Source organism: Ruditapes philippinarum, unplaced genomic scaffold (assembly GCF_026571515.1).
Source record: "Ruditapes philippinarum isolate M1 unplaced genomic scaffold, ASM2657151v2 ctg2100_1_1_1_1, whole genome shotgun sequence".
Taxonomy (NCBI): Eukaryota; Metazoa; Mollusca; class Bivalvia; order Venerida; family Veneridae; genus Ruditapes; species Ruditapes philippinarum.
This window is the reverse complement of record NW_026852201.1, coordinates 31,972-83,353: the sequence shown is the minus strand read 5'-3', so window position 1 is coordinate 83,353 and position 51,382 is coordinate 31,972. Positions and strand designations below refer to the sequence as shown.

Below are 51,382 nucleotides of genomic sequence, written 5' to 3'. Positions count from 1 at the left end.
TGATTTGAGTTTCTCTACAATAGAGAATATAATTTTTAAGACTTTCATGCCGCACACATTTTTATATTGTTTGCTTTGAATTTTCCCTGAATCTTATATGTGCGTTCATTTTCCTAAACAGGAATATGAGCTTTTATTATTAAACAGGCACTGATCTAAAATAGATATCTGGGTGCCTAAAGTTGAAATGAAAAGACCTGACCACTAACTTCTATCTCGGGGGAGGGGGTTCTCCACCAGGAAAAATAAATGATGGCTCCTTGATGCAATAATTTATATCTGTGTACTTTACAATATGAAGTGTCCGATTTTTTCCAGAAAATTTCAAACTTAAGAACATGCAAGTTAGGGTGTTAACTTCTGTTCGATCTTTGAAAATAAAAAATATTAAATGGAGGCTTCTGATGCTTTTTCTTGTATAAAAAGTATGTAAAATGTGAATAAAAATCAACAAGGCAAGGATACAATTCACATGCCTAGTTTCCTTTAAAATTTCGTATCTTCAACGAGTTTTTCTTTAAAAAAAATGTCTGCTTACTAAATGGCGGCTTCGTGAGCCCCTAGAACGTCGTGATGGCTGGAAAGGCAGGGCTTTTGTTTAGCACCAAGAGCTCGGGTTAAAATATTGAATTCTGCTTAATTGAGCGGATAGACCCTCGTTATGCACGCAAACGCACGCATGCACTTTTAAAAGTACCGACATACATGAAGCTGCATGCCTCCAGATGAGCAAAAATATTTTTAAAAATCAAACTTGTGAAAAATGTAATAAAGTTTTCAGAAAAGTAAAAAGATTATAGATTGAAGTAATCCTTACCATGTAATGAGTGAGGAATGATTGATTGTTGCAGCATTTATCACCATATCTGATATCTTTGCTGTGTGACTAAGTCAGTAAGTTTTTTTTTTTGCATAATTTGACTTTTTTTATTTGTCAATAACGTGGTTTTAAGTGCCGTTTGAAATGTGTAAACTACTTTCCAAGCTCACTTAACAATATGTTAGTGAAAAAAATCAAAACTTTCATGAAAGAAATTATCAGTAATCTGGAGACCTGTATGCTGCTTTAAGTATTAACATTAAAAAAAAACATAGACGTAATTATAAAAGTACATTATCTACGAACAAAATGTTTGAATATCACAAAGTAGGACTTGGCCGGGCAGAAATTTTGTAACGCATGTAGATCTACCATGATTTTATGTTTATATTTTTTGAATTTCAAGAGAGTGCTTTTTTTCTTCTTTAATTCTGGCCTCGCACATGCATACATATTAAATAGCAACAAACCAATCGGCCTACCTACCTATATGGCTATCTATGGCTGTACGTCATATCAATTAATTAAGGGGAGTGGTGGCCTAGTGGCCTCTCAACCCAGAGATCATGGGTTCGAGCCCTACTCGGGTCACGACCATGTTTCTCCATAAGACACCAGTACTGGTTGGTTCCAGGAATCGGACTCGAAAGTGATTAATGTAAGTTGCAAGAACTTGTTTCGCAATCGAGCTTAAATAAATATGTTTAACCAAACCAAACCAATTAATTCACGATTTCCCGGGCATTGTTTTATTTTTTAACATCAAGCTTTGAACGTATTTTAGCGCAGCTGATCTTACGATGACAATAGAACGACAAAGTCTACATCTGCATGTTACAGATGCAATCATTTTCTGATAAACACGTGATATTATTAGCATAGTAATTATATGAACTTTTGGCTTTTAATTACTATTATTTTCACCGATGAATTTGTACCAGGGACTTTTATTACAGAAATAATATAAAGCTCCATGTTTGAACCACGGATTTATATTACATTATTTATTATGTAATATAAATCCGTGTTTGAACTAAAGATGTTACATATAACTTATAAGCGCAAATTAACTACACACAAACCATTATGTTTTGTTTTTATTATCGCATGTTTCAGTAATACTGTAAGCCAAACCAGTCAGCATAATGTTCCGACGAAATTATAAAAGTAAATTTGTTAACTAAAAAATGTTACATAATAAATAGAAGCAAGTTTGTATTTAAAATCCTCTTTCATTATAATTTTTTTACTAAAGCGGGGTAGATGAACTGCATTTTCTTTAACTTTGTGGATACTTTTTTTTTTCTTGCGGCAATAAATTTAGTGTCAAGTGGCTTGTGATATATTTAGTGTTTCTTTGCCATTTTATTTCTTACGAGCTATAATTTGTTTCGCCCCGTTTTAAGGGAAGGACTATTTTTTGGTTATATAAAATAGTCCTTAATATAATAATTTTATTCTGACTCAGTGGATTAATTCTTTATGTAAAAGACATATTTCTGTATTGTAAATATTGTGAATTTAAAAATGTTTGCAAAATATATTAAATAAATGTAAAATATAGAATTTGTGTTTACAAACTACAGGACCGATTTACATATGTAAGTCATTTTCAGAAAAAACTGCGCAAAACCATCATGGAGGCGAAGTGTAAACACGAATTTACAGCAACTGCGGACGATGAATTAAGCTTTGTAAAAGGAGATTTAGTAAAGGTTGTAAACTCAGAAAACACTATATTTTCCATTCTATCTCTCTGATTTACTTTAAAGTCTCAGAGTGTTTCATATTTCACACCAGAAGAAGGTTATATTTTCGGATGTGTCGACTTGAGAACTTCCTGTTTTTCTTTACTTGTCTTTTTCCATGTCAACGTTGTTTTTTAACAGTTTATCATGTGTACTTCCGAAAAGTTTGCTGTTGACAAAAAACTCTGATCATTAGTAGTTATTTCGACAAGAAAGTTCAATGAGTGATTGATTAATTCGTTACCCTTGTTTTTATAGCAATTTCTAGAAAGATGACCTAAATTATTTCTTATAAACCCTTAAAATGTCTTAGTCCACTGACTGCCACTCCTGAGGTCCTGTGTAACACCCTTTTTCAGAGACACTTACTTAAAGGTGTACGGGTAGGAGGTAACTTGCATACATGTATCCGTGCTATATACACTTGGGCATGTATAAAAGCAAGGGGTCTATTCAATTAATTATTAAGAGCTAGGGACTAGTTCCCGGATTACTTTGTATGTTTCTGAAGTCTAGAGTCATGTCTACGTCCCGGTGAAAGGTCTGACATTAATGGAAGATAGATAGATAAAATAGATCAGACACTTAGACAATAACTTGAATAAGTAAAACTGCTTCCAATATAAATCAAATGTTAATTATGTTGGAAGTGGCTAGTCGTACGGGCCCGTACGACTAGCCAAAAGTTCTAGCCGTACGTGTGTCACATACGACTAGCAAGGACACACTGTATTGGCTAGCCGTACAGCTTTTTCAAAATTATATGGAAGTCGAAAATGCATATGTTATTTTATGACTTGAAGCAAGGATTTTAACCAAGAAACAGCAATTGTCTTTGTATGTTTACTTTTTAGAGATTAATCGCCTTGTTGGCTACATTAAAAAAAGTACGCATATCGATCTTTGTCATCTCAAGACGTTGAGAAAAAATAGCGTTTGGTCGCAGTTAAATAACATCAATTGAAATAGTTTACAAAATTTTGATGTCATCATGATAACCCTTTTTTGTTTCATTAAGTTTAATTTTCGACACCTTTAAAATGAAACCAAAAAAAACCCCGAAAATTATTGTTGTTGGGCTCTGCATAATTGCGTCATTGGTATAGAAGTTTGTCCATCATTAAGGAAAGTTTGCATGTTCCGTGAAACGCATTTTAAAATTCTATGGTAGGCTTTAATTAAGGCTAGTTAATTGATTGTGCTTTTATGTTTGATATTTATCTACTGTATTTGAAAATAATACAATTATATTTGCTTTTCACTGTTTTTTTTTTTTCAATGTTCTTTTTATTTATTCCACTCCGATCATTATTTATTCGATGCATGTGCTTAATTAACAAAAATTCATCTTTCATACAAATAAAACAACAAATCATAATAGTGAGGCACAAAATAACATTTGCATGTTCAACTTCCATATAACTTTGAAAATGCCGTACGGCTAGACAATACAGTGATTCCTGGCTAGTCGTATGTGACTCACGTACGGCTAGAACTTTTGGCTAGCCGAACGGGCCCGTACGGCTAGCCACTTCCAATTATGTTTTTATCATACAACAATTATTTTATGATGATGCAGTGAATATTCAAGAAAGATGTAACATAGCCAAACAGATTGTGCAGACTTTTTATGATAGGTATATATATGACAGTCACCCTTCTATGTAAATTGAAATATCAGTTTGCAAAATCAATATGTCTTGCAGTCAAGATACAGAGACAATTGTATATTACAAGATACAAGAAACTTTATTTTAAGTCGGTTTACAAATTAAAAGAAACATTTGCTAAAAAAGCTATTTACTGACAACTAAATTTAATTACATTTACGGCACATATTGTAACTATTTCCTCATGGTACAATGCATATATCCCGTATGTTACAGCATTTTTAACCATTCTCAAGGGAAGTTATTATACTGCTCGCATAATTGTTGATTATGAGTTGCATTCAGCAAACTTTGTCATCTGTAATGGATTAACATGTACTATCAGGGTTCTCGGGGACGCTTATTTCGGCGTCCCGGTACGCATGTTTATTACAGCTGGACGCAAATATTTCAGAGCAAGGATTCCACGTACGCTTAATTTTGCCTGGGGACGCATAAACATTGCCGATTGTTTACAACCACTAATACACAAATTCGTCGGCGCGTGTCAGTCTATAGGTAGGCGGTCCTATGCACATCGACCCGTGAAGCGATTAGCCAATCAGCGATAACGCTTTCGATCATTATCACGCAATAGAGATCAGACTAATGTATGTACACGCGCTGTAGGTGTAATTAACAGATATAACACGAGATATATTTGATCAACAGTTAATTGGAAATTAGCAAATTTTACCGACAAAAGGATAAAAATATTGACTATTTACGCCGCAAGTTTAAAGACTGTTTTCTCAAATTACAAATTAGTGTAATTTTGAATTATTGTCGAATATTTTCGGCATTTTCTAGGCAAAATTTTGCTTTCGTTTCATGCCTGCAAAAACGTTCTGTAAGAGTATTAAGAATTTGAGATATTGTGCCGAAATTCCAGGGCAACAAACCAAATTACACATACGCTTTTCTTTGATATTTAGATTTTATCAGAAAATTGATCCCGAACATCGGCAATTTCACTTCGCCAGATACCCTAAAATTTCGCAAAAATTCTCAGTTTCCAAGCCAAACATGTGAATGAATTGTTCCTTTATTAATCAATCAACATTAAATCTTTAAATATCGATCTTCAATTTGCCCCCTTTCGAAGATATTTGCTAAAATAATTATCGATCGGATGAATCTCTTACACACTGTGTGAAGCTGTACGCGATTTTCCTATTCATTCCGCTAAACGCTTCCTATATACATTTACGTTTTTTTTTACAAATATAAACTTTTTGTCTTTAGAGTGGACTTATTTTACCAGAATAAAATTTGATTTGGTATGAAAGTGAAAAATAAAAAACGAGTTCCATGTGTTGATGCATTATGATGAAATAATTTTAAAATAAATATTAACAACAAAACAATAAATTTACTATGTAGCTCAGAGTTTGTTGTGAATAACTATAAACTTTGAAAGTCTCTTGAAGATTCAAAATATCAGCAATGCTATTGTGAGCATTAAATAACTAATCTGTAAACATATTAATTGCGACGCGCTTTTGGACTCCAACTTTTTCAGGGTTGGGAGTCCATGGACTCCATGTTTTAAAGTCCTAGTGAGAACCCTGACTATTATGCCTGAGTAATGTAATACGTATAAAAAACAGTTGTCGCCTTACATATATGCCTTTTAATTTTTCATTCAATATGTCAGGGTGTCTGTTTGACCCTTGAAATGACTTTTGGACCCTTCAAATTTCCTAAAGGCCTGATTTAACCCCCTCAGGATTTTAGCTGGAGGGTCAAATTATTTTTTAAATCGTGGGGATTAGGCCTTGTAGTCAGTAAAACCAAGTCAAAATGAACCTCAGGATTTCATGGCTAGTGAACACCCTGTATGTTAATAATTGCTTTATCATATGACTAAAGTAAAATTCTTCATTTGGTAGAATTTGATGTTATGATGCAGGGGAGTTTTCTTGCAGGGTATCTGAGAAGGAATTAAGGGAGAATTTAATAAATATTTAATAAAGATTTGCCTATATAGAAGAAGTCTATTAGACAGTATTGCATTAAATGTAATCAAACATTGTTTAGAAATTATTGTTTTTAAAGGAAAATGCCATGGTACTGGTAACTTAAAGTATGTACATGTATACTTACTTTAACATGCAGATGAAGTCTATAATTAGCTTGTGTATGTGCTCAGGTAATCAAAACGTCACATTGTAAAACTTTTTAAAGACCAATTGTTGGAACACAGCAATTGCACGGTTCCCATTTGTGCAAACAAAGTGTTACCATTATACCTTCACAATGAACTCACCATGTTGATCTCAAAAGAGCAATGAAAGATAATAAAATTTGTATGAAAACATTCGTTATATACAGTGCAGGAATATACCATTTAATTTGGACTGCTACTTAAAGCCACATTTGTTAATTTTTTGTAGCTCACCTTAGAACAATGTGCTGATGGTTACTTAGCTATTGTTATCCCCAACTGTCTGTTGTCCTGCTTCGTCAACAATTACTTATAACAACATCTGCTCCTAAACCAATGACTGTACAGTACCAAACTTTACAGGAATGATCCTTTAGTGGTCCCCTTTCTAAGTTAATCAAATGGTTCCAGTCTGATGCATAAGTCAGTCACAGGGCCAGAATAGAAGTTTTAAAAAAAATACAAATTAAAAAATCTTCTTGTCAGTACAAGGCCCATAGCTCTGATATTTGGTATCACCTGTACCTCTACCAAAGTTGTTCAAACTTCCCCCCTTGTGTGCAAATTAGCCCTGCCTCGGGGGTCATAGGTTTTCCTTAAATGTATATACATGGTGATAAGGCATTTACCACAACTTTTCCGTGCAACATCAAAATACTTCTACTTTAAATGGATTTCACTGAGTTTTTAATCCCCTTCCGAGTAGCGGTGAGGGTATTATAGAAATGACCTTAGTCGATCTGTCCGTCTGTCTGTATAAAAACTTTTGTGTCCACTCCATAACTTTTAAACTACTGAAATTTTTTTGAAATAACTTGGCATAATGAGATGGTGTGCTGAGAGCAATAATGGGGTTGCTACTCCCAAGGTCAAGGTCACACTTAAAGGCCAAGTGTTAAAAAGACTACATTTCATGTTTGCTCCATAACTTTAAACCACTGTATTTTTTTTTAAATAACTTGGCACAAGTGATCACCATTATGAGACAATGTGCAGAGTGCAATTATTAGGTTGCTACCCCAAGGGTCATGGTTGCTCTTAAAGGTTGAGTGTTAAAAAGTAATTTTGTTTCCCCTCCATAACTCTTAAACTGCTGAAAAATTTAAAGTAGCTTGGCCCAAGTGATCACCATTATGAGACAATATGCGAGTCCAATAATTTGGTTGCTGCCCCCAAGGTCAAGGTCACACTTAAAGGTCAAGTGTTAAAAGTGTACATTTCGTGTCCGCTCCATAACTTAAACTGCGGAAAAATATTTGAAATAACATCAAAAAGGGGATCCCCCTTTAATTTGAGAAGAGGGCAGAGTCCCAAAAATTTTGCGATTTTACCCCCCAAGGTAAAGGGTTCTAAATTTTAAGGTAAAAAGTTTTTAAAAAAAATTTCTACATAATGAGCCCAGCCTCGCTAAACATTTAAAATACCCTCGAAAATCAAACCCTATTATGACAATTAAGCAGGAGCACAACAATCAAGTCACTACGGTCAAAGGTCAACTTAAAGGTCCAATGTTTAAAATATCTATTTTGTTCATGACCCCTCAATTTAACTTGACCAATTTAAGGTTTTTTTAAAATTTAATCCCCCTTTCAGCAAAGCAGGAATAAACATTTTTGGAAATAACTTGGGCACTAGTGATCACCATTATGAGGATTATATGCATTAAACCCACTTAAAGGTTTTCAAGTTGTTAAAAAGTCACTTTTTTGGTGCCGCTAAAAAAAGTTTGAAAAATAACTTGGGGCCACAAAGTAAACACCATATTATGACAGCTCAATTATTGGGGGGTTGCTTACCCCCAAGGTCCAAGGTCACACTTTAAAGGTCAAGTGTTTTAAAAAATTTCATGTTTAAACATTTACAAAAATCATCTGACTTTTACTTTACGAAAGAGATACTGCTTTTTTCCCCAGCAAGCATTCAATGTATACGTTACTAACTGTAATGAATGGACTATACCTTTAATTCCATGTAAAATAATATAATAAGTTTAAGAGAGTACCATCTGGATCATTATTTGTATTTGTTTATTTATAAATTTAAAGTGGTGAGATAATATGGTAAAAAATGTTAGCGAGAGATGAACACTGATGTTAGTATTTATGTAGGTTTTGAAATTAGACAGTGACTGATGGTCATATTTGACAGCTACTGTTATGTATTTATAAGATTATAAATCATCGCCAATCATCAGACAGGGTCCACTTGTCATAGTAAAGACAAGTGTTAAAAATTGAGGACATATAGTTCTTTAGAACACTTTTAACCTTTTTGGTATATTTAATTTTATGTACAAATAACATGGCCCTTTTAAATCAGAGGTGCTAACACAGGGACTTTCATTGTAAAAAAATTCCCCAGTATAGTCAGTAGACATGGTTTTTAAATTTTGCCATCTGCCAGCCCTTTCTTAAAAATTTTTTAACATTATAGTTCTAACGACACTGAAAGTTATTAACAAAAATGTCATTTTACATTATAATAAAATATATTTTTGTCTTTATTACTTAAAAATTTTTATAGCCAATCCAGAAAACATGTGATTCACTAAGATTTCAAAAAGCAAATTGTGACATTTGGAAAAGTTCCCATGCCCAATCCCCAAACCCTTATCCAAACAATCAGTTCAGGAAGTTGCAACATTTCTTGAAAACACAACAGTGTCCATGGTATAATGTAAAACAATAAACTAAACTACTTTCAATTTGACAAGAAAAATTTAGTACAAGCCTGTCTATGTTGAAATATGCATAAAAACCAGAAACAAGATAGCCAGCAAGTTGACCATTATTGTTGTTGTCAGGGGAAGTTAGAAGTTGGCTATGATTAAGAGTATAAAATAATAGTTTATAATTGTTTGTAATTGGAAATTTTTTTTTTCTGTAATGAAAATCAACATACCTACTTTTATTTACACTAAGCTAGGGTGAATCTTTGGATAAGGAAAAATGAGATCTCAAATCAAAGCGCTCTGCTGGTGTTTTGCATAGCACCCTTTGGACAAATGTTTAAGAAAGTAGATATAGTAATAGTATGATTGTTTGAAAATTTTCCTTTTAAAATATGCTTAACAAGTTTTTGCAGAAGCAACTTTCATTCTTAATTCTATAATTTGACTGAAAATGCTTGTTTTGTAATGCCCTTGTTGCAAATAACAGATGTGCTCTGTGTAAGTTGATTAACTGGCAAACAAGTATTATGTTCATAACTGGTTAACATGTTGATCACTCCTTTACTTTACATTTATGTTTATACCAAACCTTAATATCAAGCCATGGACATTAAAAAACATATTCTCTAGCTTATTAGTGTAAAACTTTAAAGTCCTCTTGACTTTACGAGACCAAGAATATTTATGTATTTATTTAGTAACATAATTTGTCCTCTATGGTTTGTTTATGAAAATTTGATTGCATCACCAGAAAATAAACAACAAAACATTAGTACAACTTTTTCTTGTGAAATAAACGGCTTAATCCTCAAGGAACTTTCTACATAACATCCTAGGGGCGTCCATGGCGGAGTGGTTACGGTCGTTGACTTCAAACCACTTGCCCCACACCTCTGTGGGTTCAATCCAGAAAGGGACTTTGGATTCTTTCATGTGAGGAAGCTATCCAGCTAGCTTACGGAATGTCAGTGGTTCTACTCAGGTACCCGTTCGTGCCTGAAATAATGCACGGAAGGGCACCTGAGGTCTTCCTCCAACAGCAAAGCTGGAATGTCGCGATATGACCTATACTGTGTCGATGTGACATAAAACCCAAAACAAGCAAACAAACATAACATCCTTTTGGCTGTTTTCTTAATGTAAGTTAATGGTAACCAAATCTGAAATGTGGAAAATCTTTGAACCTTTTAAAGAACCAGAGACCATTTTGATGATATTGTCAACAACAATCCTGTTAATCCATAACTGGTATTTATCATGTTTGTTCCTAAAAATAGTTTTTTTTTCACCTGTGAATTGACTGGTCCAATATATTTTGGAATGTTTACTGTCACTATACTTAAACCCTTTCCCCTACCAATATATATCTAAATGCAGAACATTGTAGATTTAAAGAGTGATTCCCCACCACATTGATTTATGAAATCATTATATTACAAATTAAAGATAATTATTTAAAGCCAAAAAGACACATTAAGGATAAAGATATTCAATGATTGTCAAGTGGTGCACTTCATCTTTTAATGTGCAAATAAGGAAAGGAAAAATTGACCATTGTATTCTATTCTATAATTGTTGTACATTAATTTCATAAATACTTAAAGTAGGATGTCTGACAATTGCTACACTTCTTATTATTATGTCATACATTATTTTCTTGACCCTTTGAGTGCTATATGTTTAATGATGACAGCCAATAACACCAGTATTATGAGTACACAGCCTCACAAGTGTGCACATAACACTTGGCTCTGCTTATTAAAAGATGTCTGCCTATCAACTAAGTTGTACCCCTGCTTGTGACAACAAACATTTAGCTTCAAATGACATTCATACTAATTGATTTAAAGAAATTGACTAAAGAATTATTGGTTCTAACTACTGTTCCGAGTTCAGCAATTTGTTTTACTATAAATAACTAATACTGTTATTTATAATTTCAGATCTTATCAAAAGATGAAGACCAAAATTGGTACAAAGCTGAGTTAAATGGGAAAGAAGGATATGTACCAAATAATTATATAGAAATGAGACCACATGAGTAAGTATTTTATCATGACTTTACAGCTACAGGAAATATTAACAGTAATTAATACCCAAAAATAGAGTCCAATGAACTTAATTGTTACAACATCTTATTACAGCTAATATAGTTTTTTTCCCCCAAGAGCCTTGTGTTGTTTTCATATAAACATTGTAGATACATATTTAAACAACTGTCATTAATGATAATGAGGCTTAAGTCAATGTATACTTTGTTTTTCACAAGTGTTGAGATATTACTTTTCAATATTGAATGACTGTTTTTAAACTTAAAAGAATATCACATAACAGTTCACATTTATAATTAACTACAACCTATTTTAATGTTTAAAAATTAGTAGTGTATTGTATGATGCGCTGTTATGGGTATTTTCTTTTTAAAGCAGCATGCCTTGAGATAAGTAAAGCGATTTTCAAAATATAAAGTTTATCAAAAACCGGACAACCACCAAACCCGGACGGCCCCGAAAATGGTTAATTTAGTATTTTCTTTGTTCAGTGGTTGTCAGTCACTTTTTGTTTTAACAAAAAATGCATGTTTTTTCTATAATTTAGTAAATAAATTTATTTCAACCTTCGTAAATAGTAAAATTTTAATGTCTGTTTTAAGGATGTTGCCGTTGAAATTTGGGCGTCAAGAAAGAAATACCTGATCTCATATACCAGCTATAATCATTTGCAAAGTAAACAATAGAATTTCCAAAACTTCAGCATTTGTTGCTGATATATTGTATATCATGTTAAAAATCAAAAATTAAAACATCCAAGCTTTTATATGAATTAAATCACGCCATGTACATATCTGTCCGGACACATGGTACTGTAGTGTAGACAATTTAGGTAATTTGGATACCCTCCTTGATGAGCCTCAGATATAAGTGTAATACAATCAGAAATAAACAAACTAGTTTGTCAGTTAGGAGAAGAAGTCAAATTTTTAGGTCTCTGAGTTGGAAAGTATGAAATCTATATGGAAAAATGTTCAAAAAGTGTCCGGTTGATGGTCCCCGACCAGTATAGTTTATTTATAGTTTTAGAAATTTTTAATTACTCAATAAACAGGGTGAAACTTTGAAAGTATTATGATTAATATGAGAGAATTTACTAGTTTTTTGGATCACTAAAAGATTAACAGAAAACTCTGCATATAGGGGAATTTCTGCAGATCAGATATGCACATTTTTACTCATTAGGACAAATATTAAATTTTATTATCTAAAAGCATGCTGCTTTAAACCAATTGCAACATTTGGAGAAAAAAAAAAATATAAAAGTGATATAATCAAGCTCTCTTAGGCTTCATAGTATTGTGGGTTTGGATCCCTCCAGTGCATGGAGATAAAGCTATCCAGCTAGTTTATGGATGGTGGATGGTTCTACTCAGGTGTCTGCTTGTGATGTACAGAGGAGCATTTAGAGATCTTCCTTCACAGAAAAACCTACCATTTGGTTTAAAACCTTATCTGTTTTTGGTGTGCAAGTCTTTCTTTTTACAGAATAAATTTAGTGGTTATGTTTGTAGTCTGGCATCTTAATTCAAATTATTGTTTACTTAACTGAATCTTTGAGTTGCAGAGTAGTTATAGGAAGTGATTAGTCAAATAAAGAAAAAGGTCAAATAGTTTGTGGTATCAGTTATTGATTGTATGTATATCATGATAGGATAGACAATTTCAAATTTATAAAACTAAGTGTTAAATAAGCAACTGGGTTTTATTGTAGATTTTGGGTAAGCCTATATTACATAATAATTTGTATTTTTTTTGGGGACGGGAAAGGGTTCACAATAAAAAAGGTTTTTATTTTGAAAAAAAAATGGCAGGTCTGTTTAATAAATTTTATTAAAAATTGATAATTTCCTGCAGTTAATTAAGTGTGAAGATTCATTATTTTCAAGTTTCAGTTGTGAAAAAGTCATTACAATACTCATTAATAGTCATTTTATATGTTGTTGTTTTATCATTTCACTGTTTTCAGTACCAGATAAATAAATTATAATAACTAAAATAAGGATATTAGTAAATTCAAGTAAATTCAAATAAAGTTTAAGGTGACAACGGAGTCAATTATCACTGAAAATACCTAAAATGAGATTTTTTGCTAAGTAGATTTATCAACCTTTTTCTGAACACATTCGTGATTTAATTTTGGAAGCAGTTAGTCCAAAAAAATGTGTTTTTAAAACGTTTTAAAAACGGTACCTATACTATTTGTATCTGCTATTCGCGTAACCTGTTGTCGATTTATCGATAACGCTCCGCCCCCTGTTGAGGCATACAATTAGGGAAATCGGTAGTTCCATATATGCGTGAATTACATGTCCATACTGGTCCATACTACTCGTAATACATGTATCGTACAACTACCGTACATCTTTTATGAATATCTCAACATTTAGCCTTTTTTTATAAATTAAAAAATTGTCGGCCAATGTACGTAACATAATGTATGAAACATAAATAATTAAGCATAGCGGCAAATCGCACGACCACGGGGTTGATTAAAAATGTAGTTGCTAAAATATCCATAATGTGTGAGAATAATTTTTGTCTGTCCCGTTAATCTGATAGATATTACATTGAGTTGATAGACTTTTGTACGGATTCAAGGGTTTACTTTACATTCAACCTCGTTTTCTAACAATGTCAAGTAAAACAATTAACAACAAAAACAGACAACATTTTTTATGTGAACGCCTATATGACTTGTGGTAAGGTGTCCCTGACAAATTTTCTAAACCATTTTTAGATTGTCTAAGGATGATTATTTCTCTATGAATAAAAAAAAAGATATTAAAATATATTTTCAGTGAAAATAAATTGTTCGCACGCAGTAAATCGGACACAGTACTAATAAAATCTGGGACAAAGTATGAAATTTATTGTCTATCCCGGTAGAAACTGGATCTTTATGCCGTGCATAGATGATATTCATGATAATAGAAGTCAAGAAGGCCAGATCATAATGATCGAGTAATATCTTTTATTTCTATTAAAATATGTGAAGGTCATTATTAATTTTGGTGGAAAAAAATATATAATATCCCGTTCTTATTTGTACATCTCTACCATGGACTTTTAAAAGATGTCAGAAGCTCAGTTTTTTGTTATTTTATTTTATATTTTAACGGAATTTCATACACGAATACACAGGCAGAGTGACACTGGTATAAAATACAATAATAATGCTGATGATTAAATAATTTAATAAACTTCAAAAAGGAAACAATTAAATACCCCGCTAGCGGTGCGCAATGCGTTCCATTTCCCCCACTGAGTGCCTCATATTTTACCGATAGTCACGTGACATGTGCGACAGATACCAGACGGAAAGTAAATCACGTTAAGAATTGAAGAAATTTCGGCTATAAACTGATATTAATCAGCAGCTTTTTAATTGGTCAGATGTCACTGGGTCATAAAATGTGTGTTAGAGTATGTTACCAGCTCTTGCAACTTGTGACCCTCTCTGGTGCGATATTTGTGTATTATGCAATTATTTAGCGTGAAAACGTAGGGGTCCGAGAGAGAACAGCCGATTTATGACACTTCGTTTGATGCGGTCGGACTAACTTTGAATCGGCATAACTTTTTTTTAATAATCAAGCAATTAACATGCGGTTTAAAGCACATGAAAGGAAATTCATTTTACGGAGGGAACCGTGTCAGGGATTTTTTTGTTTGCTCAATCAGCGACTTAATTATCTTTAATTACGTAATATGTAATGGTGAAAAAAGTCGCATAAAATGTTTTGACGTTACGTATATTTTTTTGAGAAAAGTAGAAAAAAAATTTGAGACACGGTTCCCCAGATAATATAAGTATGGTTTATTTTCCAAAAGTTTGATGACAAAAAAATAAAAAAATGACTTTGATATGACGATTTAAAATTTTAGGGTTTTTATTCAAAATCAAATCATTTACAAAGGCATTTTTTTCAAAATATGTTATTTTTTATGATGATCAACGATATTTTAATGCACAAAGTATAAATAAATAACAATTTATTACTAAAATAACTTAGTTTAAAATGACATTTATGTGAGTACCACGGAAAGTGTCTGTTGTCACCTTAATGTAATATCAATTTTATTTGAATTTGTTTCAGTGAAATGCTATCTCAAGTCATATACATTTGTATCATAGTGTGTAATTTGCTGGACACTAGTCATTGTCAGCATGTACAACTCTAAGACTGACAGTGCCAGCACAATCTTGTATTTCCAACTCTTAATTTTAATACAGTGAGTGCAAGTAGCAAGGTCAATGCACCCAAGGATTGTCACAAGAACTTGAACTACCATATGATTTGCGCTGAAATTAATTTTATTTTCTGGCATTTTGATAATTTGAAGCTGACTGAGCTTCATGTAAAGCTTTGATAAACTGCAGAAATGTTCATCTTGAAAAAAAAGTTACAGAATTCTTTCATCATTTAGAGAGAAAACACACAAATCAATTGTGAATATTCAAAAAGATAATCCTTGAAGCTTACCTGTTGACAGCATACATGTAATTTCTCATGAGAGAGTTTAACAAAAGAGTTGTTAATTGATGTATTGTTTATGTCTGTTGCCAAGATAAAATCATGATTTGGTTTTTTTTAGGTCATGCAAGTTTTTTGTGGAATGTTTGACCTCTATACATAGATCTCGGCTGATTAATCACTCTAATCTTAATTTCTAAATAAAAAACCCCAACATACTGTTTTATATAGATTTTAATCTGAACCATTCTTTAACTGTTTTGCAATATTGTGTATTAATAGCCTCTCATTTTCTCCTTTGTTCATATATCATAATTTTTTATGCTTACATGTACACAATAATGGAGATAAAGTCAAATGTAATTAACATGTTTCTGTTATTATAGTCGGAAAAATTTCTTAATCCAATTCTGTGATTTAAAACACAGTCAACAAATTGAAAAAAATGAAATGAGTATTATTAAATTTTTAAGTTTGCGCATGCTAATATATAAACTTTCTGCTTTCTTTAGTGTTGATATTCTACCGTCCATCTTACCAAACTCTTGTACTGGTTGATACTCAATTTTAGTAATTTTTAAGTGAATTCTTGATTTTGATATATTTTTCAACTTCAAGGTGTGTTAATGTTGCTGACTTCAAATCAGTTGCCACTCAAACCCTTAAGATTTTAATCCTTTCTGGGACTTGAATTTGAGGAAACTATCCAGTTTGCTTACAGAAGGTTGGTAGTTCTACTCAGGTGCCAACTCTTGCCTGAAATAATTCACATAGGGGCAGCTGATGTCTTCCTCCACCAGTAAATCTGTAAACTTGCTGTATGACCTTTACAGTGCCACAGTGACGTAAAATCCAACGAAAAAAAATAGCTTCAAAGCAGGATTTGGCAGGATAAATTTTTACAATCAGCAGGATTAAGGATAATTTACAAACATCAGGCAACAAGTTTGGAAGTGTTACAAAGGAGGCATTGAAATATCCGAGTGGTAAATTTCTGTCAGCTTATGTAAACACTATATCGCTTATTTTATTTCATGTTCTTAGCTGGTTTTGTGGAAAAATGAGGCGAAATGAAGCCGAGGAATTGTTGTTACAAAAAGTTAATGGTCAGTATGTTCACCCAGATGGCGCCTTTTTAGTACGCCACAGTGAAAGTGCGCCAGGAGATTTTTCTATGTCAGTCAAGTAAGTTGAGAATGGTGTTGTGGTAGAGTTAATTTTATATATACATGGGTGTAGTCATAGAGGAGGGGAGAAAAATACAATCTTTTGCCAGGAGAGGGTAGCGATGAATATGAAAGGATAATTTCTACAAATAATCTGAAAGAGGTTGATATTATATCCGTTTTCTATCATAAAAACAATGAAGTTTCAAGCAGAGCACACCCAATAGTGGCAAAAGGTTGATTTTTTTCCTGTCAAAGATGAAATATATTTTGATGTAACTGTTAAGGATATTACATACTTTAGGTGGTATAAAGGCAATATGAAGCGTACAGATGCAGAAAACTTACTATTGGCTAAAACAAATACGGGATCATATGTACATCCTGATGGGGCTTTCCTGGTTCGTGGATGTGAAAGTCAGCCAGGAGAGTTTTCACTGTCGGTCAAGTAAGTCTTGAGCTCAATATTGGCTATATTAAATGTGTTTGTATCTCCTTCTGATAACTTGATGTATGGTCAAACTCGTGAAAGTATGTATTCTTCTATCTTTTATTACATGGGAGCGCTGATGATTTTTTAGGTGTTAGTTGCCAGTATAAATTTATCCCTTACAGATTGCATCAAATGTGTATCATTTTCTTGCTTTGAATGTAACATAAGCTACCTACCCTGCTTCTTCTTAAAGCACCTTTTTAATGTCATGTTTCTTATATTGCTGTGATGATGCTTCAACTGTATGAAAGTCTTTAATGCATGACAATTATGGTTACTTGATTGCTGTACACATATTCTTAGTAATTTCTTTTAAAACATACACATATTTCTGTTTTATAGCAACTACTTAATATGTTAATTTTTCTGCATATTTTAACAGTGGAAATGATTTAAAAGTTTACTAAGTTGATTTCTTGTAACTTTATGTCTATATAGATGTCAGAAATAACCTAATAATATTGAAACTGCATGACATTTAAAGATTATTAGCTTAACATGAAAATTTAAACTAATCATGTAAATCAAAATCATAACTTATTACTCATTTTAAGATTAAACATATCTACTACCAACAGCATATGAATCTGTTCTTATTTCACAAAGTTTTTATTAACATTCACATTAAGACTGATAACAATTCTTACAAAATCCTTCCTCTTATACATAGAAGCAGTTCTAGCAACAATATGGAAATGTGCAAAATTGCTGCTTAATCTGTCAAATTGATTATTTGAATAATATTAGAGCTTTCCAATGCATCCAGGTTTCAGCTTAACACTTGGTTAAGATTTTGTACACAACTTCATCTATCATGTAAAAATTTAGATATTCATATAATCTACATTATAATTATAGGTTACTGTCCCATGCCATAAGTAAATTGTATTATGACAGAAGTATTCAGCCTTCTGAATTTAGAAAATTTCTTATTAAGGTGTGTTGTTTTTTTTGACATTCATTCACAAATAGCTTTTTCAAATAGGTCATAAAATTAAATTGTAATAAGGTTTTATGATGTTTTTTTGGGGGGTAAATATGTTTGTAATATATATGTAAATAGATATAAGATATACCTCAAGTGGTATTTTCTCTTGACCATGTTGTAAGTGGCTAAAATTTATGGATGAAAATAAAAGAATACAAGACTCGCGACAAACGTAATAGCCAACCAAGGCAACAACATTCATTCAATTTTGAAAGCCTTTCTTGCAGTACCCAGAATAACATAAAAATGACACATACAAGGTTGTAGGGTTAACATTTAAGTTAGAAGAAGGAGATGCACATATATATTGTTAGTGTAACAGGAAAACATCATTGCATGGTTGCTGCTTTTGTATATAATTGCTTTTACAGGCACACATGTCGGTTGTACTCACCCAGTTGATTGAAGCTTTTTCTTTGAATGTTCATTAGCTAATTATATAAATAAATCCAAAGTTTATAGAAAAGCTTTTCATTTCTGCCTCATATTGCCTTGCTTTGCTGCTTTCTAATTTACCAGTATTTTTGTGGTCAGTAAATCTTTAAATTTCTGACCCTTTAGTTTAATCATATTTTATTGCTATATATATATGTATATACAATACAGATACAAATTTCATAGTATATGATCATGAATCAAAGAATCGGTCTTTCAGTACCACCAATATATATGAATATATATGAGGGCTGTGCCAATAAGTTACGGACTACAGCATTTAAATAACAAATACTCAAAAGGCTTTTATAAAAAAAAAACATTCACTAATATTTAATACACATTTGCTGAGTGTACATGCAAAAAAAAGGCAGTAAAATATTATCTAATTTGATAACATATATTTTTGTTTAACTGCAATTTCATAGTTCATAACTTTGAGGGACAGCCTTTGTATTTTCAATCTGTTTAATGATCACATAAGAAAAATAATGTTTTAATGTCATTTATGTTTATTCAGTCGAATTATCTTTATGTTTTAAGATAATTTTATAATTTGGACACCTGTCAATAGACACATTCCTTTGTTGTAAAGTTAAAACAAGGAAAAATGTACTAATGACTCTAATGTATTGTAATTTTCTAATTATACTTAGGGTATGTTAAGAACACTGTGATTATATAAGATAAAACATAAAGCATGTCCATAATAAAAGTATTTAATGATACATTGTATCTGAATTTGAAATATAGTTTTAGTAAAATTAAATAATTAGTTAATTATTAGAAATTTGCTATGTTTTTAGGTTAAACTTGGTGAATGATATATTTTCCCCATTGAACTGACTGCTGTCCAGGCATTTTATACCAGTATATTCTTTATTCCTCCAGAATAAATATGGCTGAAAAAACATTGTGTTTAAGATCATACAACCACAGATAGATAATGTGGTTTCTATAAGTATTAGAATATTTCAGGAGCACAATAAAGTTACCTGTCTGTTATAACATAACTGAAATTTCATTTTAAAATGTTTAAAAAAATCACATCAAAATGAGAGATGAAAAATGCTTTACACAGTTATAAGCACACATAAAGTTATTTTATTTTTAGTGAAAACATTTGCTGTGTTTGATTTTAAACAATAAGACAATGCATTCTTAACATAACTTTTAGTATGATCAGAATGTAATGCAATATTAATCATTTGAGCCGTGCCATGACAAAACCAACATAGTGGGTTTGCGACCAGCATGGATCCAGACCAGCCTGCGCCTTCGCGCAGTCTGATCAGGATCCATGCTGTTCGCTATCAGTTTCTCTACTTGTAATAGGGTTTGTAAGCGAACAGCATGGATCCTGATCAGACTGCGCGGATGCACAGGCTGGTCTGGATCCATGCTGGTAGCAAACCCATTATGTTGGTTTTGTTGTGACACGGCTCATTAATTTTGTAGATTTCAAGATGGTGTACAACATTTTAAAATTCTCCGTGATGGAGCTGGTAAATACTTTCTGTGGATAGTAAAGTTTCAGTCTATACACGAGTTGATAGAGTACCATCGGAAATCTTCAGTCAGCCGTTCACAGACAATTAATTTGAAAGATATGAAGGGAATCAATCAGGTAAGCTCTATTGATTTGTTTCAGTGCACTCCTCCATCATGTAGCTATCTCACATTTTAAATCTGAAATTTAATTTAGCTATAATGAGTAAGCATCATTTATTCATGTAAGGGGAAGTAATGCTTTTCATTGTTCCTGACATTGAATGCATCGAGAAGAAATGAGTGTGCAGATCTCAAGATCCAAGGCTCTGAATAAGTTAAAATGCCAGACTAAATCAGCATTGAACAGTTATCTTTCTACAAAATCGCCTCATATCTGTGGGGAAGAAATGGAAAAATTAGTAAAACAAAATAAAGGATTTAAATATATAAGTTGATTTCAACAAAACAGTCACATTTCATTTGATTATATTTTGATTTAAAGGTAAAACTATGGAAATTCTGACAAAAAATTTCAAAATGAAAAACCAAGCAGGACTATTTAAAGCTGTTTTCTTGAGTTTTAGAACAGAAGGATCTAGTAAGCTCGGTAAAAAACTATGATTTAGTGATGACAGATAGTCTGTTATCTGGTAGGGCCTATTTTCTAAACCTTCTAATATTCATATTCTTGAAACTTGTCTTGAAGCATTCTGTAAATTTTAGCAAATTTAGTTTTTGGTTAATTTCTCTGCACATATAATACATAATAATTCTAACATTATATGTGGTTTCACCAGATTATGTCTGTGATGATACGAGTACAAGAGATTTCTCCACCTTAATTACATCCTCGCTTATACTAGTGGCCATTTAGCAAAAAAATAACATATCATCTCTTCTCATAAACCAATAAATGTGACTTGCTTAAAACTTGATCCTTAATTTCTTTGGATGTAATTATCTGTAGAGGAGGTGTTATAATATTTTGTGCAGTGAAAACCAAAATAGTGATCATGATAATCTTTGATTGAGTCTGTTTATTAGAATTGCCATTCTTTGAGATTGAACAGTATGACTGATAGTGATTATGTGATTAAATAAAGAACGAAAAAGGTAACAATAGAAGACAGGTTATTGATAAACCCAAGTATTTTACAGTATCAAGTTTTTTTATGCCCCCGAAGGCATAATGTGATTGCATCGTCTGTCCGTTTGTCCCACTTCATTTGTGTCCGGACTTTAACTTTGTCATACATTGAGAGATTTTGAAATAACGTGGCACAAATGTCTACCACATCAACACGATGTCGCATCCAAGAGCCTTGTCCCTACCTCAAAGGTCAAGGTCACACTATAATTTGAAGTTTCACATTATCGCAATAAGAGTAAAATTGTACACACATTCGTGTCTGGACTGTAACTTTGTCAGGCATCGAATGATTTTAAAACAACTAGGCATAAATGTCTACCACATCAAGACGATGTGTCGCGTCCAAGAATTACGTCTCTACCTCAAAGGTCAAGGTCACACTTAACATTTTGAAGTCTGTGTGTCCCCACTTACACAACAATCATGTCCAGACTGTAACTTTGTCATTCATTGAGGGATTTTGAAATAATTTGGCACAAATGTCTATCTCATAACAACATTTTGTCACATCCAAGAACCATGTCCCTTCTTCAAAGGTCAAGGTCAGACTTATATTTTGAAGGTTCATGTTATCACAATTAGAGATTACAGGTACAATAATACAAAGAACAATATTCAGCAATTAGTTACTTTCATTCTCTTTTCTTTCCATAATACCTGCATGCTTAAAAAACCTTTTCGGGGGCATCCGTCACTTGGGTGACAGCTCTTGTTTGGAAATTTATAAAATAGGTCTGTTGATGGAATATTAAAATTTATTATTTATGAAAAAAAATGGTTATGTTAGTTGTAGTTGTTTGTTGTGAGTGTGATATATATAGTAGTGTTTTAGTGAAATTTGAAAAATCATTAAAACATTTATACCTAAAATTATTTATTGTAATTATGATTCCCTCTAGAAGAGTGAGGTATTGTTTTTGATGTCGGGCTGCCTGTTAATTATCATTAGCTTGTCCATGTTTGTTGTAAATAACCTCTGTGACCATTTGGAGGGAACTTTGCAACTGTAGGAAGCACTGTTATGTATATTGTCTGCATGTTCAGCATAGGAAAATTAAAATACAATTATTTGGGAGGGTGGGTGGAAATATAACTATTTTTCAGATAAAGAATTTCCATTTTTTTTCTTATGTACATATTAATAATACATTACTATTTCATAATATGATTGTAACTAGTTCATGATAGCGTTGATGTTAATGAACAATTTGTTGTTTAATTCTTGTCAATATTGTACCAGTCTTAGGCTATAGCATTTCCTTATCTCACTGCAGAACATCCTATCAAAGTGAGATCATCTTTCTAAAGCCCCTTGTGTTAACCAAACTTGGTCTAGTTATGCCAGTTATACACATTATTTTACTGTCTTGAAAGACTAGTGAAGATGTAATATCTGAAGTTAGGCTCTTTTATTTGGATTTTATATTTCCATGTTTGATACCAGAACCACTCCACATTTTCAGGCTGAGAGATTTATGGTTCATAAATAAATAAAGTTTGTTATAGTTATAATTCAATATGTAACTTACAGATTTAAAGCATTTTTCAAAGACAATTTATTATTCTTAGTTACCAGTTTTATATGTAATAGTAAGAGCATCGAATCACGAGGCTATCTGATTTGTACGAGGGGCATATCGCCTGAGTATAAATCAGATTGCCAAGTATTTTTGTGTTCTTTCTCTTTTGTATCATAGTAAAAAATAAAAACATGTTCCCTGTTGTACAATATGAAACCCAAGAAAAAAGTCCCAATAAACGAGCATCTGAATATGATATTTCTATCCCAATCTTTTTCTCTGTCTTAACAATACGCAAACCCAAGACAAAATGAGCCAATCAATGGGCATGCTCTGGAGTGCGGTAGCATATACCTGCACTCCAGTTAATGCACTGTGCATGTATATGTATACGATTTGATTCTGACACATTTTCAACAGAAAGGTCCCCAAACTATGATACAAGGTCAAATGATGCTACTTAATATCAAGTTATTCTTCCACATTGATTTCCACTAGAAGGCTACCGGATAATTGCTAAAGTTAAACAGTGTACTAGTTTTACCTGCAAAATGTAGTTATTACAGATATTTGAATTATAGGGAATGTTTTTATTACAAGTTACTGTAATGTTACTGTGACAATGTCTTATTTACTTAGTGTGTGAGCATGTTGATTGTTGAATGAATATTACTAAATTTTAACACCATACTTTTATGTTGAATTACATTTAGCATCAACAACAACAACAGCAAGATGATGTGGTAAATATCTTTCTTTTAGACTAATGTTCTTGTCATATTAATTTCCATTAGTTTATTTGCTGTATACACTAACTAGCACCTGTCATTTATTTAAAATTCTTATCACATGGTTTATAATTATGTGTATATTAATTATATTGTTAAATTGGAGTAATGGATTGCATTGAATTGATCTCTAGCGCATGTTTTTGATACATTAATTGCATGAAATTTAATAAATATGCATTTTTTTCTTTAAATTAACATTTTAATGTAGTTCACTGTAACACACAGTATTTGTATAAAAGTATATAATTATTTTAAATTATAAAAAAGGATGAAAATGCTACAATCAGTTTTTTAACATTTCTTTTGTGGTGCCAACAGATGTATACTAATTATAATACTACCTTTTAAACTTTTGGTCTTCCCTTATATAACTTAATTAACTTTGGTAAAGGCTTATAATGCTTTAGTTCTTATGTTCTGATATTAAACATGGCTACAAGAACATTTGAAAGTTCCTATTTTCGCTTAAAATTGCTATATAAATGAGCTTGAAACTCTTGAAGTTTATCAAAGATCAGTTGTATAACCTCATCTGAGGTAAGCAAAAATCATCTTTTCAGTTTTGGCGACATTATGACTTAAATTGTGTTGTTGCACCTTAGGAACTAACAAACGTAGAATTTTCGAGGCAGCATACAGTTTTTTGTAAGCCATGAAAATTACTTAACACACTGTCTCTTTACATGGTCAAAACGCACTTACTGTGCAGTGCTTGGTTAATAAGAGAATATATGTTAACTTTATGCAATAATACCACTGAATTCCTAGTAAAAATCATAATATTCGTTACACAATTAAGCCTGTTTTAGACTAATTGATTATGTAACTCAGTGTAGGCAAACAAGTGATTCACACTTATTCACACTTATATTTAAGGAACATTCTGATTGGCTCATAATAGTCAGCTTTACTAGATATCACTGTATAACAAGTATTCAGGACTTAATACTTTAATTGGCAAAATGGGAATATAAAGCAAAAAATAAGGCCCAACTTTACAGTATTTTATTTGTATAGAAACTGGATAAATATTGAGTAATACAAACATATATAGCATATAGAAATCCCATAGTTTTCATAGAATTGTTTCTATTTTTAGCAATGGTGTAAACGATTAAAAAAATTATAAACGTAGCAGCCTAACTTATAAAACAAAGGTCAAAGTTGTTGAGACCTCTAAATATCAAACTGGTACTGTTGCCATAAAGCAAAAGTCCTTCCATCCATATCCATTCAAACTTCAAATATGTATGCACCTGATAGTTTAAAGGTCAAGCTCACCAACTAGGGCATGGCGTCAAATGGGAATGTAGCTCCTTATTACTCAGGTGTTATTTGCTATTATCAGCCTGTATAAGAAGAAGATGCGGGAAAGGACACATTTCATTTAAAGAACTTTGTCACTACAGACTGTTGAAGTAGAGCTAGTAGAGCCTTACCCATACACATGCCCAGCTTTTCCCCATAGATTAAATTATTTTCCTTGAAGGTTATGGTGTGTCCATATTATGAACTCCAATTTAATGATATGTTGATTTAATTATGGTAAACTTAAGTTAAATTATCAGATATTTTAAGCTCTACCTATTTAGAGCTATTGCTACGGTCGGGTTGTTGTTGCTATTGCCATTCTCAACTTAACCTTGACTCTTAGATGACCTCGACCATCAAGTACTTTGTTATTTATTTACAGATTTAATTTATACTTAGACAAAAGAACACATATGACAAAACCAACTTGTTGAATTATTCTGATATGACATTTGATTTTGACCTTTACTGTCAAGGTTATTGATATTTGCTTAAATTGTTATAACTTTACTATTATTTATGGATTTGATTCATTCTTAGGCAAAAAAAACACTTATGACAAAACAGACATCATGATTAATTAAGATGTGACCTTGACCTGTAAATGACCTTGACTGTTATTGCCAAATGGGAAATTTAAATTCTTCCTTCAATGACATTTTTGACTTTAGAAATAAAAAAGTCGAGTGTGGCCCCTCGAGATGGTGGCTGATATAACACTGAGTCAACTGTATCTTTAACAATAGCACATTTACACCTGGTGGTAATAAGTTAATATTTAATTTGGGATAACTTCTTGTATGTATTAGTCAGATGATTTTCAGGTCAGTTTCTTTATATTTTATGTCAGGATAACAGGTCACTGAAAGCAGTCAGTGTATGTTGTTGGTGCAACTACATGTATTAGTGATTGATAGCTATACAAATACCCTGTATTCAGGGTATTTCTCAGCTAACAAATGAGACATTTTAATGAGATTACATTTTAGGTTAAAGACTCTTCCTTTTATGTTTATGATATATTTGTACAACAAAATATTACCCAAAACATGCTCATTAATTAAATACTGAATAAACTTAATATGATAATAACAGGCCATTCAGCCTTTAAAAAGCAAGGCCAGCCAGCACATTTATACTGTCTGACCAGACTTTCAGCAATCTTTTATTTTTTAATTATTGCAGTTTGAAAGTTTTTATGATAATATCCCAGTTTATCTAAACATAATGTAGAATTAGGCATCTTTTTCAACTTTTGTAAAAATTATTTACTATGAAAGTTGCAGAATTTAAATTTTTAACTCTTGTACCTGATTTAATAACCATACTTCATCTTGAATTACCTATAGCAACATTTCGAAGACCTGGTAAATATGATATATATCAGACTTTTAGACTAATTATGAATAATTTCTGATGTATTTCTGTACTGACTATTTAATACATTTGCAAATTGCACCTTCTTTTGAATACTTCCTTGCCATTCAAGAATGGTGCTTTTAAAAACCAGTTGGTAACCAGTTGAAATACAACTGAAGGAATTTACTTAAAACTTTACACATGTTTTATTTCTTTCAATCAATTGTCAAAGATTCAGAACTTTAATCTGGATTTCAACTGAATTGTTTCCCATTTGTTGAGCTTTCTGCATGACCCTTGTTTCACTATCAAAGAGTAATAATGGTTCTTGTTTGAAGGAAAGCTTCAACTGACTATTGTATTTGAATGAAGTGATTTTTTTTGTCAAAAAAAAATGGTTTCACACCATCAATCATGTTCCATATCACAAGGTAGTTAGGCACATTCTGCTAGCGTGGGATTCACAAGGCATAGCAGAACAATTGGGATAACAGTAATACATTAAATCATTTTAATGCCATTGTCTTCTGCTCTGTTTCTGAAGATTAATGTTGAAATTAGCACTGAAACCAGGATTTTTTCTAAGTTAACTGTCACTGTACATTATGTATATGATTATAACTTTTTAAATTGTTACTAAACCCAAGTAAGTAAAACAAATTCTAAAATATTAACAAGATGAGCTTTTGTGATAGTATGATGCCTATAGTTATTCAAATTTTGTTTTAAATAACATCCTAGATGTTTACCAAGCTTTTACCTCTTTGTAGATTTTTTTACCAAACTTTGTTCTTAGACAAACTTTTTTAGTAGTTAGATTGAGGGTTGCAGTCGAATCATTCTGGATTCAGACCACTTGCTTGACAATAATCAAAATATTTTGGGTATAGCTTACAAACAAAACACAGTTAAAACATTTAACTATAAACTATCTTCTGACGTTATAAGTAGTGCAATAATACCTCTAAGGATTTTCTGTGTTAAAATGATTCTTTAACACCAGTTAAAAATTTCCAGAGTGAAAAAAGAAAAAACTTTCAGCAGGAGGTCAGAATGTAGTTAGTAGGTCACTGGAGGGCAAAATATAACTGATACTTGGTATCAGTATCACCATGTGGTCCTCTACATAAGTTTTAATTTATAAATCATGCCCCAAGAGTCAAAATGCCTTTCATGGTTTACGTACTTATATACGAACTTGTGATAGGAATTATGGCACACATGTACCGATAAAACTATAGATTAATTAAATTAGTAGCAAGTTTTAAATGAAGTATGTGCTCGCCCATATGGTTCATTCAGGTGGCGAGGGTAAACAAACCAAACACACACACACAAAATGCCTTCACCCTCAATGTAACATAGTTTACAGACTTGTGTAGGAAAAGACAATCTATTGCAGAAACTACAGTGTTACAATTTAAGTATTTGCCATGTAGCATAATGTGAAATTAGATATTATTGGAAGGCCACAATTTTGCAAAATTTACATTTTGTAAGGTTAAATACTCACAAATTTCCAAAAAGTTTGCAAACCAAAGTCACTGTCATTATAAATCAATGTTATGTCAATTTCATTAGGGAATATTGGATTTTATATAAATATAAAAAGGTGTGATTTGGTCAAAAGTATAAGAGATGAATTTACAGAACCTCTACACAAGGATATTTAATGTCATGTCCTCAAAGTCATAATTTGCCCTACCCTGGGATTCACTTATGGTATTTTACATATTCATGTACTTGTATAGGAAATATCTTATTGTGACCTTCCCCCGATATGGATTTATTTTGGTGTTCAGTTTAGAACATATTATTTTGTTTTACCCAGTACAGACAAAAAAAAGCATGCATACAAACCAAAATGTCTGAACATTTTGACGTATGACATTGTCCATTACTTAAAACCTGATAAAAATCTTGTGGTGAAAGTAACCCTTACAGGTGAAGGTAATTTTTATGAGCACCTCTGTATTGTAAGCAAAAGGTTTCAAACAATAAAAGAGGTGAAGGTCACTCATTAGAGGCAAAGGTCACTTTTTAGAAGCTAGTAGTAGGTAAAAACAATGTTTAATAGATAATAAGATTGCTACATGAAATTATGTTAAAGTGTTGTGAGATTTAGTTTTACATTGATCACTCAAGATGGGATTTTGACATAACTTTATGAGTATAGTAATATTGATATTTTATAATTAGACTTCAGTTTGTAACTGTTTTACTCCTTTTTATTTATATAATAGGGAGAGCTATTCTCATACAGGTTTGGACCTCACACTTTTGGTTAAGTTTTTTCTACCATCCCACTTATTTCACATTTTGATGCATTACTTTGTTACAATGTGTACTTGGTAGTGACCATCATCAAAAATTCAAGGCAAAAGGACATAACTCGGTCATGTATAAAAAAAAACTATGCCCTTTTCCTTACTTAGAATTTCGACTAAGTTTTTAGTGACCACTATCTCTGATTCCAGGCATAACTCAGTCAAGGATAATTACAGAATTATGCCCACTATTTGACTTTGAATTCTGATTAAGTTTTTTAAACCACCCCACTTATTTTCTATACCCCTTGAGGTATTGCTTTAAAACTTTGTATATGTGTCCACCATTCCCACTTCCTGGTAAGTAATTTAGTCAACACTTATAGTCAAGTATGCTGTCTTACCGACAGCTCTTGTTTTGTAGTATATTTTTTTACATACGTATACCTAACTGCTGTTTTATTTTATAACCAGTCTGGCAATGATGATAACTTTATATATATGTAAATCGATACTAGATCTAATGCTTAATGTGATGTTGTGTTTCATTGCTTGTAGAATATATTTCGATTGATCAGCTTTAACAACTTCCTTGTTTGTCATACAAAAGGAATTTTACCACTTATGTGTTAGTTTCACTTTGTTGTGTTAGCTGTTAGCATGTGTCTGTAACATAATCCTGTTGTTTCCTCACTCACTATAATCCAACTATATATGTCAAAATATACCTGTAAATGTGGGACAGTTTAATGATATAAATCATTATAAAGTGCATGGAATGTAAAGAATTTGAAAAAATAGAAGTCATGCAATTAGCATTTATGTTGTGTTTAATAGATTGAAATGGTATAGTTAATATTTTGGTGTAAGTTTTTTATTTTGTCAAAACTTGTATTTGAGAATGTTATTGTTTCTATTGTAGAGAAGGGCTATTGCCTTGTATGATTTCCAGCCACAAGAGCGAGGAGAACTACAGCTGAAGAAGGGAGATGAAATAGTTATTGAGGAAGAATTAGATCGTCATTGGTGGCATGGTAAGAATTGCCGAACCAATGAATCCGGACTTTTCCCTGCAAATTATGTCAAATGCCATTGCAATTAATACCAAAAATTGACCGATACAACAATATTTTTGTCATCTAAGAAGAAATCTTGAATCATGGAAAGATGGCGACAGCCGTCTATGAACCTTGGATCCTGTTCTTGACATCTTCTTTTCATAAGTCATCATTTATCAACTAGATTGAAAGATGCTGTTGCTCCTGTTTAAGCTAGTGTCTACTGAAACCTGAGCTTTATAGATGTTACATAGACAGGAATATGATAAGAGCTTCAATACAGATAAATATACAATCATTGTCTTCATGTCCTCCTGTCATACAGTTACCAGTAATTTCAATGCTTGCAGTCTCCCATGGATTTGTAGTCTCGATTTCTACTTTAACAAAAAATACCCTATAGATTTTATTTGTGTGTGTGTTGTCATCACAATAAAAAGGACTGTTTTGTTGGATTTTTTTTCTTTACATTGTCACCCCTAAATTTGTAGAGATTTTTTTTTTGTTAAAAATACACATTTTTATACAGATTATGTTAACATTTTTGACTAGATCATGTTGATAAGGGTAAAACTTCAAGGAAAGAATTAAGTAGATTATTTCATATTGATTTCTTTTTGGAGGAATAAATAGATAGATATAGATAGATCAGGGGTTTTGATATTGAAGCATTGTCACAAGTCATTTTGAAATCTTAAGTGTTGTTATGGATTTCTTTTCTCAGCATTGTTGTAATTTTCTACAGGCCATACTTATTAATTTCATCATAATTGAAAGAAAAACTGTCAAAATTAGTATATGATGTAAACTTGTTTGACCAATTTTTTCTTCAAATACTTAAAAAATAAGCTTCCAGGTCATTGAGTGTTTTAGGTGTTAGATATAATTTGACACTGTCCTGTTCATTAATGGATTCACAGGAAGAAGTTTTATTGTAACAAAAGATATACATGCATAATTTAAAAGGTATTATATGTCTTCATGCATAAATTCAATTACTTCATTGTGTGAAAGGGGATTTCCAGTACTGAAACAGTGTACCACGATACTACTGACTGTTTTAATATATTTCTAAATGCATGTTTGTTAAACTTTATGTCTTATCATGATTCAGTATGTTACTGGACATAATGGCAATTTATATTTTACTAACAGTCCTATATACAACTCATTTAAGATAAAGTGGCATTGAAATATCTTCTCACAATGCTGATTATAGTGATGAATCTAGCTGAAATACTTAATTAAGGTTTGCTAAATATATCATATTTTTTCAAGTAATATTCTTCATAAATATGTTATCCTAAATGGGTTGTAGATACTACTTTTTGAAAAGCTAAAAATCTACAATAATAGAAGCCAGACACTAATGTTTGTTTAAACATGTAGACATTATTTTTCTTGTATGAAGAGATGTATGTGACAAGTGTACTTAGAAACAATTTTGTGTATTATGTAAAGAATAGACAAACAGTAGGTATCTGAGACAATGGGTATGGATAATTTTACAGTGTACATTTATCAGCAGGAAGTTTATGATCAGGATTTTAGTTGTTATTGGATTTGCTTTCAATAAAAATGTGTCATTTTCATGACTTTAACATTTTCATAAAGTGATATATATGTTCATGTTAACGTATAAACATTAATTTACTAATCTTAGATATTTTTAAACAGTACAATTATTATGAATTTTGTACAATAATTTCAGAAATATAGATTAAAATTATTGAATCTGTTTATTTAACATGAAGAGATAAGAGCTTTGGGAAGTTTTTAAGATGATTTATTAATGGTGATTAGTTTTGTTTGATATGTGAAAGCTATCCAAAGATAAAACAACTATATTTATTATTGACAATTTTTTTTACACATTTTTTTCAGCCTGCGTCATGTTAAAATATTATTAGCAGGAAAATTATTTTGCATTTTGTTTAGGAAGAAGGGTTTATTTAAACTGAGTCACTAGTTAAACAGTTTCATTTTGTTTTCTTATCAGAAACATTGAAAAAAGAAATAGGGAGGTTGACATTGTAATATATAGTTCAAGAATTAGTACCAGTTAGTTGCAGTATTCATTCAATACTTTTTAACTTTATTATTGTAATAGTTTGATAATCATTGAAGTTTCATCAATGTTAAACACTCGAATATTTTATTATACATTTCTTTCTTTTTCGGACAAAAATGTTTAAGAATTTTATTATGACAGCAAAGACTAGTTTTATATACGCTTCTTCCTAATCAAAGTACATAGCATTGATTACTGTAAAAACACACAAATACAGGATTGGGATGATATAATTCTGTAGCAGTATAGTTTGTCCGGAATTAAGAATTTCCCAGCTAATCTAGGGGTACAATCAAACTTTCAGTTTTAACTTCATGTTTTATGCTAGAACAGTGCATATTTAGAAATTAAACATTGATTACTGTATTGTGAATTATAGTGCACTATGAAGTAATAACAGCAAAATGTTTTTCTGCCCCTAGATTAGATGAGAAAAAACAAGCCTATTTTCGGATACCATCTTAAGGAAAGGTTTATTTTTCTTGAAGTAAAAAAGATATGTGATAGATATGTCAATATTGACATTTATTTTAGATGAGCACTTTTTGTACAAATATATATACACCCCCTACATTTGTTGAGAAAATGTTTGTTGTCAGTTTTATTGAATAATGAAGTGCTTTGTGTTTGTTTGTTTGTTTGTTTGTTAATATTAGAATTTTTGGAAGAAAATTCAGAAAATGTATTTAAAAAAAAAAGTGTCGCTTTGTTATGTACAGAAAATTTCTTATTATGAATAGGTTATTGGCAATGAGTTTTGCCAGTGTGTAGATACTTTAGTTTGCTTCTGCTCAACCTATGTGTTTTGTTTCAAGCTGTAAGTATCAGATGTTCAATGAATTCAGTGCAAACCTGCTGTAAATGACAACTGACACTTTGAAGCCTTCAGAAAATTATCTTGATGTCTTCAACTTTACATGAAATAGTTAACAGAAATAGTTATTGTCAACAAATAAGTCCACTGAATGATTCCTGCCTGTATTTGGCAATATAGTTTACAGCAGATTTGCTCTAATATATTATAATCTGTTACATTTCTTACAGGATTGCAGGCAATATTGGAACAATTTCCATCAATTAATAGCCAAAAAAGGACTTCAGATTGAAATATATAATTATAGTATTTGTGAAATCAAATCTCTGTCCCAAAAATTTTTATATATATTTTCTTAGCACTTTTTTCTTGCAGTTTTGTTGTTGTGAAGTGCATTGAAGTTCTTATCTTAAAAACATTTTATATTCTTCAGTAGTTTAAAGAAAGCTGTGCTTAAACTGTCAGTTATCTTCATGTTGAAAGTGGTAATACAGTTAATATTTAACTTGATGAAATGTTATATTTTATTAACATTGCTAAATCATGTAAGCAGAAGATTGCATCAAAATATATGATCAGATGTTATAATATCTAGTAGAGCTGTAGACCAGTAGATATAATGATTATTAGTTCATAACTTCAGTGTTTCATAGGATTGGTTTATTTTACTTTCTCTATTACTGCCTTGGTGTAAAAATGCAGAATGTCCAAGATTGATTTTATATTTTTAATAATGTTCACAAAAAATTGTTACATGATAAAAACCTGAAGCTGAAAAGGTGATTTTTTTCTTCTGAATTTCTAATTTTTTGTCATTTTCTTGTGATTTATCTTTATATATGACATAATCATGTGTTACAATGAGTCAAAAGGAAATGACAAATTAAGCTTCAATTACTTTATTTTGACTTTAACAGATAAAATGACTGTATTTTTACCCCAAGATGACAGTCTGTCATAGTTTATATTTTATGTTGTTAGTTCTGTATAGACATCATGAAAATGAAAGTCCTGTTATATATATATGCTGTGTATCTGACTACTGTGTAAATGTGACTCTCATAATGTGTTGATTTCACAAGATAAATTATATGCATGTAAAAGTATGTAATAAAACTTAAGCATATGTGAAATGTATTCTTTTATCTTTGCTTACAATAACAAAACAGACAAAGAATTACAAATTGTTTCCATTTAGTGGAATCCATTACCTCATTGTCACTAATATCAGTTTCTCTTTTAAGCTTAAAGGGACTCTACTGAGGTTTAAAAGCCTTAAAACATAACATTTGAATGTCTTACATAAATGAGCTGGGGCATTTTAAACAGAAATATATGCAAAGATAGTTTAGAAATATACTTTGAAATAAATTGAAAATCACATTTTTATGCTTTTTTTAGCCCGAGTTGAGTGTAAAGTGTTTAAACGCTTTACATTTTGGGTCATTTTTTTACAACCTGAATAATTATTCTGGAAAAATGAAGTGTGCAAATGATCTGAAATTTTGCACAAAGATTAGTGGTCTAATCCTACATCAAATGGTACATTTCTCTGGAAAAAATATTTTCAGTCCCATCATGTCAAATACCTCAGTGGAGTCCCTTTAACAAAGTGCTATCATTTGAAGTTTGATCCCCGGGAGATGCTTTGGTAGTTTAGCGCAGAGGAAGGTAGTCTAGTACTGGTGAAACTCTCCAGGAACGATGGTTAGGAAACTACCCGCCTATATAACTGAAATACTGTTGGGGGGGAAAAGGCATAAAATGAAACAAACAAACAAAATCATTTGAAGTCTCGACTCCTGAAGGCCCTGCTAGACAATATTGTATTACACCAAAAAGCACTTCTAAGGCATCAGGCAACAATTGTTATAAACCAGGTTTTCCAAAGGAAAAAACTGGCTATTAGATTTAGGTATGTTGGCAGGCGGGCATAAACAATTTCTTCTGTGCGCAAATCCTCCTACATTTCTCAAGGGATTTTGCCGACACTTTCACAGAAGCTTTGTCATCAAGTGCCCTGGTTCAGATTGTCAGGGTTTTGAGATTCGATAATGTTTGACCTTATTATGGCCTTATGCCTTTTTCCTTATATAGAATATATAGTGAACAATTATTACACCCCCACCACAAAATGTGGGGGGGGGGGGGGCTATAATGGATTCGCTTTGTCGCGTCCGTCGGTCAGTCCGTCCATCTCCATTTTCGTGTCCCCTCTATAAATCCTATATCAATTGAAGGACTTTCTTCAAACTTGGCTCAAATGTTCACCTCAACAAGGGGATGTGCAGAACCCATGTTGCCCATGTGTCAGCTGAAGGTCAAGGTCACAATTGAAGGCCAAATATCAAACAATCAAATATTAGACAGTATAATGTCGTGTCTGCTCTGTAAGTCCTATACGAATTGAAAGATTTTCTTCAAACTTGGCTCAAATGTTCACCTCAACAAGGGGATGTTGCCCATGTGTCAGCTCAAGGTCAAGGTCACAATTGAAGGTCAAATATCAAACAATCAAATATTACACAGTATGTTGTGTTGGCTCTGTAAGTCCTACACTAATTGAAAGATTTTCTTCAAACTTGGCTCAAATGTTCACTTCAACAAGGTAATATGCAGAACCCATGTTTCCCATGTGTCAGCTCAAGGTCACAACTGAAGGTCAAATATCAAACAATCAAATATTAGACAGTATGTCGTGTCCGCTCTGTAAGTCCTACACTAATTGAAAGATTTTCTTCAAACTTGGCTCAAATGTTCACCTCAACAAGGGGATGTGCAGAACCCATGTTGCCCATGTGTCAGCTCAAGGTCAAGGTCACAATTGAAGGTCAAATATCAAACAATCAAATATTAGACAGTATGTCGTGTCCGCTCTGTAAGTCCTACACTAATTGAAAGATTTTCTTCAAACTTGGCTCAAATGTTCACCTCAACAAGGGGATGTGCAGAACCCATGTTGCCCATGTGTCAGCTCAAGGTCAAGGTCACAATTGAAGGTCAAATATCAAACAATCAAATATTAGACAGTATGTCTTGTCTGCTCTGTAAGTCCTACACTAATTGAAAGATTTTCTTCAAACTTGGCTAAAATGATCACCTCAACGAGGGATGTGTAGAACTCATGTTTCCCATGTGTCAGGTCAAGGTCAAGGTCACAATTGAAGGTCAAATATCAAACAATCAAATATTAGACAGTATGTCGTGTCCGCTCTGTAAGTCCTACACAAATTGAAAGATTTTCTTCAAACTTGGCTCAAATGATCGCCTCAACGAGGGATGTGCAGAACCCATGTTGCCCATGTGTCAGGTCAAGGTCACAATTGAAGGTCAAATATCAAACAATCAAATATTAGACAGTATGTCGTGTTCACTCTGTAAGTCGTACACTAATTGAAATATTTTCTTCAATCTTGGCTCAAATTTTCACCTCAACAAGGTAATATGCAGAACCCATGTCATCCTTTTGCCGTCTTAAGGTCAAGGTCACACTTGAAGGTCAAAAATTGACTTAGAAAATATTCTTAAATTTGAACATGTATTTGAATATTTCTGAAACTAGAAACAGTATTTGCTTGAAACTTAAAATATATATGAAGTGTCACAATTTAGATATGCAGGTCAAGTTTCATAACTCTGTATTGCATTTTAACAAAGTTATGCCCCTTTTTAAGTCTTCAAATTTACATACAATCAAATATTAGACAATATGTTGTGTCCGCTCTATAAATCCTATACTATTGAAAGATTTTCTTCAATCTTGGCTCAAATTTTCAACTCAACAAGGTAATATGCAGAACCCATGTCACCCTTTGTGCCGGCTAAAGGTCAAGGTCACACTTGAAGGTCAAAAATTGACTTAGAAAATGTTCTCAAATTTTAACATGTACTTGAATATTTCTGAAACTAGCACAGGTGTTTGCTTGAAGCTTAAAAAATTGACTTAGAAAATGTTTAGTACATTGGGAAAATGAAAGGTTATTTGTAACTGTTTCAAACATGATTTGACAATATATATTTATACTATTACCTGTAGAATTAGTCTTTTTTAGTCCCCTACCGGTTTACCGGAGGGGACTTTAGGTTTACCCTCCGTCCGTCTGTCTGTCTGTCAGTCCGTCCGTCCACAAAACTGGATCCCGCGATAACTTGAAAAGTACTGAAAATATTTTTATGAAACTTGGTATATGGATAGATGGCAGTATGGAGATTATGCACGTCTTTTTATTTTCTTCCTATGTTGAAAATTCTGGTTGCTATGGCAACAAATAGGCTGAAAATATGGCAAATTTTACACATAAACTGGATCCAGTGATAACGCAAAAAGTACTGGAAATATTTTTATGAAACTTGACATATGGGTAGATGGCAGTCTTGGGATTATGCACGTCTTTTTCTTTTCTTCCTATGTTGAAAATTCTGGTTGCTATGGCAACAAATAGGCTGAAAATATGGCAAATTTTACACATAAACTGGATCCAGTGATAAAGCAAAAAGTACTGGAAATATTTTTATGAAACTTGACATATGGGTAGTTGAGATTATGCACGTCTTTTTATTTTCTTCCTATGTTGAGAATTCTGGTTGCTATGGCAACAAATAGGCTGAAATTATGGCAAATTTTACACATAAACTGGATCCAGTGATAAAGCAAAAAGTACTGGAAATATTTTTATGAAACTTGACATAATTATGGGTAGATGGCAGTCTTGAGATTATGCACGTCTTTTTCTTTTCTTCCTATGTTGAGAATTCTGGTTGCTATGGCAACACATAGACTGAAAATATGGCAAATTTTACACATAAACTGAATCCAGTGATAACTCAAAAAGTACTGGAAATATTTTTATGAAACTTGACATATGGGTAGATAGCAGTCTTGAGATTATGCATGTCTTATCTGTTCTTCCTATTTTGAAAAAATATCAGTTGCCTTGGCAACAAATAGGCTTAAAACATGGCAAATATAACAATATTTGTGATTAGTCAAAAAGAGCTGAAAATTTTTATGAAATTGCATCTTTAATTCAAGAGTTATCTCCTCTTTAAGAATTTTGCTTTTAAAATGTTATATTTTGGTAACAGGGATGTTTCAAATATTAACTTTAGAGTGTCCTTCAGTCTGTATGTCTGTTCATAAAAACTGTTTCCTGTGATCACTTTTAAAGAACTTTTCCAACAAGTTTACTTAAAATAGAGAAAATTGAAACATTAGTGAATGGCCAATGGCCCTTCAGAATGTTGATGGGGTTCTAACCGGTAGGGGACTTATGGATTGCTTGCAATACTATGATAATTGCTTGTTTTCACCAGAGATAATGTCTTTTTATGTATATGTATTTGTGCCACTAAATTTATTCCTTTAACCACCTTTCCAAGTCGTCTTCTGTCAAGGACATTGGTGGGGGTATGAATCGCATTCAGCGATAGTTCTAGTTCCTTCTGCGCGCATTTCTCCTACATTTCTCAAGGGATTTTGATAAAACTTTCACAGAAGCTTTGTCATGTGGTGCCCTGGCCCTTATTGTCAGGGTTTTGTAATTTGAAAATTTTTGACCTTATGGCCTTTTATATTTTTCCCTTATATGGAAAAGATAGTGAACAATTCCATCTGTGCACAACTTCTCCTTTAATTCTGAAGAGAATAAGAACACTCATGTCCGCTCAATAACTTTTAAACTACTAAAAAATTTTGAAATATCTTGGCACGAGTGATTACCAATTTGGATGATGTGCAGAGCGCAATAATCGAGGTGCTACCCTCAAGGTCAAGGTCACACTTAAAGGTCAAGTGTTCATAAGTCTACATTTAATGCCACTGAAATTTTTTTGAAATAACTTGGCACAAGTCATCACCATGTGAGGATGTGCAGAACCCAACATCCATGTTGCTACCCCTAAGGTCAATGTTCTCCATGACTTTTTGACTCTAGGGAAAGTTTTAAATAACTTGGCACAAATAATTACTATCATTACACTATGTGCTTATAATATGCATGGCACAACATCAAGCTTGGTTGAGGGTCAAGAAGTACACATTCATGTCTGCTGCTCCTTCAGACTGCCTTGTTATCCCCCGACAATGGACTCGGGAGGGGGATATTGTTTTGGCGTTGTCCTTCTGTCTGAATTTCGTTTCCGCGCTAGTTCTCTGCAACTACTGGCTGGAATTCAACAAAACTTTATGGGAATCATCAATATCAAGAGGAGATGCTCACATCATCGGCTTGTTCAAGTCAGACCTTTTAACTCAAGAGTTATGGCCCTTGATTAGTTATGCATATAGAGCAAAAATCGTTTCAGTGCTACTTCTCTGCAACTACTGGCTGGAATTCAATTAAACTTTATGGGAACCATCAATACCAACAGGAAAATGCACACATCATCGCCTTGTTCCGGTCAGACACTTTTACTCAGAATTATGGTCCTTGATTAGTTATGCAGTATGCATATAGGGCAAACTTTATGGGAACTTTCAATACCAAAAGGAGATGCACATATCATCGCCTTGTTCCGGTCAGACACTTTAACTCAGAATTATGGCCCTTGATTAGTTATGCAGTATGCATATAGAGCAATAATTGTTTCCATGTTAGTTCTCTGCAACTACTGGCTGGAATTCAATTAAACTTTATGGGAACCATTAATACCAAGAGGCACAATTTGTTGCCTTGTTCAGACCAGACCCTTCATTACAGAGTTATGGCCCTTGATTAGCTATGTAGTATTCATATAGAGCAATATAGTATTTCTTTGCAACTGCTGTATTGATTTCAACAAAATTTTATGGGAACCATCAATACAAAAAGGCAATTTACATCTCATTGGCATGTCCAGATATTACTATTTAACACTTAGTTATGGCTCTGTTATTGCCCTGAATATTTATCATGTACTAGTACAAAGAATATTACTGTTTATATATAAATAAAGCCTTGTGTCTTCTGTTGTTGTGTTAGTAATAACCAGTACTCGGCGAGGAATATAAATTCAACGAATTTGCTTGTTAAATATACAATTGAATAAAAGTTCCAATCTCAAGTGGTATAAATAACAGAATGTCAGAAGAACAAAGTTAACAGTCTTTACCCCGTTGAAACTCAAAATGATTAGCCTTTGCCATCAGTATACAGCCAGGCCAACCTTCACATATTTGACCAGCTTCTTTATAGTTAATTGACGTACTTCAAATATTCATTTTGATATCCCAGAAATTGATAATGGTCTGTTCCAAAAAAAGGAAGCTAGGAAAAGTCATCTAAGAAATTCAGCAGGCTATGGTTTAACTTAGTGAAAGGAATTATTTGCTCAATACTTCAACATGGCTGTTAAATTGACTTTCATTCTTAAAGGCATCAAACAAGCATTACATCAGCCCTAGACAGAATTTACCATGTCATACATATATCAGTTGTGTCGAACTGAAAATAGCCCTCAGACACAGTTATCAGTTTTAAAAGCACCATGCCTCACAATTCATGCTAATTTTCTTGAAAATGTATAAAAAAGTAAAATATTGTGAAGAGACACATTTCAAATGGCACTTACAACCCATGTAAATTACAAAGAGTTTAAAAAAAGCCCTTTCTGCATTAGTCACGCAATAGAAATATATTGATAAGTACTGCTAAATCGATCATTAGTTCCACATGAAAATTATTACTTGACTCTTTCCAGTTTCCTAAAAATCTATATTAAATTCTCTCAGATTTGATTTCCTTGAAATATTTTGGCTGATATGGAGGCACGCAGCTTTAAAGTTTTAAGATCCTAGCATAATTTATAATCAAAATAAGATTAAGAAACAGTTTATGCATACCTGTTGATAACATAATAACATGTTCATGTATTTAGTATTGTATGAAGAACAAGAACTTGTTTTTATAGTACAGTTTATTTAGATCTACATGCTACAAGAACATAAGGCATTGCTATTCTTAAGAAAGATTATAGTACAACTCACATTTTTAAGTATACATTTCTATATTTATTTTGTACATTTAAGATGCACAAGTGTATCTTCTTTCATTGCAGTTTAACTCATTTTTTCATCAAAAATATGACTATTGATTAAGGCATGGCATCATTTTTATCCTTATCTGATAAAATAAGTCCTTCATATAACAACCATTTCAAATGTTAGATATTCCTAAACTCTTTGAAGTTAAAAATTGTCAAAACAATCTTGTATAATGTAGTATGGTCTGGACATAAATTTAACAGTAAATCATACAGATGCTAACTATGGTTCACACAACATCAAACATTTATCCCAGTTACATCAATTTATTTCATCTGGCCAAATAGTACTGACATAAAAAACCTTTTGTGCTCTTAACAAACTACAATAACAGACACTGTCTATGTCTACATGGATACTGTAAAGATGCAGCAATTCTGCAAACTGAGTGCTTCAACCTATAAACCATATTCTTCTCCTATAAACCTTATTCTTCATTGTTTACCCTAGTTCATGGATATTCTCCTATAAACCATATTACATTGTGTGACCAAGTCTAAATTCTCCAAACCATATCAGCAGATACAGATCTTTCCACAAATTCATCTCTATAATTATATCAATCAACACACATTTTGTTGACATTTCAATTTGTGTTTCGTTCTCTTCGAAAGTGTTCTTTTGGGCTTTTTCTGGGATTTCTTTTTCAGATGTTTTGATGTTTTAAATATTTTCTCCTTGATTTTCCTGGAAATATAAAAAAGAAAAACTTGATAACATATTTATCTTATCGGTTGCTGACTTAATTAGTAATACTACATATTTTAACAGGTATTATCAGAAACTCTATGTGAAATACCTATTGCAGTTGGTGAATGAGATGCTAAATTAAGTCTAACTTTCAACATAGTGGTCTAATATCACTCGGGATGTCATAATTTCATAAATCATGAAAGTACAATAACTTACTGTACAAAATACAACTGACAAGAGCATGCATTAGAAATAAGTTTGAGTCTGGTATTATTCAAAGAGTTCCATCAATAAAGATGGACTGTTTCAATGTGACCATTGCAGTAATTGTGTGATTTCATAAAACACACCAGTAATATAAATTCATCTACATAATTTTCTTGTCTATTGCTTAATCAGTTTTTTAAGTATCTTTCTAAATGCATATATAAACAAGAAATGTATGCAGATACTTTTCTCAGTGCTGGATAGTATGATAAAAATGAAATACAGCATAATTCTGCATAAATACTTGGCAGAATTATTTGCCCATGATAGAAATGAAGTATTTAAGTCTGATGTGAAAATTTGGCAAATTTAGATAATTAAGCCAAAATGACTCTCAGTGTTATTCTCTTTAGAAATGTTTTTCAATTTTCATAACACACAAGTGTTTAAAAAAAAAAAATATCAACAAAAATGTTTACCAGGGCAGAACTAAAGGGGTTTTTGTCACATAAACATATGTCTCCCAAAACAAGGTATGGTACTGATCACTCCTGTGAATTTTGGGCCAAATCCCGCCAGCAGTTTGACCTGAGAAAGCTGGACAAGATTTTCCATTTATAGCTCCGGCAGCCATTTTGTACAGCTGAGCGGAATGTGCCGGCGATGTACACTAGGGATGGTACTGATCACTCCTTAGAAGTTTCATTGAAATCGGGCCAGCAGGCCGGACAAGATTTTTATACCCCCAAAAACAAAGTTTGGGGGGGTATATAGGAGTCACCCGGTGGTCGGTTGGTTGGTTGGTTGGTCGGTCGGTCCAGACGTCCATTGCATTTTCCTTGTCCGGAGCATAACTTGAATACTATTAGTTGGAATTCAATATAACTACATACAATGGTCAAGCACATTGAGAGGAAGTGCAGTGCACAAGAACCATAACTCTATCTAAAGTAATTACAGAGTTATTGCCCTTTGTTACTTTTCGATGGCTTTCTTTTGTCCGGACCATAACTTGAAGACTAATGGTTGGATTTCAATATAACTACATACAATGGTCAAGCACATTGAGAGAAAGTGCAGTGCACAAGAACCATAACTCTATCTTGAAAACTACTGGACAAAAGAAAGCATAACTTGAAAACTACATACAATGGTCAAGCACATTGAGAGGAAGTGCAGTGCACAAGAACCATCTTGAAAACTACTGGACAAAAGAAAGCATAACTTGAAAACTACTGGTTGGAATTCAAAACAACTTCATACAATTGTCAAACACAATAAGGGGAAGTGCAGTGCACAAGAACCATAACTCTATCTAAAAAAATTACAGAGTTATTGCCCTTGTTACTTTTCCATAGCTTTCTTTTGTCCAGACCATAACTTGAAGACTAATTGTTGGAATTCATTATAACTCCATACAATGGTCAAGCACATTGAGAGGAAGTGCAGTGCACAAGAACCATAACTCCATCTTGACTTATAAGTGACTGCCCTTTGTTACTTTTCATTGTCCAGAGCATGACTTGAAAACTACTGGTTGGAATTCAAAACAACTTCATACAATGGTCAAGCACACTAAGGGGAAGTGCAGTGCACAAGAACAATAACTCTATCTAAAATAATTACAGAGTTATTGCCCTTTGTTACTTTTCCATTGCTTTCTTTTGTCCAGACCAAAACTTGAAGACTTGTGGTTGGAATTCAATATAACTTCATACAATGGTCAAGCACATTGAGAGGAAGTGCAGTGCACAAGAACCATAACTCCATCTTGACTAATTACAGAGTTATTGCCCTTTGTTACTTTTCCTTGTCCAGAGCATAACTTGAAAACTACTGTTTGGAATTCAATACAACTTCATACAGTTGTCAATGACATTAAAAGGACGAGCAGTGCACAAGAGCCATAACTCCATTTTGACAAAATACAGAGTTACTGCCCTTTGATACTTTTCCTTGTCCGGAGCATAACTTAAAACATACTGGTTGGAATCCAAAACAACTTCATACAATGGTCAAGCACAATAAATGGAAGTGCAGTGCACAAGAACTATAACTCCATCTTCAGTATTTATAGAGTTATTGCCCTTTGTTTCTTTTCTTTGTCTTTCTGGACTTATTACAGAGTAATTCAATTAAACTTTATCAATGGCCAACCACATTGAAAGGAAATGCAACATACAAGAACCACAACTATCTTTAATTGCCCACAACCATAACTCTATATTTAAATTTTTTTACAAGGTATTCTGTTACTAGTAACATCCTCATTTCCGAAGCAGTCTTGTGGGGGTATCAATCACATTTAGTGATAGTTCTAGTTCTATTTATAGCTCTGGCGGCCATTTATATAGTTGAAAGTGCGGCTATGAAAGAGCTGATCACTCCTGTGAAGTTTCATTGAAATCCCACCAGAAGTTTGACCTGTGAAAGCCTGACAAGACTTTTCTATTAATAGCTCTGGTGGCCAAGCGGAAAGCGCCGGCACAACTAGGGATGGTACTGACCACTCCTGTTGTTTCACTAACATCTGACCAGCAGTTTAACCTGCTAAAGCCAGACAAGCTGAATGGGGATGGACAGACGGAGGTCTAGTTGAAATGGAATAAGGGGCGATTTTTTTTGTTATTTTCTTTTGTTTAATAAGAGGGCCAAAGGCTCCTTACCCTACTGTAACGGAATGAACACTATTGTTCTCTTTTGTTCAGTTAGACGGCCATTTATACCTATTTAGTAGTGCAGACAGACAGCTTAGGCAAAAACAATGTCTCCCAAAAATTTTAGGAAAAAAAGAGGCATTACTTTTCAAAAAATAATTTTGATCAAGTATACCAAATTTTAATCAAGTATACAGAAAGGTTTCTGAGAAAATCTTTTAAAAAAAATTAACCGCATCAACATTGACAAAAGGGGGTCATAACAATAGCTCCAACTTTTTCAGAAATGATTTTACTTTTAAGAATTTCATTAAAATCATTAACATGAAACAGTTCTTTTAAACAATGATACTGATAATTTGGAAGGGCAATAGTAAAACAATTGAGTGCATTATTCAATATTTCATAGGAAACTTTCATCTTGATAAATAATACATACTTCATATCCCTTTTATGTTTAAATATGCTGGTTTCAGGTAAATTGGTAACTTGTGTTTCTACATCACTGTTGTCACTGTTTATCTCCCCTTCACCATCTTCATCACTCTCCTCAGCCTTTAAACAACAATATTCATGGCAAGTCAGTGTTAAAATTTAAAAGATCTATATGAAGTGATATATCTACACATCATTCTGCAACAAACTAGATAAATAGACCATTACCAGTTTATAACACTTCAGCCTGTAAACTTCTGAATTTATGCAATGGATTTATCCTGCTTTGAATTTGGAAAGACTGTTCAAAGGTTAAGGGATTTCTGTAACAAAATACAAAAAAATCAAACTTGGGAAGTGCAGACTGGCCTGACCAAATGATATTTGTTGCAAATGATATTTATTTTGACCTAAAATGTTTTTATATCCCTGCACTAAAAAACAAAAACAAAGCAACACAAAGTAATTTTAATCATTGCACTCTGTTCACTTGCACATGATAAAGAATTACATGTACTAAGTCTAGGTAATTTCTGTTTAAATAGTTTTACCCCTGACAGACCACAATTAAATAATCTGTCAAGAAAAAGAACAAATATAAGATGTTAGTATGTAGATGAAAATTGGCATCTATACTGTATTTGATGTAGCTGGGTGTACCAAAGATCAATTCCTGTAGATTTCAATGTTGTTACATACCTGCAACAACATCCTGTCTCCTCAATGATAGATAATAATATTAAGTTCTACAGTTGTATAAATTGTAAGTTATAATCTATATTAAGCATATTAGCAAATACCGTGTTCAGTCCTAATCTTGTGCCACCATGTCCAGCAAGGTCTATTTCCGATATGTCAGTGATAGTTACTGTATGTTCTGGCAGCTCTGTAACATCTTCCCTCACAATCTCCTCTAATTCTGTAGGCACAGTCTGGTGCTTTCTCTCTGTGTGTTCACGAAAATTCTTTTGCCTAAATGAAAAAAAAAAAAAGAAATGTGTCCTTTCCATACAGATTCCTTTGACATATGAATTTTAACCCACCTTTACATGAGTGATACACACAACATATCCCCTGACCCTGGTGATGACATCTACCAAATATCTTGACAATCCTGCATCATGGAATAAGAAAGTTATAAGATCATTACCATCTGACCTTAGACCTCCAAGATCAAGATTGACCTTTTAAGTGGAACTGTTGGACACATTTTGTGCCTCTGGTGAAAACATGCAAACTATTTTGACAAGTAATGCTAAAGTAATAAGGTTGACATGATTTAACCTTTGACCTGTAAGAAAAACATTGACCTTGAAGTTGTAGATGTTGGTCTTGACAGATCCTCTACTTATGGTTATATTGTGAACCATTTTTTCAGTTTTACCTATTATGAAAGTAGAAGGACCAATCACAAACTTCAGCTGCACTCAAGACTGTATATTAAAAAGCTAATATAAGTCCCTTGCTGTGACCTTAAGATAAATGCCCAAGAAGCTTGGCCCAGTAAATGAATGCCCAGAAAAACTATTATCTAAACTTATGTCTGTTAAAATTATGCTTCCTCTTTATACTTGAACAATTCTTATAAATATATTTCATTCAATTTGACCTTTTTTCAATATGCAAAATGTTTAACACAATATCTTATTAAGTAAATTAGATCTTCAATTTTAAGTATTATTTAAATACATAGCAACAAAGAAAAGTCTCATTTAAAAATATTTTTTTAAATCTAACATGGTTATACTAGGGGAAAAAGTTTTTTAGAACAATAAAAATCAATGGCAACCTTCTGTTTCATTTTTCTTCTTTCTTCCTTTATCATTTTTTCCACCTGATCTTGAGCTTTCTTCCTTCTCTCATCTTTTCTCTTCTTAAATCCAGTTAAATAATCCCTGAAATACAATTGGCACTGTCATAGAATCGATTGCATACACAACAATAGTTGTAAGTACCTTGTATTATGAAGAGGTTCATATTACTAAATTTTAGTCTTAACTGTCATCATCAACTTCTTCATATCTTGAGAAATCCTTTGCCATGATATATCAATAGAATTCTTTATTTATAATATAATAATATATTCTTGTGATTTACATGTGAAAGTAAGTAATTGAGCTAATTTTTTATTTTTTTTTACATTAAAGTTAAAAATTCAATGAAGCATGAACACTTGCGTATGTTCAACATCCAACACAGTTGTTTAACAGGAACAATGGATTTGTCTAACAGATCCAAGGGTTGAAAACAAAATCCCCTGAACTCCATCATAAATAACTTTATATCTTTCACAAGCGAAAGTAATTATAGACAACGGAGCTAAAGAACTGATTCCCTGACACACTCAACCATCATAACGCACAGCCTCTTCAGTAAGTCAGCATTTTTAATGACAAAATGATTTATGTCATAGGTGGCGCGATAGCTCAGTTGATTAGGCTACTGACTGTCACTCCTGAGGTCCCAGGTTTTATCTAGAGATTTTAAAGAGACACTTTCAGTGTTTCCCACCTACCTGTAGGTGTACTGGTAAGAAATCCAGGTAATCCTTGAATTTATTAGTGCTATATAATATACTGGGCATGTAACAGAAGTAAGGGGTGTATTTTGTAAGAGCTAGGGACCGGTTCCGAGATTCCCTTGTATCTCATAGCTGTCTCTGATGTCTAGTCATGTCTTCGTCCCCGAGGGGTTTGACATTAATGGATGATAAATAGATGCCAGAAAACGTTTCAGTTTTTAAATTAGAAACCGTTTTAGGTTTCAAACAGATAATTTTACAAAGCCAGGTATCCTGGACAAGCCCCCATGTTACAAATATTTATAGTTCTTAACAGAAAGACGCAAATGCATCTGAAAAGATTCTACCATAATTGAGATTTGAACTTGCAACCTCACACCTAAAAGTGAAATTACTCTTGACTATTAAGTTATTAGTCTCTATTTTGAGTATTTCCGTGGCAAATTGAATGAGTGTCCACCCACCATTTCAGAAGACACTGGCACAGTTTTGAGAGGTTCTAAAGGCATATTATAGATCTTACAAGTTACAATTACTTATGTTTATAGTTTGTAACAGAACAATGCAAACGCTTACAAGCAAAATTTAACAATGCTAGAATCTAAGAATGGCTGTTGAGTAGTCCAACTAATTATACTGCGAGACGAGATATTGTGCTATTTTCGTGTCTGCGGCAATATCTCGCCTCTCGTTAAAGCTAGATTCTGCCCCAAAACGAAAATATCTCAGAATCAAGCTTTTGCACGTCAATATAATTATTTTGACTAGGCTGTTGAGTTACGCACTCAGGTCACATTTTTACTATATTTATCACCTTACAACTCCTTATAAAGTCAAATTTACAATATTGTTAGAAACAAAAAAAATTGGTAGATTTTCCTTTATTAAAAACTATATGACACCCAAAATTTTTGACAGATTTTACTTCATTGATAACTATATGATATCCGAAAAATTCTTTATCCGAAAATGAAAATCTTAAAAGAAACATGTTATGCAGTGGTAAAAAATAAATAAGGTAGATATCACTTTCATAAATCACATACTTTCTAGCCTTTTCATCAAAAACCAAAAGTGTTTTAGTCTGTCTATTCTTCTTACTTCTCTGTTTTCTTTTCTTTTTATCAAATCCCATTTTTTTCTTTTTACAGTTTTTCGTACTTAAAATAGTCGTACTGAAAGGGTATCACACCACTATTGATATTATAAGGTGTACTCTGGGACAAAGGGGAACCTTATAACATCACGTGCTTTGATTTTATAAAATATCATTCAGTTTGAATACCATAAATATAGCCAAATATCATGTCTTTCTTAAAGTAGCATAATATGCTAAGCCCTTTTTTACTCGGTCTCAGGTCATTTGAAACATAGAACTCTCCTCTTAAAGCTCTTCCTTAGACCAGGAGTAAAACTTTGTAGTTTTCTGTGTTCGTGTTTGTACTTTTGTGTTTAATGAGAGACGATTGGCCCATTAAGACAGAAAATGCGGCTTACGCTGTTAAGTACGGACCCCGGACATATCAACAATCATGCACTTAAAAGGTTAATTTTCATGCAATTTTCATGTCAGAAATCTATAGAAACATCATATTCAATTACAACAAAGTGGTCTCTGACTTAGATATTCAGTCTAATACTCCAACTACTTGAGACTGCATGCAATACTTCTAAATTCTGTAATTCAGATTTTGGCCATAACATCGATATCACTGGTGATTTTGATATAATTGCAGACAAAAGAATTCGTAAATTATTCTTGAATTCAGGACGTAAATACAGAATTCCTTCAAAAAATTGTTTTAATGCTTGTCTCAGTCAGCTTGCCAAAACAATTGAGGATTTTTCAATTAAATGTTGTCGCCGTGAAGGGAAACGTAACATTTTCAAAATTATTGATTCACGTATTGATTATTATCGTGGAAATGAGCATCTTCTTCCACCTAAACCGATACTTGCTTTAAAACATATGAAAAAGGATATTCTAGCTTTTCACTCAAAATTTGTTTTGGTACCAGCTACAAGGCGGCTAATAATATCATTATTGTACGGCCGTTATTGACGTATCCATTACATTAACGTTTTGCAAAGGAATTTTATAGTACTAATACGTATTCTAAAACTACTGCTTCTTAACAATCATGTTAATAATATTTTCTGTCTTAAAGTCTGAACCGATGAAAAAGAACTAAATTTTAAACATTTGATTCCTAAATTACATAAAAAAAACTTACTAGGAATTCTACATCTAGCACTACTGTAAGTAAACGTTCTATTTTATTGACGTCTTGTTTGACATGTAATTAGATATTGAGATAAAGTGTCCGCAAAAACCGGCAAACATCTATTTTGGTCTATTAAGAAATCTGGTGAAATTTTGGATAAATTGAAATTAAGAACTATCAAGCTTCAGCTGTCAGTACATATGATTTTTCTACTCTTTATACTACACTGCCACATAATTTAATTAATGATAAACTAATTTCCCTTATTCAGAAAAGCTTTGCACGAGAAAAAGTTACATTTCTTGCTGGTAACTCTCAAAAAGCCTTCTTTACAAAATGTATGTAAAACAGTATACTTTGTGGACCTGTGACGAAGTTTGTAGGGCACTCTCTTTTCTTTTAGACAATACTTAATTATGTCAGGTTTGGTAATACCCTTTTTAAACAATTTATAGGAATTTCTATGGGTACTAATTGTGCACCCTGGTCGCCGTTTTGTTTTTATATTGATATCAAAGAGACTTTATGTTGATTCTCTCTGAAAATAAACAACAAGATGTTATACTAGCATACCTTGATGACATTTTTAATTTAGATAATTCTTATTTCGATCAAATGGTGTCTTATATTTATCCTACTGAGCTACAACTTCATAAAACGAATTCTTGAAATTTAAGTACATCATTTTTGGATCTTCATATTACTATCAAAAACAATTAATCCTGTTCACACGAAAATCTATGATAAAAGAGATGACTTTGATTTTGGTAGAGTAAATTAATTATCCACATTTGGATGGTGACGTACCGCATGCAACATCTAACGGGGTTTATATATCTCAGTTAATTAGATTCGCTAGAGCTTGTGGCAACGTAAAGGATTTTAACGAGCGAAATATTTTCATTTCTAGCAAGCTACTCAAACAGGGCTACCGCTATTAAAAATTACGTAAATATTTTACAAAAATTTACAATCGTAACTTTGATTTGATTTCAAAATTCAATAGTGATCTAAAACACTTTTGTTTGTCTCCCTTGTTGTTTTCTCGTCTACGGTAATTTAAGTATCTCCCCCTTTGCCCCTAGTTTTATTTCTTTAATTTTAGCTAAAATTATGAATTTTGAGCAAAAAGTATTTCTGCTTTTCAACTTGTCACATCACGCTAGAGGTCACGCAAACTAGCACCCTTCTTCAATGTCCGTGCCTACTTTGTTGGGCCACTCCCCTCGATTTTAGTCGGGACATCGGCAGCTGGTCCGCAGCTAGAGTAAAAGTTTCGGAATTATTTTTCGGCTTCCACAGTTCTTCAAATCTTCAACCCTGTGCCTTCTCCATGACGTGCACGTACCGAGAGGAAGACAGAAAGTTGAGCTCATCTCATGGAACAGGTCATTCTTATGTGGTTGCATGGCAAATTCCTTCAATCTACCTGTTCTCTGGCGTCCTTCAAAGTTCGGTATCGGGACCTTGCCTCTTCTTATTTGATATTCTAGTAAATGACCTCCCTGACAGTGAAATTAACATATTTGCAGACGAAGGTCAAAGAAACTGTCTATAACACTTATGTAAGGTTTGGAATCCTAGGCAAAATGTCCGGTTAAAAAAATAAAATCAGTTCAAAAGTCAGCTGCCAGATATGTACGAGGTGTGTTTAAATATGAATGCATTTCTTCATAGGTTTCACAGAATTTTTTATAATATGTTTCCTCCCAGTATTCACGCCAACAGATATACAAAGATCTGGAGGAAGGGAAGTTTCAGTTTTCGTATCTAATCTTTTAAGACATTTTGACAGTCTTTACTAGGTATACTATGAAGACTTTGAGCGCCGCCCTTGTTTATCATATATTTTCGAATATTGCAGAACCGAGGTGATTATGCTGAACACATTTTCTACCTGAAAGCTGTCTTTTATAGCTTTGGAAACAAGTCACGAAGGGCAAGGTCATTTGAATGCGGAGTTTGGGGGAGCACAGTGATATTTTTCTGCTTTAGAAAGTCTTACATTATAGACGCCTTGTGCGATAATGCGTTGTCATGCATCAATCTGACCTTAGCGCTAGGGGGCGTGAACGGAAATTTGCACTTTCCTTTACCGCCCATGAATAGACTCAATCAAACCGAGC

General features: G+C 32.6%; 3 protein-coding genes across 7 annotated transcripts; 1 reads left to right on the top strand and 2 right to left on the bottom strand.

Moving 5' to 3' along the window:
- The first annotated feature begins 2,328 nt into the window (after positions 1 to 2,328).
- Positions 2,329 to 33,631, top strand: LOC132752167 (growth factor receptor-bound protein 2-like). 5 transcript variants are annotated; one of them, XM_060742470.1, is made up of 7 exons: positions 2,329 to 2,535; positions 10,999 to 11,096; positions 16,629 to 16,769; positions 20,125 to 20,293; positions 23,541 to 23,570; positions 26,279 to 26,296; positions 29,478 to 33,631. In XM_060742470.1, exons 1-7 carry the CDS (start codon positions 2,458 to 2,460, stop codon positions 29,655 to 29,657), a joined length of 714 nt encoding a protein of 237 aa, XP_060598453.1. In that variant the 5' UTR covers positions 2,329 to 2,457; the 3' UTR covers positions 29,658 to 33,631. The 5 variants fall into 5 exon arrangements, with proteins under 5 accessions (XP_060598453.1, XP_060598478.1, XP_060598446.1 ...); XM_060742463.1 differs by lacking the exon at positions 16,629 to 16,769 and adding an exon at positions 17,055 to 17,198 and having other exon boundaries at positions 2,379 to 2,535; XM_060742478.1 differs by lacking the exons at positions 16,629 to 16,769; positions 26,279 to 26,296 and adding an exon at positions 17,055 to 17,198 and having other exon boundaries at positions 2,379 to 2,535.
- Positions 33,632 to 40,405: 6,774 nt separating this feature from the next.
- Positions 40,406 to 45,535, bottom strand: LOC132752149 (uncharacterized). Its single transcript, XM_060742444.1, has 3 exons — positions 45,311 to 45,535; positions 44,515 to 44,630; positions 40,406 to 41,205 (listed from the first exon to the last, which is right to left on the bottom strand). The coding sequence occupies exons 1-3, from the start codon at positions 45,518 to 45,520 to the stop codon at positions 41,082 to 41,084; spliced, it is 450 nt and encodes a 149-aa protein (XP_060598427.1). The 5' UTR covers positions 45,521 to 45,535; the 3' UTR covers positions 40,406 to 41,081.
- Positions 45,536 to 46,236: 701 nt separating this feature from the next.
- Positions 46,237 to 48,235, bottom strand: LOC132752160 (nucleolar protein 12-like). The gene is made up of 2 exons (XM_060742452.1): positions 48,078 to 48,235; positions 46,237 to 46,405 (listed from the first exon to the last, which is right to left on the bottom strand). The coding sequence occupies exons 1-2, from the start codon at positions 48,164 to 48,166 to the stop codon at positions 46,252 to 46,254; spliced, it is 243 nt and encodes an 80-aa protein (XP_060598435.1). The 5' UTR covers positions 48,167 to 48,235; the 3' UTR covers positions 46,237 to 46,251.
- Between the last annotated feature and the right edge of the window lie 3,147 nt (positions 48,236 to 51,382).

Bases quoted from the DNA above. Each gene is read 5' to 3' on its own strand.
- LOC132752167 (XM_060742463.1), top strand. From the start codon at position 2,458: ATGGAGGCGAAGTGTAAACACGAATTTACAGCAACTGCGGACGATGAA. The intron at 11,097-17,054 runs GTAAGTATTTTA...TACATACTTTAG, and splicing joins ATAGAAATGAGACCACATGA to GTGGTATAAAGGCAATATGA. The intron at 17,199-20,124 runs GTAAGTCTTGAG...TTAATTTTGTAG, and splicing joins GAGTTTTCACTGTCGGTCAA to ATTTCAAGATGGTGTACAAC.
- LOC132752149 (XM_060742444.1), bottom strand. From the start codon at position 45,520: ATGGAAAGGACACATTTCTTTTTTTTTTTTTCATTTAGGCAAAAGAAT. The intron at 44,631-45,310 runs GTATTTGCTAAT...TGTTGTTTAAAG, and splicing joins CAAGATTAGGACTGAACACG to GCTGAGGAGAGTGATGAAGA. The intron at 41,206-44,514 runs GTATGTATTATT...TTATATTTCCAG, and splicing joins AAACATAAAAGGGATATGAA to GAAAATCAAGGAGAAAATAT.
- LOC132752160 (XM_060742452.1), bottom strand. From the start codon at position 48,166: ATGGGATTTGATAAAAAGAAAAGAAAACAGAGAAGTAAGAAGAATAGA. The intron at 46,406-48,077 runs GTATGTGATTTA...ATTGTATTTCAG, and splicing joins TTTGATGAAAAGGCTAGAAA to GGATTATTTAACTGGATTTA.